Raw genomic sequence first — 50,904 nt, forward strand, 5'->3', positions numbered from 1 at the left:
GAAATGGAATATAATTAATAATTATACTCTACAATTAAGTGGTTTCACAAATCAATATTACATTGTTACATTAACAGTAATAGTGATCGAAAAAGGCCTTAACAGGGTCATCACATACAATGCGGATCTCCTTGTCAATGCCGATTTCCTTGTTGTTAACATTCCAGATCTTAAATGTAAATAATAGATAACGACCAGGGTGGGTGTGGTGGTGATGGGCTGCATGCAGAGATATTTTCAAGTAGGTGCGGAGCTGGGACAGAGGTGTGTTCAGCTTTCTGTACCGGGAAAGAACAAGTGCAGCCTTCAGGCCTGACTGTGTATACACTTTGGTTTCACGTGGCATTCTTGTCATGAACATTTGAATTTCCTCACATAGAGGCGAAAAGGATAGCCAATGTGAAGTGGACTCCATCACACACTGACAATACTTTTTATTTTGTTCTACTTAATACCTTATCGATATGTTGAATACTTTGTACATGATTGAGTGGAAGTAACACTGATTGATCCCTATTATGTTGGTTGTGTAAAGTGTGTTCGATGTTTGATAATACCAAATTTGAGTTTGAGTCGAATGTGTGATAGTTGTATTGAGTGTATGGTGGTGATGAATTCTCTTTTGTGTTAATGTTTGGGATAAATTAATACACAGTCTGTGCACGCTAACAAAGACGGGCATTTGAAAGAAATGTTATTGCAAGATTTTATTTCAGATGAAAGCAACAATTCACATCCACACAACCATGGATAATCACACTTATATATCCAGAACAATCCATATCACAGATCCAAAGATGAATATAGCACTATGCATGAAGGAATTTGATCTACTGACAGACCTCAACAAGTTAGCATCACTCAGGTGGTGATAGAAGTGTTCCTAGGTTACATCTGAAGTATCCCAGACAGGAATTCTTCACACTGCTTGGCAGCAACTGCAGCTTTGACAGATCTGGGTTTCCTGGTCCTGTGTCTTTTGTTGGAAAACCACTTTCGGACTTGAGAAAGGCTAATGCCCCCCTTGTTGGCCATGTCTTCAGCTTCTGTTTGAGTTGGGTAGGGGTTGTTGAGATGCTCATGGTACCACTTCTCCATCAAGACGATTGATTCAGGATTGAGGTTTCTGCTGACAGGACGGGCTGACATCTTGCCTTGGTTCTCCAGGGTGGTCACACGTTTCTCGATGCTTGTGAACACTAGGTGCAGTTGATCATTGTATCTGTTGGTCAGCCAATTGTGGTAGTCCGTTGGGAAGAATCCATCTTGTAGACACTGTTGATGTTCCTTCTGAATAGATGAGGAATGGAAGGCAAGAAAACTGGATAGTTCCTTTACCTCTGTTGGGAACCTTGGCTGGAGTGCTTGGAGTCTGTTTTCAAGAGCTGACTGGCGGTCGTTGTTGATACTCTTTGTCGTCAGATCTGTACCAAGTGTTTTTGCTATGATGTCATCAAGAGCTTTACCAATATCGGGCCTGGGACAAGACGGCGACTTGAAGTCAAGTGGTCGAGTCTCTGTGACTGGGCTGACGTCCACAGACTTTGAATGCTGATGCGTTGGTGTAGTTGGAAGAGTGGTGGCTGAATTCGATTCTGGTAGGATGGGCAGACTTGAACTTGATGGACTTGGAATCGTCCTCGGTGGGAAGGATGGACTCACTGGTACAGGTGAACACACGAATCGGTGGGATGGAAGGTAGGATGGACTTGGTGGCAGGAATGATGGACTCGGTAATAACTGATAGCTGGGAGCAGTGAAGGCACCTGATCCGAAGCTGGGAGTGTAGTACATGGCAGAACAGGGAGGGAAGAAGCTGTAGGGACTGGGAATGCAGGATGAGGGGAGGTAGGACGGAGATGACATCGGGTGGAGGCTGGAGAGAGTTGGCGCATGATGGTTTGTGTCAGGCACTGGAATTGTCAGGGATGGCACTACACGTCTCTTGGGGAGAGGAGTTGATGTGTGCTGAGGGGCTCCTGCAATAAAGAACGTAATTTGTAAGTGAATATTCAAGGTATTCAGTGGTATGATTACAGTTATGGGTTTCCTCAGGAATCTCAGAACTTGACTCATTTGCGATGAAGGGATTATTTTTACAAATGGATGTTGTATTACTATCTGGAAGGACTTACCGATACCGGAACTGGCGTTAAAGGCACCAACAGCAGGAGTTACAAAGTCAGCCATCCTGTATTTGAACACAGTTTACTTGTTAATAGGTTCTCGTGTAAGCATGTATCAACAGAGTCAACGAGTGAGATGTGCTCACCTTCCATTTGGAGATTTATATAGTCTAGTCAATTCTCTGGCCTCATCAGCTTCAATCTCATTGGATGAAAGTACTCTTTGATCCATGGCTTCTATTTGAAAGTACAACATTCTTTGATCTTGGCTTTCACAAGCTAATTAAGCATGTTTTTCTTACGACATCGCGTCCGTCAGCACGACGCAGTTAGGTTTGGCCTTTGGATTGGACCTTGCTTTGGCAATGTTCAGTGATGACAAGATGATCAGGTTTTAATAGTGTGGCCTTGATTGATTGACTGGCTTTTACGATTGACCTATTTGTCGTTGATTGTCTCTGACAGAAACCGATCTGTTGAATGGGTTTTCTCGATTGTGTTTCGCAGAGTTTAGAATGATCCACTTGATTTGATTTTGTCGCAATATAATCTTGTGTAATTACCAGTTAGATTTCCATTTCCATCAGATTGGAAAGTTCTTACACACTTTACTCAGCCATGGACTGCTTATGGACTTGAATAGCAGCTAACATATGGCATGATACACCTTCCTAAATGCTGTTAGCAGCGTCAGGTGAAGATCAGGCACTTTAACCCTTTGCGTCATTTAATCAACACCATAATCCGCCTTCATTCGAAGGTTCAATTTACACCAACATCCCGGTCACCCTTCAATGTTATCAAAGCATCCCCTATCAAGAGGTCAGATCCAATTCCAACCTCCCGACTGGCTTCGTGGTGTGAAGAAGGAAATCAATGGGTACTGTTTTTAAAAGAACTAGACAGTGAAACCACAGATCAAAGAATGAAAATAGAAGCCAGTGATCAAGGAAAATCTCAAACCAACTGATCAAAGGGATGATGCCAAACTGATGAGTAGTATATAAAGCTGTACTGATAGAACTGAGAACATCTCACTCGTTGAGCCTCCTGCTTCCCAGAACCATCAACAAGAGTTTTACATCCATCTGCGACTCAGCAAATAAAGATGGCTTGCTACACTCCTCCAAGCCGTGAGGCTGCTACTGCTTCCTCCCAGTGTTCGCCATCAAACATCTTGTTGGGTCCGGAAAGTCTTCTGTCGGTAAGCTAAGTAGAAACAGAACACATTTGCAGGTTCATTTAGTAAAATAAACGTTGAGCTAAGCCTAAATTCTTTCAAAATTCTTTCAAGAATAAACTACAACGCTCTGAATGTTCTGGCACCACCTTCTTGTTACAGGAAGTCCCCTGCACACCTCCACTCCATTGGTCCAGAGATACCCTCCACTCTCCAGACAACAAGACCCGCACCATCACTTGACAGTTTCTGCCTATATTGACTCATCGCCGCGAACGTTGCTGAAATGTGTCAAGTCTCTTCCAAAGCGATGTGTATTATTTGCAGTTTGTGATGTCAGTCTTTGACAGTTTCTTGGCACATACCTAAATGCATCGAACTGTGCCAAGCCTGTTATTATTTGTTGTTTATTTAACATGTTTTGAAATTGTATCATTTGTGCTTTGTGTCGTTAAATAAACTGATGGAATCCTATCGTTGATTTGTCCAATTTCCATTGCCTAACATTCAAACGAAACCGGAGGCACGACACAGAAACATTTTTCAAACTTCATATTAAAACTGGCCGATTTGCAGTGAATGGACGATTTACAGTCAATGGACTGTGTAATTTACACTCATATATACCTAGCTTGACACGTAGAAATTTATTGTATTCAGCAGTCGACGTGCTATAACTATGCCTACCAATCTATTTTGGTAGTTTGGAGAGAATATAAACTGTCCCGATGCCTTGAAGACTGGCTGTATTGCAATATTGTTCAATTGAAACTAGGTTCAGGTGTGAAACCAAAACGTCCAAAAAAAGAAAAAAGAAATGGAATATAATTAATAATTATACTCTACAATTAAGTGGTTTCACAAATCAATATTACATTGTTACATTAACAGTAATAGTGATCGAAAAAGGCCTTAACAGGGTCATCACATACAATGCGGATCTCCTTGTCAATGCCGATTTCCTTGTTGTTAACATTCCAGATCTTAAATGTAAATAATAGATAACGACCAGGGTGGGTGTGGTGGTGATGGGCTGCATGCAGAGATATTTTCAAGTAGGTGCGGAGCTGGGACAGAGGTGTGTTCAGCTTTCTGTACCGGGAAAGAACAAGTGCAGCCTTCAGGCCTGATTGTGTATACACTTTGGTTTCACGTGGCATTCTTGGCATGAACATTTGAATTTCCTCACATAGAGGCGAAAAGGATAGCCAATGTGAAGTGGACTCCATCACACACTGACAATACTTTTTATTTTGTTCTACTTAATACCTTATCGATATGTTGAATACTTTGTACATGATTGAGTGGAAGTAACACTGATTGATCCCTATTATGTTGGTTGTGTAAAGTGTGTTCGATGTTTGATAATACCAAATTTGAGTTTGAGTCGAATGTCTGATAGTTGTATTGAGTGTATGGTGGTGATGAATTCTCTTTTGTGTTAATGTTTGGGATAAATTAATACACAGTCTGTGCACGCTAACAAAGACGGGCATTTGAAAGAAATGTTATTGCAAGATTTTATTTCAGATGAAAGCAACAATTCACATCCACACAACCATGGATAATCACACTTATATATCCAGAACAATCCATATCACAGATCCAAAGATGAATATAGCACTATGCATGAAGGAATTTGATCTACTGACAGACCTCAACAAGTTAGCATCACTCAGGTGGTGATAGAAGTGTTCCTAGGTTACATCTGAAGTATCCCAGACAGGAATTCTTCACACTGCTTGGCAGCAACTACAGCTTTGACAGATCTGGGTTTCCTGGTCCTGTGTCTTTTGTTGGAAAACCACTTTCGGACTTGAGAAAGGCTAATGCCCCCCTTGTTGGCAATGTCTTCAGCTTCTGTTTGAGTTGGGTAGGGGTTGTTGAGATGCTCATGGTACCACTTCTCCATCAAGACGATTGATTCAGGATTGAGGTTTCTGCTGACAGGACGGGCTGACATCTTGCCTTGGTTCTCCAGGGTGGTCACACGTTTCTCGATGCTTGTGAACACTAGGTGCAGTTGATCATTGTATCTGTTGGTCAGCCAATTGTGGTAGTCCGTTGGGAAGAATCCATCTTGTAGACACTGTTGATGTTCCTTCTGAATAGATGAGGAATGGAAGGCAAGAAAACTGGATAGTTCCTTTACCTCTGTTGGGAACCTTGGCTGGAGTGCTTGGAGTCTGTTTTCAAGAGCTGACTGGCGGTCGTTGTTGATACTCTTTGTCGTCAGATCTGTACCAAGTGTTTTTGCTATGATGTCATCAAGAGCTTTACCAATATCGGGCCTGGGACAAGACGGCGACTTGAAGTCAAGTGGTCGAGTCTCTGTGACTGGGCTGACGTCCACAGACTTTGAATGCTGATGCGTTGGTGTAGTTGGAAGAGTGGTGGCTGAATTCGATTCTGGTAGGATGGGCAGACTTGAACTTGATGGACTTGGAATCGTCCTCGGTGGGAAGGATGGACTCACTGGTACAGGTGAACACCCGAATCGGTGGGATGGAAGGTAGGATGGACTTGGTGGCAGGAATGATGGACTCGGTAATAACTGATAGCTGGGAGCAGTGAAGGCACCTGATCCGAAGCTGGGAGTGTAGTACATGGCAGAACAGGGAGGGAAGAAGCTGTAGGGACTGGGAATGCAGGATGAGGGGAGGTAGGACGGAGATGACATCGGGTGGAGGCTGGAGAGAGTTGGCGCATGATGGTTTGTGTCAGGCACTGGAATTGTCAGGGATGGCACTACACGTCTCTTGGGGAGAGGAGTTGATGTGTGCTGAGGGGCTCCTGCAATAAAGAACGTAATTTGTAAGTGAATATTCAAGGTATTCAGTGGTATGATTACAGTTATGGGTTTCCTCAGGAATCTCAGAACTTGACTCATTTGCGATGAAGGGATTATTTTTACAAATGGATGTTGTATTACTATCTGGAAGGACTTACCGATACCGGAACTGGCGTTAAAGGCACCAACAGCAGGAGTTACAAAGTCAGCCATCCTGTATTTGAACACAGTTTACTTGTTAATAGGTTCTCGTGTAAGCATGTATCAACAGAGTCAACGAGTGAGATGTGCTCACCTTCCATTTGGAGATTTATATAGTCTAGTCAATTCTCTGGCCTCATCAGCTTCAATCTCATTGGATGAAAGTACTCTTTGATCCATGGCTTCTATTTGAAAGTACAACATTCTTTGATCTTGGCTTTCACAAGCTAATTAAGCATGTTTTTCTTACGACATCGCGTCCGTCAGCACGACGCAGTTAGGTTTGGCCTTTGGATTGGACCTTGCTTTGGCAATGTTCAGTGATGACAAGATGATCAGGTTTTAATAGTGTGGCCTTGATTGATTGACTGGCTTTTACGACTGACCTAATTGTCGTTGATTGTCTCTGATAGAAACCGATCTGTTGAATGGGTTTTCTCGATTGTGTTTCGCAGAGTTTAGAATGATCCACTTGATTTGATTTTGTCGCAATATAATCTTGTGTAATTACCAGTTAGATTTCCATTTCCATCAGATTGGAAAGTTCTTACACACTTTACTCAGCCATGGACTGCTTATGGACTTGAATAGCAGCTAACATATGGCATGATACACCTTCCTAAATGCTATTAGCAGCGTCAGGTGAAGATCAGGCACTTTAACCCTTTGCGTCATTTAATCAATACCATAATCCGCCTTCATTCGAAGGTTCAATTTACACCAACATCCCGGTCACCCTTCAATGTTATCAAACCATCCCCTATCAAGAGGTCAGATCCAATTCCAACCTCCCGACTGGCTTCTTGGTGTGAAGAAAGAAATCAAAGGGTGCTGTTTTTAAAAGAACTAGACAGTGAAACCACAGATCAAAGAATGAAAATAGAAGCCAGTGATCAAGGAAAATCTCAAACCAACTGATCAAAGGGATGATACCAAACTGATGAGTAGTATATAAAGCTGTACTGATAGAACTGAGAACATCTCACTCGTTGAGCCTCCTGCTTCCCAGAACCATCAACAAGAGTTTTACATCCATCTGCGACTCAGCAAATAAAGATGGCTTGCTACACTCCTCCAAGCCGTGAGGCTGCTACTGCTCCCTCCCAGTGTTCGCCATCAAACATCTTGTTGGGCCCGGAAAGTCTTCCGTCGATAGGTAAGCTAAGTAGAAACAGAACACATTTGCAGGTTCATTTAGTAAAATAAACGTTGAGCTAAGTCTAAATTCTTTCAAAATTCTTTCAAGAATAAACTACAACGCTCTGAATGTTCTGGCACCACCTTCTTGTTACAGGAAGTCCCCTGCACACCTCCACTCCATTGGTCCAGAGATACCCTCCACTCTCCAGACAACAAGACCCGCACCATCACTTGACAGTTTCTGCCTATATTGACTCATCGCCGCGAACGTTGCTGAAATGTGTCAAGTCTCTTCCAAAGCGATGTGTATTATTTGCAGTTTGTGATGTCAGTCTTTGACAGTTTCTTGTCACATACCTAAATGCATCGAACTGTGCCAAGCCTGTTATTATTTGTTGTTTATTTAACATGTTTTGAAATTGTATCATTTGTGCTTTGTGTCGTTAAATAAACTGATGGAATCCTATCGTTGATTTGTCCAATTTCCATTGCCTAACATTCAAACGAAACCGGAGGCACGACACAGAAACCCTTTTCAAACTTCATATTAAAGCTGGCCGATTTGCAGTGAATGGACGATTTACAGTCAATGGACTGTGTAATTTACATTCATATATACCTAGCTTGACACGTAGAAATTTATTGTATTCAGCAGTCGACGTGCTATAACTATGCCTACCAATCTATTTTGGTAGTTTGGAGAGAATATAAATTGTCCCAATGCCTTGAAGACTGGCTGTATTGCAATATTGTTCAATTGAAACTAGGTTCAGGTGTGAAACCAAAACGTCAAAAAAAAAGAAAAAAGAAATGGAATATAATTAATAATTACACTCTACAATTAAGTGGTTTCACAAATCAATACAAATATAGCGACAAAAAAGCAATGTGACAAAATCAAAAGCGGTGATTATGGGTTAAAAGACATTAACAGTAATAGTGATCGAAAAAGGCCTTTACGGGGTATAATGATCATCACATACAATGCGGATCTCCTTGTCAATGCCGATTTCCTTGTTGTTAACATTCCAGATCTTAAATGTAAATAATAGATAACGACCAGGGTGGGTGTGGTGGTGATGGGCTGCATGCAGAGATATTTTCAAGTAGGTGCGGAGCTGGGACAGAGGTGTGTTCAGCTTTCTGTACCGGGAAAGAACAAGTGCAGCCTTCAGGTCTGACTGTGCATACACTTTGGTTTCACGTGGCATTCTTGTCATGAACATTTGAATTTCCTCACATAGAGGCGAAAAGGATAGCCAATGTGAAGTGGACTCCATCACACACTGACAATACTTTTTATTTTGTTCTACTTAATACCTTATCGATATGTTGAATACTTTGTACATGATTGAGTGGAAGTAACACTGATTGATCCCTATTATGTTGGTTGTGTAAAGTGTGTTCGATGTTTGATAATACCAAATTTGAGTTATGTGTGATAGTTGTATTGAGTGTATGGTGGTGATGAATTCTCTTTTGTGTTAATGTTTGGGATAAATTAATACACAGTCTGTGCACGCTAACAAAGACGGGCATTTGAAAGAAATGTTATTGCAAGATTTTATTTCAGATGAAAGCAACAATTCACATCCACACAACCATGGATAATCACACTTATATATCCAGAACAATCCATATCACAGATCCAAAGATGAATATAGCACTATGCATGAAGGAATTTGATCTACTGACAGACCTCAACAAGTTAGCATCACTCAGGTGGTGATAGAAGTGTTCCTAGGTTACATCTGAAGTATCCCAGACAGGAATTCTTCACACTGCTTGGCAGCAACTACAGCTTTGACAGATCTGGGTTTCCTGGTCCTGTGTCTTTTGTTGGAAAACCACTTTCGGACTTGAGAAAGGCTAATGCCCCCCTTGTTGGCAATGTCTTCAGCTTCTGTTTGAGTTGGGTAGGGGTTGTTCAGATGCTCATGGTACCACTTCTCCATCAAGACGATTGATTCAGGATTGAGGTTTCTGCTGACAGGACGGGCTGACATCTTGCCTTGGTTCTCCAGGGTGGTCACACGTTTCTCGATGCTTGTGAACACTAGGTGCAGTTGATCATTGTATCTGTTGGTCAGCCAATTGTGGTAGTCCGTTGGGAAGAATCCATCTTGTAGACACTGTTGATGTTCCTTCTGAATAGATGAGGAATGGAAGGCAAGAAAACTGGATAGTTCCTTTACCTCTGTTGGGAACCTTGGCTGGAGTGCTTGGAGTCTGTTTTCAAGAGCTGACTGGCGGTCGTTGTTGATACTCTTTGTCGTCAGATCTGTACCAAGTGTTTTTGCTATGATGTCATCAAGAGCTTTACCAATATCGGGCCTGGGACAAGACGGCGACTTGAAGTCAAGTGGTCGAGTCTCTGTGACTGGGCTGACTGGTACAGGTGAACACCCGAATCGGTGGGATGGAAGGTAGGATGGACTTGGTGGCAGGAATGATGGACTCGGTAATAACTGATAGCTGGGAGCAGTGAAGGCACCTGATCCGAAGCTGGGAGTGTAGTACATGGCAGAACAGGGAGGGAAGAAGCTGTAGGGACTGGGAATGCAGGATGAGGGGAGGTAGGACGGAGATGACATCGGGTGGAGGCTGGAGAGAGTTGGCGCATGATGGTTTGTGTCAGGCACTGGAATTGTCAGGGATGGCACTACACGTCTCTTGGGGAGAGGAGTTGATGTGTGCTGAGGGGCTCCTGCAATAAAGAACGTAATTTGTAAGTGAATATTCAAGGTATTCAGTGGTATGATTACAGTTATGGGTTTCCTCAGGAATCTCAGAACTTGACTCATTTGCGATGAAGGGATTATTTTTACAAATGGATGTTGTATTACTATCTGGAAGGACTTACCGATACCGGAACTGGCGTTAAAGGCACCAACAGCAGGAGTTACAAAGTCAGCCATCCTGTATTTGAACACAGTTTACTTGTTAATAGGTTCTCGTGTAAGCATGTATCAACAGAGTCAACGAGTGAGATGTGCTCACCTTCCATTTGGAGATTTATATAGTCTAGTCAATTCTCTGGCCTCATCAGCTTCAATCTCATTGGATGAAAGTACTCTTTGATCCATGGCTTCTATTTGAAAGTACAACATTCTTTGATCTTGGCTTTCACAAGCTAATTAAGCATGTTTTTCTTACGACATCGCGTCCGTCAGCACGACGCAGTTAGGTTTGGCCTTTGGATTGGACCTTGCTTTGGCAATGTTCAGTGATGACAAGATGATCAGGTTTTAATAGTGTGGCCTTGATTGATTGACTGGCTTTTACGACTGACCTAATTGTCGTTGATTGTCTCTGACAGAAACCGATCTGTTGAATGGGTTTTCTCGATTGTGTTTCGCAGAGTTTAGAATGATCCACTTGATTTGATTTTGTCGCAATATAATCTTGTGTAATTACCAGTTAGATTTCCATTTCCATCAGATTGGAAAGTTCTTACACACTTTACTCAGCCATGGACTGCTTATGGACTTGAATAGCAGCTAACATATGGCATGATACACCTTCCTAAATGCTATTAGCAGCGTCAGGTAAAGATCAGGCACTTTAACCCTTTGCGTCATTTAATCAACACCATAATCCGCCTTCATTCGAAGGTTCAATTTACACCAACATCCCGGTCACCCTTCAATGTTATCAAAGCATCCCCTATCAAGAGGTCAGATCCAATTCCAACCTCCCGACTGGCTTCGTGGTGTGAAGAAAGAAATCAAAGGGTGCTGTTTTTAAAAGAACTAGACAGTGAAACCACAGATCAAAGAATGAAAATAGAAGCCAGTGATCAAGGAAAATCTCAAACCAACTGATCAAAGGGATGATACCAAACTGATGAGTAGTATATAAAGCTGTACTGATAGAACTGAGAACATCTCACTCGTTGAGCCTCCTGCTTCCCAGAACCATCAACAAGAGTTTTACATCCACCTGCGACTCAGCAAATAAAGATGGCTTGCTACACTCCTCCAAGCCGTGAGGCTGCTACTGCTCCCTCCCAGTGTTCGCCATCAAACATCTTGTTGGGCCCGGAAAGTCTTCCGTCGATAGGTAAGCTAAGTAGAAACAGAACACATTTGCAGGTTCATTTAGTAAAATAAACGTTGAGCTAAGTCTAAATTCTTTCAAAATTCTTTCAAGAATAAACTACAACGCTCTGAATGTTCTGGCACCACCTTCTTGTTACAGGAAGTCCCCTGCACACCTCCACTCCATTGGTCCAGAGATACCCTCCACTCTCCAGACAACAAGACCCGCACCATCACTTGACAGTTTCTGCCTATATTGACTCATCGCCGCCGCGAACGTTGCTGAAATGTGTCAAGTCTCTTCCAAAGCGATGTGTATTATTTGCAGTTTGTGATGTCAGTCTTTGACAGTTTCTTGTCACATACCTAAATGCATCGAACTGTGCAAAGCCTGTTATTATTTGTTGTTTATTTAACATGTTTTGAAATTGTATCATTTGTGCTTTGTGTCGTTAAATAAACTGATGGAATCCTATCGTTGATTTGTCCAATTTGCATTGCCTAACATTCAACCGAAACCGGAGGCACGACACAGAAACATTTTTCAAACTTCATATTAAAGCTGGCCTATTTGCAGTGAATGGACGATTTACAGTCAATGGAGTGTGTAATTTACATTCATATATACCTAGCTTGACACGTAGAAATTTATTGTATTCAGCAGTCGACGTGCTATAACTATGCCTACCAATCTATTTTGGTAGTTTGGAGAGAATATAAATTGTCCCAATGCCTTGAAGACTGGCTGTATTGCAATATTGTTCAATTGAAAGTAGGTTCAGGTGTGAAACCAAAACGTCAAAAAAAAAGAAAAAAGAAATGGAATATAATTAATAATTATACTCTACAATTAAGTGGTTTCACAAATCAATACAAATATAGCGACAAAAAAGCAATGTGACAAAATCAAAAGCGGTGATTATTGGTTAAAAGACATTAACAGTAATAGTGATCGAAAAAGGCCTTTACGGGTATAATGATCATCACATACAATGCGGATCTCCTTGTCAATGCCGATTTCCTTGTTGTTAACATTCCAGATCTTAAATGTAAATAATAGATAACGACCAGGGTGGGTGTGGTGGTGATGGGCTGCATGCAGAGATATTTTCAAGTAGGTGCGGAGCTGGGACAGAGGTGTGTTCAGCTTTCTGTACCGGGAAAGAACAAGTGCAGCCTTCAGGCCTGACTGTGTATACACTTTGGTTTCACGTGGCATTCTTGTCATGAACATTTGAATTTCCTCACATAGAGGCGAAAAGGATAGCCAATGTGAAGTGGACTCCATCACACACTGACAATACTTTTTATTTTGTTCTACTTAATACCTTATCGATATGTTGAATACTTTGTACATGATTGAGTGGAAGTAACACTGATTGATCCCTATTATGTTGGTTGTGTAAAGTGTGTTCGATGTTTGATAATACCAAATTTGAGTTATGTGTGATAGTTGTATTGAGTGTATGGTGGTGATGAATTCTCTTTTGTGTTAATGTTTGGGATAAATTAATACACAGTCTGTGCACGCTAAAAAAGACGGGCATTTGAAAGAAATGTTATTGCAAGATTTTATTTCAGATGAAAGCAACAATTCACATCCACACAACCATGGATAATCACACTTATATATCCAGAACAATCCATATCACAGATCCAAAGATGAATATAGCACTATGCATGAAGGAATTTGATCTACTGACCGACCTCAACAAGTTAGCATCACTCAGGTGGTGATAGGAGTGTTCCTAGGTTACATCTGAAGTATCCCAGACAGGAATTCTTCACACTGCTTGGCAGCAACTACAGCTTTGACAGATCTGGGTTTCCTGGTCCTGTGTCTTTTGTTGGAAAACCACTTTCGGACTTGAGAAAGGCTAATGCCCCCCTTGTTGGCAATGTCTTCAGCTTCTGTTTGAGTTGGGTAGGGGTTGTTCAGATGCTCATGGTACCACTTCTCCATCAAGACGATTGATTCAGGATTGAGGTTTCTGCTGACAGGACGGGCTGACATCTTGCCTTGGTTCTCCAGGGTGGTCACACGTTTCTCGATGCTTGTGAACACTAGGTGCAGTTGATCATTGTATCTGTTGGTCAGCCAATTGTGGTAGTCCGTTGGGAAGAATCCATCTTGTAGACACTGTTGATGTTCCTTCTGAATAGATGAGGAATGGAAGGCAAGAAAACTGGATAGTTCCTTTACCTCTGTTGGGAACCTTGGCTGGAGTGCTTGGAGTCTGTTTTCAAGAGCTGACTGGCGGTCGTTGTTGATACTCTTTGTCGTCAGATCTGTACCAAGTGTTTTTGCTATGATGTCATCAAGAGCTTTACCAATATCGGGCCTGGGACAAGACGGCGACTTGAAGTCAAGTGGTCGAGTCTCTGTGACTGGGCTGACGTCCACAGACTTTGAATGCTGATGCGTTGGTGTAGTTGGAAGAGTGGTGGCTGAATTCGATTCTGGTAGGATGGGCAGACTTGAACTTGATGGACTTGGAATCGTCCTCGGTGGGAAGGATGGACTCACTGGTACAGGTGAACACCCGAATCGGTGGGATGGAAGGTAGGATGGACTTGGTGGCAGGAATGATGGACTCGGTAATAACTGATAGCTGGGAGCAGTGAAGGCACCTGATCCGAAGCTGGGAGTGTAGTACATGGCAGAACAGGGAGGGAAGAAGCTGTAGGGACTGGGAATGCAGGATGAGGGGAGGTAGGACGGAGATGACATCGGGTGGAGGCTGGAGAGAGTTGGCGCATGATGGTTTGTGTCAGGCACTGGAATTGTCAGGGATGGCACTACACGTCTCTTGGGGAGAGGAGTTGATGTGTGCTGAGGGGCTCCTGCAATAAAGAACGTAATTTGTAAGTGAATATTCAAGGTATTCAGTGGTATGATTACAGTTATGGGTTTCCTCAGGAATCTCAGAACTTGACTCATTTGCGATGAAGGGATTATTTTTACAAATGGATGTTGTATTACTATCTGGAAGGACTTACCGATACCGGAACTGGCGTTAAAGGCACCAACAGCAGGAGTTACAAAGTCAGCCATCCTGTATTTGAACACAGTTTACTTGTTAATAGGTTCTCGTGTAAGCATGTATCAACAGAGTCAACGAGTGAGATGTGCTCACCTTCCATTTGGAGATTTATATAGTCTAGTCAATTCTCTGGCCTCATCAGCTTCAATCTCATTGGATGAAAGTACTCTTTGATCCATGGCTTCTATTTGAAAGTACAACATTCTTTGATCTTGGCTTTCACAAGCTAATTAAGCATGTTTTTCTTACGACATCGCGTCCGTCAGCACGACGCAGTTAGGTTTGGCCTTTGGATTGGACCTTGCTTTGGCAATGTTCAGTGATGACAAGATGATCAGGTTTTAATAGTGTGGCCTTGATTGATTGACTGGCTTTTACGACTGACCTAATTGTCGTTGATTGTCTCTGACAGAAACCGATCTGTTGAATGGGTTTTCTCGATTGTGTTTCGCAGAGTTTAGAATGATCCACTTGATTTGATTTTGTCGCAATATAATCTTGTGTAATTACCAGTTAGATTTCCATTTCCATCAGATTGGAAAGTTCTTACACACTTTACTCAGACATGGACTGCTTATGGACTTGAATAGCAGCTAACATATGGCATGATACACCTTCCTAAATGCTATTAGCAGCGTCAGGTAAAGATCAGGCACTTTAACCCTTTGCGTCATTTAATCAACACCATAATCCGCCTTCATTCGAAGGCTCAATTTACACCAACATCCCGGTCACCCTTCAATGTTATCAAAGCATCCCCTATCAAGAGGTCAGATCCAATTCCAACCTCCCGACTGGCTTCTTGGTGTGAAGAAAGAAATCAAAGGGTGCTGTTTTTAAAAGAACTAGACAGTGAAACCACAGATCAAAGAATGAAAATAGAAGCCAGTGATCAAGGAAAATCTCAAACCAACTGATCAAAGGGATGATACCAAACTGATGAGTAGTATATAAAGCTGTACTGATAGAACTGAGAACATCTCACTCGTTGAGCCTCCTGCTTCCCAGAACCATCAACAAGAGTTTTACATCCATCTGCGACTCAGCAAATAAAGATGGCTTGCTACACTCCTCCAAGCCGTGAGGCTGCTACTGCTCCCTCCCAGTGTTCGCCATCAAACATCTTGTTGGGCCCGGAAAGTCTTCCGTCGATAGGTAAGCTAAGTAGAAACAGAACACATTTGCAGGTTCATTTAGTAAAATAAACGTTGAGCTAAGTCTAAATTCTTTCAAAATTCTTTCAAGAATAAACTACAACGCTCTGAATGTTCTGGCACCACCTTCTTGTTACAGGAAGTCCCCTGCACACCTCCACTCCATTGGTCCAGAGATACCCTCCACTCTCCAGACAACAAGACCCGCACCATCACTTGACAGTTTCTGCCTATATTGACTCATCGCCGCCGCGAACGTTGCTGAAATGTGTCAAGTCTCTTCCAAAGCGATGTGTATTATTTGCAGTTTGTGATGTCAGTCTTTGACAGTTTCTTGTCACATACCTAAATGCATCGAACTGTGCCAAGCCTGTTATTATTTGTTGTTTATTTAACATGTTTTGAAATTGTATCATTTGTGCTTTGTGTCGTTAAATAAACTGATGGAATCCTATCGTTGATTTGTCCAATTTCCATTGCCTAACATTCAAACGAAACCGGAGGCACGACACAGAAACCCTTTTCAAACTTCATATTAAAACTGGCCTATTTGCAGTGAATGGACGATTTACAGTCAATGGAGTGTGTAATTTACATTCATATATACCTAGCTTGACACGTAGAAATTTATTGTATTCAGCAGTCGACGTGCTATAACTTTGCCTACCAATCTATTTTGGTAGTTTGGAGAGAATATAAATTGTCCCAATGCCTTGAAGACTGGCTGTATTGCAATATTGTTCAATTGAAAGTAGGTTCAGGTGTGAAACCAAAACGTCAAAAAAAAAAGAAAAAAGAAATGGAATATAATTAATAATTATACTCTACAATTAAGTGGTTTCACAAATCAATACAAATATAGCGACAAAAAAGCAATGTGACAAAATCAAAAGCGGTGATTATGGGTTAAAAGACATTAACAGTAATAGTAATCGAAAAAGGCCTTTACGGGGTATATTGATCATCACATACAATGCGGATCTCCTTGTCAATGCCGATTTCCTTGTTGTTAACATTCCAGATCTTAAATGTAAATAATAGATAACGACCAGGGTGGGTGTGGTGGTGATGGGCTACATGCAGAGATATTTTCAAGTAGGTGCGGAGCTGGGACAGAGGTGTGTTCAGCTTTCTGTACCGGGAAAGAACAAGTGCAGCCTTCAGGCCTGACTGTGCATACACTTTGGTTTCACGTGGCATTCTTGTCATGAACATTTGAATTTCCTCACATAGAGGCGAAAAGGATAGCCAATGTGAAGTGGACTCCATCACACACTGACAATACTTTTTATTTTGTTCTACTTAATACCTTATCGATATGTTGAATACTTTGTACATGATTGAGTGGAAGTAACACTGATTGATCCCTATTATGTTGGTTGTGTAAAGTGTGTTCGATAATACCAAATTTGAGTTTGAGTCGAATGTGTGATAGTTGTATTGAGTGTATGGTGGTGATGAATTCTCTTTTGTGTTAATGTTTGGGATAAATTAATACACAGTCTGTGCACGCTAAAAAAGACGGGCATTTGAAAGAAATGTTATTGCAAGATTTTATTTCAGATGAAAGCAACAATTCACATCCACACAACCATGGATAATCACACTTATATATCCAGAACAATCCATATCACAGATCCAAAGATGAATATAGCACTATGCATGAAGGAATTCGATCTACTGACAGACCTCAACAAGTTAGCATCACTCAGGTGGTGATAGAAGTGTTCCTAGGTTACATCTGAAGTATCCCAGACAGGAATTCTTCACACTGCTTGGCAGCAACTACAGCTTTGACAGATCTGGGTTTCCTGGTCCTGTGTCTTTTGTTGGAAAACCACTTTCGGACTTGAGAAAGGCTAATGCCCCCCTTGTTGGCAATGTCTTCAGCTTCTGTTTGAGTTGGGTAGGGGTTGTTCAGATGCTCATGGTACCACTTCTCCATCAAGACGATTGATTCAGGATTGAGGTTTCTGCTGACAGGACGGGCTGACATCTTGCCTTGGTTCTCCAGGGTGGTCACACGTTTCTCGATGCTTGTGAACACTAGGTGCAGTTGATCATTGTATCTGTTGGTCAGCCAATTGTGGTAGTCCGTTGGGAAGAATCCATCTTGTAGACACTGTTGATGTTCCTTCTGAATAGATGAAGAATGGAAGGCAAGAAAACTGGATAGTTCCTTTACCTCTGTTGGGAACCTTGGCTGGAGTGCTTGGAGTCTGTTTTCAAGAGCTGACTGGCGGTCGTTGTTGATACTCTTTGTCGTCAGATCTGTACCAAGTGTTTTTGCTATGATGTCATCAAGAGCTTTACCAATATCGGGCCTGGGACAAGACGGCGACTTGAAGTCAAGTGGTCGAGTCTCTGTGACTGGGCTGACGTCCACAGACTTTGAATGCTGATGCGTTGGTGTAGTTGGAAGAGTGGTGGCTGAATTCGATTCTGGTAGGATGGGCAGACTTGAACTTGATGGACTTGGAATCGTCCTCGGTGGGAAGGATGGACTCACTGGTACAGGTGAACACCCGAATCGGTGGGATGGAAGGTAGGATGGACTTGGTGGCAGGAATGATGGACTCGGTAATAACTGATAGCTGGGAGCAGTGAAGGCACCTGATCCGAAGCTGGGAGTGTAGTACATGGCAGAACAGGGAGGGAAGAAGCTGTAGGGACTGGGAATGCAGGATGAGGGGAGGTAGGACGGAGATGACATCGGGTGGAGGCTGGAGAGAGTTGGCGCATGATGGTTTGTGTCAGGCACTGGAATTGTCAGGGATGGCACTACACGTCTCTTGGGGAGAGGAGTTGATGTGTGCTGAGGGGCTCCTGCAATAAAGAACGTAATTTGTAAGTGAATATTCAAGGTATTCAGTGGTATGATTACAGTTATGGGTTTCCTCAGGAATCTCAGAACTTGACTCATTTGCGATGAAGGGATTATTTTTACAAATGGATGTTGTATTACTATCTGGAAGGACTTACCGATACCGGAACTGGCGTTAAAGGCACCAACAGCAGGAGTTACAAAGTCAGCCATCCTGTATTTGAACACAGTTTACTTGTTAATAGGTTCTCGTGTAAGCATGTATCAACAGAGTCAACGAGTGAGATGTGCTCACCTTCCATTTGGAGATTTATATAGTCTAGTCAATTCTCTGGCCTCATCAGCTTCAATCTCATTGGATGAAAGTACTCTTTGATCCATGGCTTCTATTTGAAAGTACAACATTCTTTGATCTTGGCTTTCACAAGCTAATTAAGCATGTTTTTCTTACGACATCGCGTCCGTCAGCACGACGCAGTTAGGTTTGGCCTTTGGATTGGACCTTGCTTTGGCAATGTTCAGTGATGACAAGATGATCAGGTTTTAATAGTGTGGCCTTGATTGATTGACTGGCTTTTACGACTGACCTAATTGTCGTTGATTGTCTCTGACAGAAACCGATCTGTTGAATGGGTTTTCTCGATTGTGTTTCGCAGAGTTTAGAATGATCCACTTGATTTGATTTTGTCGCAATATAATCTTGTGTAATTACCAGTTAGATTTCCATTTCCATCAGATTGGAAAGTTCTTACACACTTTACTCAGACATGGACTGCTTATGGACTTGAATAGCAGCTAACATATGGCATGATACACCTTCCTAAATGCTATTAGCAGCGTCAGGTAAAGATCAGGCACTTTAACCCTTTGCGTCATTTAATCAACACCATAATTCGCCTTCATTCGAAGGCTCAATTTACACCAACATCCCGGTCACCCTTCAATGTTATCAAAGCATCCCCTATCAAGAGGTCAGATCCAATTCCAACCTCCCGACTGGCTTCTTGGTGTGAAGAAAGAAATCAAAGGGTGCTGTTTTTAAAAGAACTAGACAGTGAAACCACAGATCAAAGAATGAAAATAGAAGCCAGTGATCAAGGAAAATCTCAAACCAACTGATCAAAGGGATGATACCAAACTGATGAGTAGTATATAAAGCTGTACTGATAGAACTGAGAACATCTCACTCGTTGAGCCTCCTGCTTCCCAGAACCATCAACAAGAGTTTTACATCCATCTGCGACTCAGCAAATAAAGATGGCTTGCTACACTCCTCCAAGCCGTGAGGCTGCTACTGCTCCCTCCCAGTGTTCGCCATCAAACATCTTGTTGGGCCCGGAAAGTCTTCCGTCGATAGGTAAGCTAAGTAGAAACAGAACACATTTGCAGGTTCATTTAGTAAAATAAACGTTGAGCTAAGTCTAAATTCTTTCAAAATTCTTTCAAGAATAAACTACAACGCTCTGAATGTTCTGGCACCACCTTCTTGTTACAGGAAGTCCCCTGCACACCTCCACTCCATTGGTCCAGAGATACCCTCCACTCTCCAGACAACAAGACCCGCACCATCACTTGACAGTTTCTGCCTATATTGACTCATCGCCGCGAACGTTGCTGAAATGTGTCAAGTCTCTTCCAAAGCGATGTGTATTATTTGCAGTTTGTGATGTCAGTCTTTGACAGTTTCTTGTCACATACCTAAATGCATCGAACTGTGCCAAGCCTGTTATTATTTGTTGTTTATTTAACATGTTTTGAAATTGTATCATTTGTGCTTTGTGTCGTTAAATAAACTGATGGAATCCTATCGTTGATTTGTCCAATTTCCATTGCCTAACATTCAAACGAAACCGGAGGCACGACACAGAAACCCTTTTCAAACTTCATATTAAAACTGGCCTATTTGCAGTGAATGGACGATTTACAGTCAATGGAGTGTGTAATTTACATTCATATATACCTAGCTTGACACGTAGAAATTTATTGTATTCAGCAGTCGACGTGCTATAACTTTGCCTACCAATCTATTTTGGTAGTTTGGAGAGAATATAAATTGTCCCAATGCCTTGAAGACTGGCTGTATTGCAATATTGTTCAATTGAAAGTAGGTTCAGGTGTGAAACCAAAACGTCAAAAAAAAAAGAAAAAAGAAATGGAATATAATTAATAATTATACTCTACAATTAAGTGGTTTCACAAATCAATACAAATATAGCGACAAAAAAGCAATGTGACAAAATCAAAAGCGGTGATTATGGGTTAAAAGACATTAACAGTAATAGTGATCGAAAAAGGCCTTTACGGGGTAAAATGATCATCACATACAATGCAGATCTCCTTGTCAATGCCGATTTCCTTGTTGTTAACATTCCAGATCTTAAATGTAAATAATAGATAACGACCAGGGTGGGTGTGGTGGTGATGGGCTACATGCAGAGATATTTTCAAGTAGGTGCGGAGCTGGGACAGAGGTGTGTTCAGCTTTCTGTACCGGGAAAGAACAAGTGCAGCCTTCAGGCCTGACTGTGTATACACTTTGGTTTCACGTGGCATTCTTGTCATGAACATTTGAATTTCCTCGCATAGAGGCGAAAAGGATAGCCAATGTGAAGTGGACTCCATCACACACTGACAATACTTTTTATTTTGTTCTACTTAATACCTTATCGATATGTTGAATACTTTGTACATGATTGAGTGGAAGTAACACTGATTGATCCCTATTATGTTGGTTGTGTAAAGTGTGTTCGATAATACCAAATTTGAGTTTGAGTCGAATGTGTGATAGTTGTATTGAGTGTATGGTGGTGATGAATTCTCTTTTGTGTTAATGTTTGGGATAAATTAATACACAGTCTGTGCACGCTAAAAAAGACGGGCATTTGAAAGAAATGTTATTGCAAGATTTTATTTCAGATGAAAGCAACAATTCACATCCACACAACCATGGATAATCACACTTATATATCCAGAACAATCCATATCACAGATCCAAAGATGAATATAGCACTATGCATGAAGGAATTTGATCTACTGACAGACCTCAACAAGTTAGCATCATTCAGGTGGTGATAGAAGTGTTCCTAGGTTACATCTGAAGTATCCCAGACAGGAATTCTTCACACTGCTTGGCAGCAACTACAGCTTTGACAGATCTGGGTTTCCTGGTCCTGTGTCTTTTGTTGGAAAACCACTTTCGGACTTGAGAAAGGCTAATGCCCCCCTTGTTGGCAATGTCTTCAGCTTCTGTTTGAGTTGGGTAGGGGTTGTTCAGATGCTCAAGGTACCACTTCTCCATCAAGACGATTGATTCAGGATTGAGGTTTCTGCTGACAGGACGGGCTGACATCTTGCCTTGGTTCTCCAGGGTGGTCACACGTTTCTCGATGCTTGTGAACACTAGGTGCAGTTGATCACTGTATCTGTTGGTCAGCCAATTGTGGTAGTCCGTTGGGAAGAATCCATCTTGTAGACACTGTTGATGTTCCTTCTGAATAGATGAGGAATGGAAGGCAAGAAAACTGGATAGTTCCTTTACCTCTGTTGGGAACCTTGGCTGGAGTGCTTGGAGTCTGTTTTCAAGAGCTGACTGGCGGTCGTTGTTGATACTCTTTGTCGTCAGATCTGTACCAAGTGTTTTTGCTATGATGTCATCAAGAGCTTTACCAATATCGGGCCTGGGACAAGACGGCGACTTGAAGTCAAGTGATCGAGTCTCTGTGACTGGGCTGACGTCCACAGACTTTGAATGCTGATGCGTTGGTGTAGTTGGAAGAATGGTGGCTGAATTCGATTCTGGTAGGATGGGCAGACTTGAACTTGATGGACTTGGAATCGTCCTCGGTGGGAAGGATGGACTCACTGGTACTGGTGAACACCCGAATCGATGGGTGATCAAAGGGATGATACCAAACTGGTGAGTAGTATATAAAGCTGTACTGATAGAACTGAGAACATCTCACTCGTTGAGCCTCCTGCTTCCCAGAACCATCAACAAGAGTTTTACATCCATCTGCGACTCAGCAAATAAAGATGGCTTGCTACACCCCTCCAAGCCGTGAGGCTGCTACTGCTCCTTCCCAGTGTTCGCCATCAAACATCTTGTTGGGCCCGGAAAGTCTTCTGTCGTTAGGTAAGCTAAGTAGAAACAGAACACATTTGCAGGTTCATTTAGTAAAATAAACGTTGAGCTAAGTCTAAATTCTTTCAAAATTCTTTCAAAAATAAACTACAACGCTCTGAATGTTCTGGCACCACCTTCTTGTTACAGGAAGTCCCCTGCACACCTCCACTCCATTGGTCCAGAGATACCCTCCACTCTCCAGACAACAAGACCCGCACCATCACTTGACAGTTTCTGCCTACATTGACTCATCGCCGCGAACGTTGCTGAAATGTGTCAAGTCTCTTCCAAAGCGATGTGTATTATTTGCAGTTTGTGATGTCAGTCTTTGACAGTTTCTTGTCACATACCTAAATGCATCGAACTGTGCCAAGCCTGTTATTATTTGTTGTATATTCAACATGTTTTGAAATTGTATCATTTGTGCTTTGTGTCGTTAAATAAACTGATAGAATCCTATCGTTGATTTGTCCAATTTCCATTGCCTAACATTCAAACGAAACCGGAGGCACGACACAGGAACCTTTTTCAAACTTCATATTAAAACTGGCCGATTTGCAGTGAATGGACGATTTACAGTGAATGGACTGTGTAATTTACATTCATATATACCTAGCTTGACACGTAGAAATTTATTGTATTCAGCAGTCGACGTGCTATAACTATGCCTACCAATCTATTTTGGTAGTTTGGAGAGAATATAAATTGTCCCGATGCCTTGAAGACTGGCTGTATTGCAATATTGTTCAATTGAAAGTAGGTTCAGGTGTGAAACCAAAACGTCAAAAAAAAAGAAAAAAGAAATGGAATATAATTAATAATTATACTCTACAATTAAGTGGTTTCACAAATCAATACAAATATAGCGACAAAAAAGCAATGTGACAAAATCAAAAGCGGTGATTATGGATTAAAAGACATTAACAGTAATAGTGATCGAAAAAGGCCTTAACGGGGTATAATGATCATCACATACAATGCAGATCTCCTTGTCAATGCCGATTTCCTTGTTGTTAACATTCCAGATCTTAAATGTAAATAATAGATAACGACCAGGGTGGGTGTGGTGGTGATGGGCTGCATGCAGAGATATTTTCAAGTAGGTGCGGAGCTGGGACAGAGGTGTGTTCAGCTTTCTGTACCGGGAAAGAACAAGTGCAGCCTTCAGGCCTGACTGTGCATACACTTTGGTTTCACGTGGCATTCTTGTCATGAACATTTGAATTTCCTCACATGACTATAGAGGCGAAAAGGAAAGCCAATGTGAAGTGGACTCCATCACACACTGACAATACTTTTTATTTTGTTCTACTTAATACCTTATCGATATGTTGAATACTTTGTACATGATTGAGTGGAAGTAACACTGATTGATCCCTATTGTGTTGGTTGTGTAAAGTGTGTTCGATGTTTGATAATACCAAATTTGAGTTTGAGTCGAATGTGTGATAGGTGTATTGAGTGTATGGTGGTGATGAATTCTCTTTTGTGTTAATGTTTGGGATAAATTAATACACAGTCTGTGCACGCTAACAAAGACGGGCATTTGAAAGAAATGTTATTGCAAGATTTTATTTCAGATGAAAGCAACAATTCACATCCACACAACCATGGATAGCACATTTTATAAATCACACTTATATATCCAGAACAATCCATATCACAGATCCAAAGATGAATATAGCACTATGCATGAAGGAATTTGATCTACTGACTGACCTCAACAAGTTAGCATCACTCAGGTGGTGATAGACGTGTTCCTAGGTTACATCTGAAGTATCCCAGACAGGAATTCTTCACACTGCTTGGCAGCAACTACAGCTTTGACAGATCTGGGTTTCCTGGTCCTGTGTCTTTTGTTGGAAAACCACTTTCGGACTTGAGAAAGGCTACTGCCCCCCTTGTTGGCAATGTCTTCAGCTTCTGTTTGAGTTGGGTAGGGGTTGTTCAGATGCTCAAGGTACCACTTCTCCGTCAAGACGATTGATTCAGGATTGAGGTTTCTGCTGACAGGACGGGCTGACATCTTGCCTTGGTTCTCCAGGGTGGTCACACGTTTCTCGATGCTTGTGAACACTAGGTGCAGTTGATCATTGTATCTGTTGGTCAGCCAATTGTGGTAGTCCGTTGGGAAGAATCCATCTTGTAGACACTGTTGATGTTCCTTCTGAATAGATGAGGAATGGAAGGCAAGAAAACTGGATAGTTCCTTTACCTCTGTTGGGAACCTTGGCTGGAGTGCTTGGAGTCTTTTTTTCAAGAGCTGACTGGCGGTCGTTGTTGATACTCTTTGTCGTCAGATCTGTACCAAGTGTTTTTGCTATGATGTCATCAAGAGCTTTACCAATATCGGGCCTGGGACAAGACGGCGACTTGAAGTCAAGTGATCGAGTCTCTGTGACTGGGCTGACGTCCACAGACTTTGAATGCTGATGCGTTGGTGTAGTTGGAAGAATGGTGGCTGAATTCGATTCTGGTAGGATGGGCAGACTTGAACTTGATGGACTTGGAATCGTCCTCGGTGGGAAGGATGGACTCACTGGTACTGGTGAACACCCGAATCGATGGGTGATCAAAGGGATGATACCAAACTGGTGAGTAGTATATAAAGCTGTACTGATAGAACTGAGAACATCTCACTCGTTGAGCCTCCTGCTTCCCAGAACCATCAACAAGAGTTTTACATCCATCTGCGACTCAGCAAATAAAGATGGCTTGCTACACCCCTCCAAGCCGTGAGGCTGCTACTGCTCCCTCCCAGTGTTCGCCATCAAACATCTTGTTGGGCCCGGAAAGTCTTCTGTCGTTAGGTAAGCTAAGTAGAAACAGAACACATTTGCAGGTTCATTTAGTAAAATAAACGTTGAGCTAAGTCTAAATTCTTTCAATATTCTTTCAAGAATAAACTACAACGTTCTGAATGTTCTGGCACCACCTTCTTGTTACAGAAAGTCCCCTGCACACCTCCACTCCATTGGTCCAGAGATATCCTCCACTCTCCAGCCAACAAGACCCGCACCATCACTTGACAGTTTCTACCTACATTGACTCATCGCCGCGAACGTTGCTGAAATGTGTCAAGTCTCTTCCACAGCGATGTGTATTATTTGCAATTTGTGATGTCAGTCTTTGACAGTTTCTTGTCACATACCTAGATGCGTCGAAATGTGCCAAGCCTGTTATTATTTGTTGTATATTTAACATGTTTTGAAATTGTATCAGTTTAAATAAACTGACGGAATCCTATCGTTGATTTGTCCAATTTCCATTGCCTAACATTCAAACGAAACTGGAGGCACGACACAGAAACCCTTTCAAACTTCATATTAAAACTGGCCGATTTACAGTGAATGGACTGTGTAATTTACATTCATATATACCTAGCTTGACACGTAGAAATTTATTGTATTCAGCAGTCGACGTGCTATAACTATGCCTACCAATCAATTGTGGGAGTTTGGAGAGAATATAAATTGTCCCGATGCAATGAAGACTGGCTGTATTGCAATATTGTTCAATTGAAACTTAGTTCACAGGCAAACTAGGCACTAATACAACCAGGTGTGAAACCAAAAAGCCAAAAAGTGAAAAAAGAAATGGAATAAGATACTCTACAATTAAGTGATTTCACAAATCTATCAATGTATCTATACAAAATGAAAGGTGACATCATAATACAAAGCGGGGACGATCTATTGAAAGACGTTAACGGTAAATGTAATCCAACTAGGCCTTGACAGGGTATATTGATCTTCACGTACAATGCGGATCTTGGTGTTTGTTGGATTTCGTTGTTGTTAACATTCCAGATATATGTAAATATTTGAGCCTGAATCAGAAACGTCAGTGATCGATATCCTGAACATCGATCTACGCCATTGGGACAGGGTGACATGTGTCAACCAAGTCAGCCTGACCATCCCATCTCTTTACTCGCCTCTTATGACAAACACAAGATTACAACCAGGGTGGGTGTGGTCGTGATGGGCTGCATGCAGAGATATTTTCAAGTAGGTGGGGAGCTGGGACAGAGGTGTGTTCAGCTTTCTGTACCGGGAAAAAGAACAAGTTAAGCTTGAAAGAATATGATGCTAGTGCACCCTTCAGGCCTGACTGTGGATACACTTTGGTTTTACGTGGCATTCTTGTCATGAGCATTTGAATTTGTGTGAGAACACTATAGGCGAATAGTATAGAGGCGAAAAGGATAGAGTTTGAACGTGAAGAGGGCTCCATCGCATTTTCAATATACTATTACATCTGTTGTGTATATTTTGGTATAGTTAATACCTTATAGTTATTTTGAACACTTTGCACATGAATGCGTGTCAGTAACACTGACTGATCCCCCAGTGATAATTATATTATGTTGGTTGTGTAAAGAGAGCTGCTAAGTGTGTCCGGCGTTTGATAATGAAGTCGAGTGTGTGATAGCTGTATTGAGTGTATGGTGGTGTTCTCTTCTGTGTTAATGTTTGGGATGAATTAATACACAGTCTGTGCATGCTAAAAATGACGGGCATTTCAAAGAATTTTATTACAAGATTTTATTTCAGATGAAAGCAAAATTCACATCCACACAACCATGGATAGCACAGGTTATAAATCACACTTACATATCCAAAACAATCCATATCACAGATCCGAAGATGAATATGGCACTATGCATGAAGGAATTTGATCTACTGACAGACCTCAACAAGTTAGCATCACTCAGGTGGTGATAGAAGTGTTCCTAGGTTACATCTGAAGTATCCCAGACAGGAATTCTTCACACTGCTTGGCAGCAACTACAGCTTTGACAGATCTGGGTTTCCTGGTCCTGTGTCTTTTGTTGGAAAACCACTTTCGGACTTGAGAAAGGCCAATGACCCCCTTGTTGGCCATGTCTTCAGCTTCTGTTTGAGTGGGGTAGGAATATTTCGAATCCCGAATCGGAATATTTTGTAGTGATTCGGGATTCAAATGCCGAAACCCCAATGTGAAGAAAACTCAGACTTCATGTTCAAATATTACGGAAGTACGGAAGCGTATTAAGGCTACGGTGAAATTTTGTTTAGTCTCATTATCTCCTACGTACGAGTTCAATTCTACGTAGGTGATAATAAGTCGTACGTATGAGATAATAAGTTATATGTGAGTACTTAATAGGACTTAGTATACCCTGCGTAGGACGTACTATCACCTATGTAGCAGTTACTATCTCCCACGCAGGAGTTATTAAGTCCTAAGTAAGCCTTGTTATCTTCTACGCATGACATATTATCACCTACGTAGGACTTACTATCTCCTACGTAGGACTTACTATCACCTACGTAGGGCTTAGTATCTCCTGTAGGAGATGCTCAATATATGTGAATTTACAGCAATCTGAAATGGTCAACTTAGTTCCCCCAGACACGGAAATCATTTCCTTTTTCAGTTTTAGTCACCGTTTTAGAGTTTACAGCCATGTGTTTCATTTACGTTTAGAATCTACAGTTATGTGTTATATTTACCATTAGAGTCTACTATCAAGTGTTTCATTTAGTCTCAGAGTCTACTATTTCCTTCACCATTAGACTCGTGTATTCAACTATACTACCCATCAAAAGTTTAGACTCTCTAATGTATATGTAGCCGCATATCCCATACTGTTTAAAGGTACTGTTCACACATGAACTGATGTATAATAAAACAAATTCTTAAAGTTGACAAGATTATTGTCATGCGTTCAACAAATGATTAAACTGGGTGAAAATGGCAATTTCCTATCAAAACTTTACACCAAAACACATGCACGATATTTGCACAATGTCATGCTTTTCAGCAATTTGATGAATCATCCTCGTGCAATTAATTCGCATATGGCTTGTAGTTGTTTTCCCCAAGTTGATGGAGAAATTCATCTTCGTTGTAACCATGTATCCATATATAACATATAGTGGGTGTTTTAAGTGAATCTGGACTTTTGATGGGTAGTATAATTGTTGCATATTACCTTCATGTGTTGGACCGACTGTTGTACTTTACTGCCTCGCGTTCAGTTTGCCCTATTGTCGCAGTTAGTTCACTGATACATGTTGCACTTCGTTACATTTTTCTGTTATGCGCTGGATATTTCGGAGGTTGTTGCACGTTAGTCATAATCTGCATGCACAGACGTGTTTGTCGGTTGCAGTCTATGTGTACTTATATCCAGATACTTATACAAGCAACTACAATGACAATCTTTTGCCTTTTGTAACGCCATATTGCTTTACGTCGCATCCAACACTTTTTCACCCGAATCAAGTCTACTTGTAAACAATTACTAAGAAACAAACCGCAAACGAGCGTTATATCTGATTCAACCTAGCCTCATATGAAGACAAGCAAAACTTTAATGTCATAAAGGACATGTCATGACGAGAATTTCGAGAATCTCCTATACAGGCACGAGATACTAAGTCCTACGTAGGAGATAGTGACACCAAAAAATTTCACCGTGGCCCTACTACCCTTCCGTACGTCCGTAAAATATGGAAAAGTGTAGTTTGGTTGTTTATGTTTTTAAGTTACCCAGGTTCACAAGGAGCACCTAGGATCTTGGAAAGTGTGACATAATATATACTGACAAGGTTCATCAGGATTGCGAACCTGAAAAAAAATATTCAGATTCGGTATTTCAATCCCGAATCAGAAAAAAATATTATTAAAATTCGGGATTCAAATGCCGACACCGGAATATGAAGAAGACAGTAGTTTGGGTGTTTATGGTTTTGAAGTACCCACAAGGAGCAGCTCGTACATTAGAGGTGGGGACAGATAATGTAGACTGGCACTGTTCGTAAGAATTTCGAATCTGAAAAAACAAATTTTCAGATTCGGTATTTCAATCCCAAAGCGGACAAAAAAACCATTCAGATTCGGGATTCAAATTCCGAAACCAGAATGTGAAGAAAACTCAAACGTGAGGTTCAAATATGAAAAATTATAGTTTGGTTTTTATGTCTACAGGGTACCCGGGTTCACAAGGAGCATCTAGTATACTAGAATGGGTGAAATAATGTATATTGACACTGTTCGTAAGAATTTCGAATCTGAAAATACAGAAACAGAATCGGTATTTGAATCTCGAATTCGGTATTCGAATGTCGTGATATTGCTGGAATATTGCTAAAAAGAGGCGGAAAACTAAAATAGACTCACTCACTCACTCACTCACTCACTCACTCACCGGATCTTTGCAGGTGATTCACAACACGAGCATTCCTAGATGATACTGCGCCTAGCAATACTGGTATGATGATGACGGTGACAAGGTAGATACCATGCTATTGGCGGTATTTGTAACAAGCAAATCAACGCATTTATAGAAATGATTGTATTGTAACGAGAGACGGGTAGTCATTTTGAATTACCTCCCTTGAACGTGGAACCCGAACATTTGCACACGGACCTTGTTTACGACAAAGGGGGAAGTATTTTAGTTGCCGACATTAGTATGAACTTGAGGATGTAGGATGAACTCTTTCACACGAGAGTGTTGCCATATGTTACCCTTCACAACGACAGTTGAACAATGTGTAATGTATGTGTGTGGACCTTTATTGTAGATACCTGAACCCATTTGCAGTAACAGCTTCACGTAGGAAATGACCAATCTCGTGATACTGTGAAGTCCCGGGTAAGGATTGTTCAGTAGCTACCCAAGCTTGTCGTACGGGGCGACTGACAAGACCAAGTGACCAGGCCTACCGAACTTTTGATGCTCATGATATCAGTCACTGGATATCGGATATTTACAGACCGCCGTCATCTTGGAATATTAGACAACGAGGAAATAAAACTGACATATTGATTTTTTACGTTGTCACCTGTCCAGCGGGGAGTTTTACCCCATGTCCCATGATGGGATTACTTGAATTTGTTACCCTCGCGTATCTTCTCTGTGGCACGAGGGCGGGTAAGTCATGTTAGTCTGTATATTTATGATGTATATTAAACAAGACAGCAAAAGTGAGTTTTAATTCTATATACAGTATTTCAATGATTCAATTGTAGCATAAATATGGTGATGTAAAAAATACGGGTGTTACACGTCCATTTGTGTGCTCGAAGGTCATAATCATCACGTGACCAACTTCTGTGTAATGTCACGTGACGATCGTTCACGTTTGTTCGAATTAAGCACACGTCAAACCTCCAAGTCAGACGGAATTTATCACACGTCAGTCTCTATATCCGACCGACATGATGTAATGAGAATTTTCTAATTTTATGAAATGGCTTACTTCGGTGTGCGAACGAATGATCAAACTAATAGTAACCGAATGGATCATCTGTCATACTATCAGTAACCGAATGGATCATCTGTCATACTATCAGTAACCGAATGGATCATATGCCACACCACTCATCGTGACCGAATGGGTCATATGTCATACTATTCGTAACCGAATGGTTCATATGTAATACTATTTCTAGTAACTGGATGGATCAAATGTTTTACTATTAGTGACCAAATGGATCATATGTCATACTTTTAGTATACCTAATAGATCACATAACTATTTTTCGTATCCGGATGGATCAAATCTCTTACAATTAGTAATCGAATAGATCATATGTCATACTATTTATAGTATCCTATATGATAGTACTATTAGTGACTCAATGGATAAAAAAAAACTTGTGTGTATAAGATACATAATATTTATATGTATACGCGCAACCTGATTTATCAGGAAACTAAATTGAATAAGCTCCCGATTCGATAACAACAACACTTTCCTTATCTATCCGAATCGGTAAATGAATAAACACGACTACAGGTAGTGCTGTTGGTATGACAACCCAATGACCAAACTTACCCGATGTCACGCTGCTACCAGTTAGTTCATGTTCCTACTCGTGTCATCTGTATTAAGACTGACCTTACCTTTTTCTCTCAGTACTGGTGTATTTTGGTGCATACTGTTGAATGTTTGGTTAAAAATATTGAATGTTTGGTTTATAATGTTGAATGTTTGGTTTATAATGTTGAATATTTGGTGCATAATGTTGAATGTTTGGTTTATAATGTTGAATGTTTGGTTTATAATGTTGAATATTTGGTGCATAATGTTGAATGTTTGCTTAAAAATGTTGAATGTTTGTTTAAAAATGTTGAATGTTTGCTTACAGATGTTGAATGTGTGGTGAATAATGTTGAATGTGTGGTGAATAATGTTGAATGTTTTGTGCATAATGTTGAATGTTTGCTTTATGACGTTGGGTGTTTGGTGCATAATGTTGAATGTTTGCTTTATAATGTTGAATACTAGGTGCATACTGTTAAATGATTGGGTTATAATGTTGAATGTCTGGTTACAAATGTTGAATGTTTGCTTTATAATGTTGAATGTTTGGTGCATAATGTTGAATGTTTGGTGAATAATGTTGAATACTTGGTGCATAATGTTGAATGATTGGTATATAATGTTGAATGTCTGGTTGCAAATGTTGAATGTTTGCTTTATAATGTTGAATGTTTGGTGCATAATGTTGAATGTTTGGTGCATAATGTTGAATGTTTGCTTTATGATGTTGGATGTTTGGAGCATAATGTTGAATGTTTGATGAATAATGTTGAATACTTGGTGCAAAATATTAAATGATTGGTTTATAATGTTGAATGTCTGGTTAAAAATGTTGAATGTTTGTTTTATAATGTTGAATGTTTGGTAAAAAATGTTGAATATGTGGTGAATAATGTTGAATGTTTGGTTTAAAATGTTGAATGTTTGGTGCATAATGTTGAATGTTTGGTTAATATGTTGACATAATTACCCCTGAAGATCCGGGTTGCTCTACAGCAACCCATGCTTGTTGAAAGATTCGATCTGGTGGTCAGACTCGCTGACTTGACTGAAGTATGTCATCGTATCCTTATTTCGTAAATCTATGTATTGATGTCAGTCACTGGATTCTCTGGTACAGACTCGATTAATCCATTCCGTAACAATACAGCTGGAATATTGCTGAGTATGGTGTTAAACAACAAACATAGATTAGTGGACTGCATTAAGCGTGGAACAATCTTGACGAAATCGCCGTGTATGTTTAGTGCGCTATGCTGGATGATTACATCATACTGAATGTTTGATGAATGCCTCTGTTCACCTAGCAGGAAAAGGGTACCCGTTGGGATGTCATGTGACTATATATAACCTTCTAGCGCCTCAGTCAGTTTGGTTTATCTGTGGTAATAACTGTCTGCGGTATAAATATGCTGTGGACTTTGCACGATATATAAATGGACTGATTGTTACGATATTGAATATTTGGTTTAACAGAGACCATCAAATCTAACGGCCATGTCTGGCCAGCGAGAGAGTTCCGAGCTGTGTGGGTGGCCACAGTGGCGGACATTGACTGGCCGCTGTCCCGCTATCACTCCACCTCCCAACAGAAGCCGGAGCTGGTCCTCCTCCTGGACAAGCTGCAGAAGCTGAACTTCAACGCCATCGTGTTCCAGGTGAACCCAAACTCCATCAGAATCGACACAAGTTATCTTTCGTAATTACATTGCATGAAATTTATCTGTTGTAATTGCACTGAAAAAATGACAATTGCACTGAAAAAATGACTTTTGAGTACACCTATCCATTTTTAGTTCGTCGACTCGAATGGTCTAGCTATATGAGGCGTTGCAACTGACGTCTGTGCAGAGTTGCCCCCATGAGCCATACAAGGATCTGCTGTCTCACAGTCCCTGAGCCACATTATTTTGCCAGCTGTCAAACCTTCTCTGCAGTGCTAAAGCCTTAAATGAAGCAAGTCTGGATTTCCCCAGGTTCTGAATCTCCGGTCTCCCTGGGCCTCCTTTTCAGTTAAAATGGGTTTGTTTGCTACTATCAAAATTATAGATACTATACTCCTCAAAAAACGCAAAAGGGAAATATATCCGGTTAATGTATGCAAATGGAAATTTTGTGTGACAAAAGCTGAATATATGGCTCGAGAGAGCCTAAGAAATGCATTTTCATCAAACAATGTCCGTTAAGGTCACACATTTCCAACAGACATGTGTAAAAGTGACAAATCGCCAAAACGCAACTGTGGCTGTTTGAGTCACCGCAGGAAGTCCCGAATTTCCTCCACTTCGGTTACAACTGCCAGCCCAACGTGAATAATGCCAAGACTAACTGAAGCGCAGATGAACAACGCTATTGGGCGAGTGGAAGTGGGCGTAAGCAGATCTGAGGTTGCCAGATTTTTCAATGTGTACCCCTAGCACCATATCCAGACTCTGGAATCGCTACCAACAGCAGGGATCCACACGTGACCGACCCAGGTCCGGCAGACCAGGGGTGACTACTCCAGCCCAGGACCACTATATCCTGTTGCGCCACCTACACCAAAGAACGACCACTGCCACCTGTACTGCCTCGACAATACCAGGTCACCGTAGAATCTCGGACCAGACTGTGCGGAACCGTCTGCGACAGGCAGGGTTGCGTCCAAGACGACCCGTTCGATGTTTCATTCTGACACCGGATCATCGCCAACGTCGACTCCAGTGGTATCAGGCACACAGGGTGTGGCCTCAGGTACGATGGAGGAACGTCTGGTTCAGTGACGAATCCCGATTCCTACTCCGCAGAGCAGACGGAAGGGTTCGTGTCTACCGCTGGAGACGTGAACGATTTGCAGCGAACTGCGTACAGGAAATTGACAGATTGGCGAAGAAAGCGTAATGATGTGGGCAGCCATCTCTTACAACGCTATGACACAGTTGGTGTAGGTGAGAGGCAACGTGAGGGCACAGTGCTACGTGGACGAGATTTTCCGTCCGCAAATGTAGTCGCAGTCCCCATTATGGCCAACGTCACCACTGTTTTTCAACAGGACGATGCCCGGCCGCATACAACGCGCATCACCACAGCCTACCTTGTCAACAACAATGTCAACGTTATGCCACGGCCGTCCAGATACCCCGACTTGAACCCTATAGAACATCTCTGGGACGAATTGGATCGACGTGTGCGACGGCGACAACCCCAGCCACAGACACCGCAACAGTTGGCTGATGCGTTGACCACTGAGTGGACTGCAATTCCCGATGATGTGATCTGTAATCTGATGTTGTCTGTGGGCAGGATATGTCAAGCAATGATTGCCGCGCAGGGTGGTCACACCCGTTACTGACGGTGTGGGACGGTACATGTGACGTTGGGAATTGTACTGGCCACTAACTAAGGGTGCCGTCATGTTGTTTAAATCTGTGCAATTTCGCATTCTTACTGCCAGTAATTTCTGAATTATATGAATTTGAAATTTACCATACAATCCGGCTTTGCGTTTCGTTTTTTTCATGAGTTTAGTATTCAGAGACTAAGCCTTCGTCTACAACTACATTGCCGATCGAATATAGTTTGCGAATAGAGTTTACGAAAGAGTCGTGATATGCCTAGTAGTTAATTAAAGCTCACATGCAACGAAGAACACAACTTTGCAGATTCTTACAGTATCAAATTATCAAAAATGCAAATTCCACTTAGAAAGTTGAAAAATAACTCGATGAAAAAAACCCCGCGAAATCGGAGTTCAAACGATTCACCAATAGGATTAAAAGCGGTTTCAACAACTATGCTGCGCTGCACACAGCAAGTGACGCATGCAAGGATCATCGGTGGGTCGAAGTTGGAGGTGTTCCTTGTGATTACAAGTATCTTGGGTCAGCAGTAAAATAATACACAGGTTCCATACTTTTTCTTATTTGATCAGATCTTGCATTCTTGGAGGTGGCAGATTTGCAAACCAAGATTTTAAGAAAGTGTAGCTTTAGAAATACTAATATTGTTAAAAATGCTCGGTTTGAAAACTGAAATCTTTTAATTCACGTCTATGGAAACATCCATGTTGATTGTGATAAGCAGGCTTTGTCAGAGACAAAACTCAGTGTCTTTTTTATTGACACCTTTGTGTCTGCCTGTCTGTCTGCTACTGACCATATGCTGTATACAACTTCAGCCATTGACTATATGCAATTTGAACTTAACACCTGTTAGGCTGCACGCCATAAATTCCTCGTGCACATGACTGTCTCTGTCACACTATGGAATTACACAGGCAGGTGTGATACTGGTAGACATAACATGCCATGTATGTTGATTGCAAACAAACTGCATCCATTTTTCTTGGATCACTGGATCGGACGGAAACCGGTGCAAACTCGGATTGTTAGTTTCATGTCCTGATTTGTACTCGGACAGATTACTTTTTCCAGCTACGCAGTAGCTCACAATCTCAGTGTTTGTTGATTGGATGGAAAGCAAATACAGAAAAAAATGAGCATGTATTTCCAAACCCCAACATCTATATATACACCCACCTGATGGCAAATGGCAAATGAATCTGCCAATGAAAGCCTTCCATACACATGCGTTTGAACGCCCGGCACTGACTGGATCATCTATCCCGGCTGCTTTGTTTCGAGGGTAGTAAACCTAAGTACAAAATACTGCACTTTTTATGTGCGATAGTACACTTATGATTTTGCTATTTGCTTTTTCATAATCATATATGTATATTATATGTCAAGGATAAATGATAATGATAAATGATGAAGGGTATTTTGTTCATTGTATCTTAGCTCTAAATAGTTCAATCGGATTTAACACAAATATATGTGAAACCAATTCTGGTGTTACTGCTTGGTTGTAAATTGTGTAGCTGCGAACAAGCATATTACTTACCAGCAGTGTTCTTGATCCATTTACTGAATCTTTGCAGGTCCGCTCAGTTGGTGATGCCATGTACAACTCCACCCTGGAGCCGTGGAGCGTGTATTTGACAGGCTCCCAAGGAAGGGCTCCTTCTCCTTACTACGACCCTCTGGCCTTTTTACTGGAGGAAGCTCACAAACGCAACATGGAGGTTCACTCCTGGTTCAACCCGTATCTAGCCCGGTCTGGGAGTACCTCCAAGGCTGGACTTGCCCCTAACCACATGGCTGTGAAATACCCACAATACGCTTATGCTTATGGGAATTATCTATGGATGGACCCAGGGGCCAAAGCAGTGCAGGATCAGTGTTACAACGTCATCATGGATGTCGTAAAGCGTTACGACATTGACGGCGTCCATATGGACGACTACTTCTACCCTTATCCCGTTTCAGGTAAAAGCTTTCCCGATAACTCTACTTACAACGCTTATCGAAAAGGAGGTGGTCATCTTGGACGCGATGATTGGAGACGAAATAATGTCAACACGCTTATCCAGCGTCTGTATAACGGAACCAAGGCGATCAAGAAGCACGTTAAATTTGGTCTTAGTCCATTCGGAATATGGAAATCAGGAATTCCTAAAGGTATAGTTGGGCTGTCGTCGTACTATGCGCAGTACGCTGACAGTAGGAAGTGGTTTGACGAGGGCTGGGTGGACTACTTTACTCCGCAACTGTACTGGCGGATTGATCCAGTGCAACAGAGTTTCACGCACCTGATGGACTGGTGGCTGCAGCAAAACTCCAAACATCGCCACTTCTATGCAGGGAGTTATGCAGGCAATGTAGTAGAGCAAAACTGGCCTCTCGACGAAATTAAACGTCAAGTTGAGGAATCAAGGAAGCGACGTGACAAGCTGAGTCTTGGTTCCGTGTTCTTTAGTGCTAAATACTTCCGGGACAACAGCAAGGGATTGTCCACCATGTTCCAGAAAGATCTCTACACTGTTCCAGCTCTCGCACCGGCTATGCCATGGCTTGGCGCCGTTCCACCTCCAGCGCCCTCTGGTGTCCGGGTTTCAGGCAGCACCTTGACGTGGAACAAAGACGGGTCCGGCGTGACGAGGAGCTGGGCTGTCTACAAGTATGAAGCGGACGCGTGGGAGTTGAAAAACCTCCTGAACAGTTACACAACCAGTTGGTCAGTACCCAATGGCCTCTACGCCATAACAGCTGTGGACAGACTGTCCAATGAGAGTGATGCTGTGGTGAAGGAAGTACATTGAGGAGCCAGTATCGTGTCGAACACACCCTACAAACATTTTGTTACTGTGATTGATCATGACCTGGGTTATAATCATCATAACGATGACAATATGGAAATCCTGGAATGGAACTATCAGTTACATGGGATAAATAGGTTTTATATGATGATGCAGGCCATTCCCGTTATCAAAACTAAATAAAACTAAAAGCGACAAAACTAAACGCTACATATCATTGAAAAATCTCTTCCAAAAGCAAAGTCAATGGTACAGTTCATGTCGTGTCGTGTCGTGTCGTGTCGTGTCATGTCACCAACAAGTAGGGATGATGCCAGGTATTACCGTGAAAAGTCTGGACCAGACAATTCAGTGATCAACAACATGAGCATCGATCTGCGCAATTTGGAACCGATGACATGTGCCAAGCAAGTCAGCGAGTCTGACTACCCGATCCTGTTAGTCGCCTCTTACGACAAGCATAGTCGCCTTTTATGGCAAGAATGGGTTGCTGAAGATCTGTTCTACCCCGGGATCTTCACGGGTCCTCAGCGTAATGAACATCGTTCCATTGGTTGTGCCAATGTTCTGTCTTACGTTTTGTCATGTTACGTGACTAGATGCCTCAGACGTGTTGATATATCTTGCAGGAAACGTTAATTTTCTTTCCATTCCAGGAAGATTCAAAGCTCGACCGCGGACAAAAAATATCGATATTTGATCTTTATTGTTCAAATCATGCAATTATGCCTGCTCCCATCACAAAACATCCACTGAAACAAAAATACATTTGGTTTGATAAAATGATCAGATTATGTAGTTAGGAGTTCAATACATATACATAACACAACAACAACACACACACGCAAGCACGCAAGCAATTACACACACACGCACACACGTCGTACTTTTGATCTCATCAACATTTTTGGTGGATACTGAGAGACAGAAATGTAAGCTTGTGGTAAAACCCAGCAACCCAAGTGTTTCGTAAGAAGCGATTAATGGGAACGGGTTTCCAACCTGTGTAGGTTAATGCTGCTTCATGTAAATCGCTAGACTGTCTGGTCCAAACCGGTATGCCGAACGTAGCAACAAAAATATTTGACCCGTGATAAGTGGCTGATTGTGTGTGTGAGTTTAGTTTTACGCTGCACTCAGCAATATTACAGCTATATGGCAGCGGTCTGTAAATAATCGAGTCTGGACCAGACAATCCAGTGATCAACAACATGAGCATCGATCTGCGCAATTGGGAACCGATGACACGTGTCAACCAAGTCAGCGAGCCTGACCACCCGATCCCGTTAGTCGCCTCTTACGACAAGCTGAGTCGCCTTTTATGGCAAGCATGGGTTGCTGAAGGCCTATTCTACCCCGGGACCTTCACGGGTCGATAAGTGGCTGAGCGAGCAGCATCAATAATGCTGTATGTATGTTTATAGGACACGGAAGCATTTTGGCAACCATCACTTCTCTATTCATTATTCATAACCATCAGGGTTATGTAACTGACTACATAAAGAAATAATGTCATTTTGATCAATATTAAAGATAACACTAAACACGGCGTATTAGCCTGGATTATTGTATTTCCTGAATAAACTGGTAAACGAATTTGTGTTTTTTCAGTACTGGTCATATTTTGTTTTACGATCATAAAAAATCCCTGTAAATCTTTCATGTAAACCATCCTACATCATCTGTATTCTCAATTGTATTTTGATACCTCTTATGTCGACTATCCCAGCCTGAGGGTAATAGGGGTCTAGATTTTCGAAGCTCTCTTAGCGCTAAGACAGTCGTAAGTTAATGTTAAAGTATGGCACTTACGATTATCGTAGCAATAAGAGAGATTCCAAAATCTAGGCTCGGTTCTGTTCCTTGTCACCGGAAACGATAAGGTCTCGCAAAGTGCTGTAATCTACTTTTGGACCTTTTATCGCCTAAAACCTCAACCTCTGTGATACCGAAACAAAAAGATTTCACTGATTTCTCTGAAGCTATGGAAATATGCCGTCACAAACCTTCGATCAACGGAGATCAGGGGATTCACTGAAGCATTCCGTGAAGACAGAACCTGGGAATCTACACACCTATGGAAGATAAGGAACCCTTATCAACTGGTGCAAGCCGATGTGTTGGTTTTCCGAGACCTAATTGACACGTTGAATTTTAATGTTGTCTCCAGTGTGTAGGTTTATCGCAGGACTTACGATGGGGTTATTTGAGTTTGCTGCCCTCGGATATCTTCTCTGTAGTACGCAGTTCACGAGGGCGGGTAAGTCATGACAATCTGTATATTTCTGATGTATTCTAGCAGAACCAACCTTTGTGTAATGTCACGTGACGAACGTTCACGTTTGTTCGAATTAATAACCTGTCAGTTTACAAATGTAACGAAATGACGAAGTCACGAATTTCTGGTTTGACCAAATGACCTACTTCGGTGATTTAACGAACTGATCAAAGTACCTACTTCTGTGTGTAAACGAATTGACCAAATGACGTACTTCGGTGTGTAAACTAACTGATCAAAAATGACCTACTTTTGTGTGTAAACGATTTGATCAAATGACGTATTTCTGTGACACTGCTAGTGGCCGACGCGATCTTATCAAATATTCTGTGCGTTACCGGATGGATCATATGTCGTACTAAGGGCCGAATGAATCATGTGAAAAACGTTTGTGTTTAACAGAATGGACCATTTGTCATATTTCTATAAGTAGGTGTAATCTGATCGATCACGAACATCTTCTTGTCACCAAATTCATCATTAGCCAGATTAAATATTTCCCGGTTCGATAACGACAACATTATCCTATTGTGTCTGAATCGATAAATGGATAAACATGACCATGGGTAGTCCCGTTTCCATAACAACTCCATGAACGAAGTTACCCATATCACGCTTCTAACAACAAATTGTTCCTATCCTTGCTATATATTCGGTGGGGTGACCTTGTGGGTAAAGCGATCGCTACCCGTGAAGGTCCCAGGGTAAAATGGGCCTTCAGCAATTCATGCTTGCCATAAAAGGCGACCATGCTTGTCGAAAGAGGCGACTAACGGGATCGGGTGGTCAGGCTCGCTGACTTGGTTGACATATGTCATCGGTTCCCAATTGCGCAAATCGATGTTCATGTTGTTGATCACTGGATTGTCTACGGATAATCTACAGACCGCCGTCATATAGATGGAATATTATTGAGTGCGGCGTAAAACTAAACTCACTCACTCAATAAAGCGATCGCCCGTCGCGCCGATGACCCGGGGTCGATTCTACACCTGGATATAGTGTGTGAAGCAGCCCATTTAGGTGTCCTTCTCTTTTATATATATAGCGTTTGGTGCAAAACGTTAAATGTGTGGTGCTTAATGTTAGCATAATGTCGAATTACCACTAACGATCCGGGTTAGAACTGCTCCACTGCAGTCCGGCGTTAAACATCAAACGTAACATGCTAACAGTGTGCAGCATGAAGCATCGACGAAATCGCTGTGTATGTTGTTGTATGTTTAGTGCGCCATATTGGACCATTACGATTACATAATGGTGGTGTAAGGTTAGGCGCGGATAGTCCTTCGATGTCTGACCGTGTTTGGCCACTTGCAATTGACTCCTGAGAATTTCTAGGACTTTAGGTTTGCCACACAACGAAGCACATGGAATACAATTGGTCTCACCTTAAGCAGGCGAGTTTATTCAAAATTGCATCTGTTCACCCAGCAGGAAAAGGGTACCCGTTGGGATAAGTCACGTGACTATATATAACCTTCTAGCGCCTCAGTCAGTTTGGTTTATCTGTGGTTATACCTGTCTGCGGTATAAATATGGTGTCGATTTAGCACGATATATATATGGACTGATTATTATAATATTGAATGTTTGGCTTAACAGAGACCATCAAATCTAGCGGCCATGTCTGGCCAGCGAGAGAATTCCGAGCTGTGTGGGTGGCCACAGTGGCGGACATTGACTGGCCGCTGTCCCGCTATCACTCCACTTCCCAACAGAAGGCGGAGCTGATCCTCCTCCTGAACAAGCTGCACAAGCTGAACTTCAACGCCATCGTGTTCCAGGTGAACCCAAACTCCATCAGAATCGATAGAATTAAATCTCTTTTAGAATGACTTTGCATGAAATTAATCTTTGTTGTAATCGCACTGAACAAATGACATTATTCAGTTTAATCAGTGAGACTTTGACAAAACATAAGTTCTTTCAGGTAAAGTATCCATCTTTATGGATGTCCTGACACGGATGTCCTAGCGATGTGAGGCGCTGTAACTGACTATGTCTATGCAGAGATGCTTTCAAATACGTCTTGGCCACAACCTTGTTTTCATCAACTTCATCGCCGATCGAATATAGTTAAATTACTTAACGTTACTTAAAGTAGGTGTGGGGTAGCCAAATGGTTTAAACGTTCTTTCGTCACATCGGGTTCAATTCTCCACATATGTGCAATGTCAGAAGCCAGTTTCTGGTGTTGTTGCTGAAATATGGCTAAAATGGCAAAATTTCTTATTGTATGAAATTTCACAGAAAACATTATGTTGGTCTGAACCCATGTACTGAACCTTTGCAGGTCCGCTCAGTTGGTGATGCCATGTACAACTCCACCCTGGAGCCGTGGAGCGTGTATTTGACAGGATCCCAAGGAAGGGCTCCTTCTCCTTACTACGACCCTCTGGCCGTTTTACTGGAGGAAGCTCACAAACGCAACATGGAGGTTCACTCCTGGTTCAACCCGTATCGAGCACGGTCTGGGAGTACCTCCAAGGCTGGACTTGCCCCTAACCACATGGCTGTGAAATACCCACAATACGCTTATGCTTATGGGAGTGACCTGTGGATGGACCCAGGGGCCAAAGCAGTGCAGGATCAGTGTTACAACGTCATCATGGATGTTGTAAAGCGTTACGACATTGACGGCGTCCACATGGACGACTACTTCTACCCTTATCCCGTTTCAGGTAAAAGCTTTCCCGACGACGCTACTTACAACGCTTATCGAAAAGGAGGTGGTCATCTTGGACGGGATGATTGGAGACGAAATAATGTTAACACGCTTATCCAGCGTCTGTATAACGGAACCAAGACGATCAAGAAGCACGTTAAATTTGGTCTTAGTCCATTCGGAATATGGAAATCAGGAATTCCTAAAGGTATAGTTGGGCTGTCGTCGTACTATGCGCAGTACGCTGACAGTAGGAAGTGGTTTGACGAGGGCTGGGTGGACTACTTTACTCCGCAACTGTACTGGCGGATTGATCCGGTGCAACAGAGTTTCACGCACCTGATGGACTGGTGGCTGCAGCAAAACTCCAAACATCGCCACTTCTATGCAGGGAGTTATGCAGGCAATGTAGTAGAGCAAAACTGGCCTCTCGACGAAATTAAACGTCAAGTTGAGGAATCAAGGAAGCGACGTGACAAGCTGAGTCTTGGTGACGTGTTCTTCAGTGCTAAGTACTTCCGGGACAACAGCAAGGGATTGTCCACCATGTTCCAGAAAGATCTCTACACTGTTCCAGCTCTCGCACCGGCTATGCCATGGCTTGGCGCCGTTCCACCTCCAGCGCCCTCTGGTGTCCGGGTTTCAGGCAACACCTTGATGTGGAACAAAGACGGGTCCGGCGTGACGAGGAGCTGGGCTGTCTATAAGTATGAAGCGGACGCGTGGGAGTTGAAAAACCTCCTGAACAGTTACACAACCAGTTGGTCAGTACCCAATGGCCTCTACGCCATAACAGCTGTGGACAGACTGTCCAATGAAAGTGACGCTGTGGTCAAGGAAGTACAATGGGGAGGCAGTATCATTGGCTGAAAATGTTGAACACATCCCACAAACATTTCGTTACAGTGAGTGATCACCGAAATTAATGGTGATTATGATCTGGGTTAAAATAACGATGGCAATATGGATATCCTGCATCAAACATCAATAGTGTTAATGGAAAGTCAGATTTTGAAATTTTTTCAATATGTCTACCAATTTACATCTTGTTTATTCATCAGTGTGCTGGGAAAATAACGGTGTGATTAATGATATTAGTTTTTGGAAGAGTGTTTGTTTTTCGGGGGGGTAAAGACGCCAACGAGTTTACGTCAACCGGGCAAAAGAAACATAAACTTTTACGCAGTTACAGGTACTGCTATAAAGTGAAATGTTTTCAGAAAACATCCTCCAAAACACATTCTGTGGTCGAGTTACGGTCGCAAGTGAATTTCGTGCTGCCATGACAAATTCCCCAAACAGCATAAATGGACTGAAAATACCTGTGCACAATTGTTGCATAAATGCAGGTATGGAACAGTGCAGCCACGCAGGATCAAAAAGAACATCACAGAACTGAGACCTTCACAAGCCGAACGTGACAGGGCCATTGATGTGGCAGAAATGGGGGCCTAAGAACATCACATTGCAAGAGTCTTCAATTTCAGCCAAGCAACCGTCAGCAACTTGTTGAGCCTTTAGCAACAGACTAGCCAGATACAAGTCCAAGAAGGGGTAGACTAAGGGTTTCCACGTCAGCTGAATCCCGTTTTCTCCGGAGAATACACCTGCGGAACAGATTCGTCACGGCGACGTCAATGGCAGAGACTGCCATGGGACACCTCATCAGCAGACGAACCATACTACGAATACTCCGTATTGCAGGCATCAGAGCTCGCCGTTCTCTTCGTGGAATGGCCTTGACCCGTCAACAATGTCAACACACGTAGAGTAGGCTCAAGCTGTACGTCGGTGGCAGCGACGTGATTTGGAGAAGTTTAGTTAAAAGACGAGAGGCGATTCAACATGTTTCGTAATGATGTTTACAAACGTAGGGGTGAGCAACTGGCGCCAAACTGAGTAAGAGCCGCAACCTTTTGTTGGAGGCGGTGTCATGGTTTGGAGCGGGATTTGTGGTTAGTAGAGAACTTAACTTGTCATCCTTCATGGAAATTTGAGGTACAGAGACGAAGTCCTGAGACAGTTGTGTTACCATTCGTTCGCCAACACCCGAGAGATTTGATCCCTCAACTGGACAATGCACGCCCGCATATTGCTCTTACAAGACTACAACGTGAGCACCCATATTTTGCCCTGGTCCGCACGATCTCCTGATATGAATCCGATAGAGCATCTTTGGGGTCATTTTGATAAAGAACTGCATGAGAAAACGGCTACTTCAATCAGAAAATCTACAGCAGCTCGAACACGTTCTCTTTGATCTCTGGCACAGAATTCCTAGTAACGTCATCCGGCGTCATACATGAGGAGACATGTTTTGGCATGTATCGATTCAAGGGGTCGACACAAATGCTGCTGAATGCCTGGACAGTTCCATAATGTGACTTGAAACACATGTTGTGAATGATCTGTGATTGGGTAACATTTAATTTTGACCCCACATCGCTTGTGCTTGATTCCCTGAACAGATTACTATGGATTGAACATTGGTGATTCTGTTTCGTGCTTGGTAAATGGATACATTTTGTATAACAAACATTATCTTACCTCACACATGAATGTCGCTTTCTTACTGGCCAAGTGCCCTTGTATTATTTTTAATGTAACACGCTTACAGTTGATCTATTTTTTTTCAATGTACACCGCTGGGAATGCCTAACTCATTTGTTTCTTCATAGTAGTACTTTTTTATCTCGATCAACATTGAATCACGCGAGATGCACGGAAATTACCGATGTTTTTCGATTGAAATTTGTTTTCCTTGTGTCGTCTGCACAATGGCGACGAAACGATTCGCCATACTACGAGGCTGTACCAGTGCTTCAAACAGTTCAAAATTAAAATTCAGGTGTTCGGTAAGATAAATGCGTTGTTCGCTGGTCCCTCGGGGTCCATGGGTCATGTACCCTCGAGGTTTGTTTATGTTCCCCTCGCCCTGCGCCCATGGACCTCTCGTGACCAGTGAACATCTTATAATATTTCTATCATATGTCTCTTGGTGTCTTCTTCATGAGCCACAACATCAGGTGATAAATTTCTTTGCGACTTTGGCCCGATAGCTTAGAAACAGTGTTATGAAAGTTGTCAGGTATGTTTATGTTACTATCCAAGGAGAAGTCAGTGCACGGTCACAAAGCAGATAGAGATGATTGTAGCAGGTCAAAAGAGAAAAGATAAGCGTAAAGAATTATCATAACTTGCACTTTCATAGTCAAGAGCGGTCATCTAATCCACGCTGACAACAGATCTTTCTTTGTAGGTTCGTGTTCCAGAACTATACATAAAAAAGCATAATTCATATGTAAGATATGTAATGTTGGTTTTGTTCCTTAACGCTCTACTCTGCAGACTTACAGCTATATGACGTGGGCTGTAAATAATTGAGTCTTGACAAGACAGTACAGTGATTGACATCATGAGTGTCGATCTATGCCATCGGAAATCGGTGACATGTCAACCAAACCTGTCCGCCTCTTGCGAAAACTTGTTCTAACCCGTATATTCGTGGGTCTCGGATGAACGTGTTATATTATAAGGGTAACGCTATTTTTCAGGACATTTCCTTCGTAGGGTAGTTAATGAAAGACCTCGTCGGGCAGTTAATGAAAAGACCGAGGGTTTCTGCAAATGATAATGCCCTGAAAAATAGCGTCACCGTTATTATAGCTAAAATGAATAGAATTTTTAATAAAATAAGAATAAAAACAGCGGCATCGGTTTAGAAGCATTTACTGCCAACAAAACGACTACTACCAGCGTAAATAATAATTACGAAAATAAAAAATTTCCTGCCTCTGCCAACCATAACAATTGTACCATAAATGACAACATACAGCAATGAAAATATCGACTTTAAGTCTAACGTTGTTGATCACTGAAAACAATGGCGGCTGGTAGTATGAGCAAAGGTCAAGGTCGAATGTCGTCACTCTCAATAGTGACGTCATCTGTGTTGTTCTATGACGTGACTATATTTGTAAAATGTGTGTCAGTGACCTCCGTCGTTTTGTTGTTGGCAGTAAATGCTTCTAAACCTTCGTCGGGCAGTTAATGAAAATACCGAGGGCTTCTGCAAATGATGATGCCCTGAAAAATAGCGTTACCCATATAACAGTGGCCCGCTCATTTCTGATAACGTGCAGTCGTTTAATGATAATTCTATCCATTTTAGCTATAACACGTGTTATATCATGGTACGTCGGCACGCTGAGGCCAGCGGCACCAAGGCCAGCACTGTCAGGAATCAAGGAACTAGTTTCCTGAACTTGACTGTGACGACACAACACAATCTTGTGAGTCCTGAATCCTGAGTCGGTGGTCTGTAAATAATCGACAATTCCTGTTGGCCAAATCCTTTCAACAAAACAGGGAAGCCTTGAGGCTAAAGTGTTGGCTCGTCACGACGCAGACCCGCGTTCGACCCGGGTTCGATTCCTACATATATACAACGTGTGAATCCCATTTCCGTTGTTCACCGGCGTAATTTTGCTGGAATATTGCTAAAAACAACAACTGGAACGTTTTGCTATTTTCTTCTGGGATAGCAATCAAACAAGCAGTTACCACGCTGTTTACGTACCATATTTCGATATCATGAGTTTGATTGGATTATTGGAAGGTGGAAAAAGAACATGTAAAGAGAGTTATGTCCCCTGGGTCCGGAAACCAGAAGGAACCAGGCTAAGAACATTTTTTATTCACGAATACTATAAATACCAGTCTAAGTAAACTAGGCTCAGTATTTTTCGTTATACTCAGTATTTTTCGTTACACTGCTATACGAATGATACTGAGCCTAAGTGTACTTAGACAGCATAAATACGTTCTCATCTATAACTTGTTTGTCATCGGGGCGTATGATACTGAGCCTTAGTGTATTTAGACAGCATAAATACGTTTTCATCTATAACTTGTTTGTCATCGGGGCGTAGGGGTAAAGCATTAATATTTTATAACGACATGTATTTTTGAAAACTGGAAATACTACAGACTAACTCACCAGGTTCCTCAATCTTAAACCTGACTGCTACTCACACTGATAACGAACATCGAACATAATCCAGGACCAGTATCTCCAAGCTAATAAAACCAAGGTGCAGATCGTTTATCTGTATTGTATGATTTTATCCCATGGTCAAATCCCGTGTCACATAAACCTTCGTGGCGTACTCACGACTGGTCATGACATAATCTCAAGTTCACAATAACAGTAGTATCTTAAGGTTTATCGGTAAACGCGACTATCTGCGATAGCTAGAGGTGTATATAATGCCGATGACAGTCACAAATCAGGGGATGGATGTGTAGTAAATTCACTCAGGTATGTTACTTGACTTTCTTCTTCTTTGACAAATTCTTACCTCGGGTATTCTATGTTAACTTTAATCTATTGTAAATACCTTAACTATGTGTTGCCACCCGCGGCACTTCCTTCAGGCTGAGACACGTGAAAGTCGGATCTTCAGCAACATATGCTTGCCATAAAAGGCGAGCATGCCTGTCGTAATAGGCGACTAACGAATCTGGTGGTCAAGTTCGCTGGCTTGGACGACACGTCATCAGTTTCCAGTTGCGCAGATTGATGCTCATGATATTGATCACTGGATTGTTTGGTCCAGACTCGATTATTTACAGACCGCCGCCATATATCTGGAATATTGCTGAGTGCTGCGTAAAACTAAACTCACTCACTCACTCATGTCGTCGTTTTCTTTAAACCCTTAGGATTCAGTCCCCCAAGAACATCGGCCTGTGGTAAATTTGTTTTGTGTTTATCCCAGGTTCGATTCCCATTTTCATTTGTCCTCCACGGTGATAATGCTGGAATGTTGTTAGAATGTGTTCACTGTTAATCACTACTAAGGTAAAACTCGCTTCACTGCTTATGGCATTGTTGCTGAAAGGCTACTGAAGGTCAAACATAAAAAATATACTCACATATTGTGGATGAATGTATGAGTTCTCAAACCAACATGCTCACTCTGGACAGGGATGATTCAAGCCATTGCGTGCCAACGTCGGTTCATACAAACGTTTTCTATGTCATATACACCTATGACTGACACCACTGACTGACCAGTGTTGCGCAGCAAAGAGAAAATGATCAGTCTTCTTATATGCGCGCGAATATGGTCATGTTACTTTTCTGTCTGTTGCGCAACCCTCTTTGCGCTATAGTTTGCCTGCGCTGACACGAACCCAGTAACCAGTCTAAGTAACCAGTCGTTACACTCCACCATAGAGTTTAACTACAGGCAAACTGTAGCGTAAATGGGGTTGCGCAGCATAGAGAATATCACAAGTATTCATATATGCGAGCGAAGCGGGCAAAGGTTGGCAACGTACTCTCCTCGCTTCGGATCGAAAAATATTTGTTGTCATGGTTGCAACGTGCGCCGTGTGCATCATCCGGAAGGGATAGGACGCTAAATAGCGTTCGGAATCGTTCGGGTACGAACCTTTTTGAGATACAAAGTTCAAAAGGTATGTGCGAATGTGCTCTTTCGCGATTTGGTAAGCTGTGTTCTGATTGGTCAATCTCAAAGGTTACCTGACGCGACCTCCCATCAGGTAGTGGAGAGTAACGAAAAGTACTGAGGATAAGTTTACTTGGACTGACACAGTAACCTATATCAAATAGGCACAATAACCACATTGTCTTAACCAGTGGAGGTACACTAACATTCAATTAGCCTATTTGCCGATTGATGGAACTCATGCAAGTTCCCGTGAAGATCCGAGTTAGAACTGATCTTCGCCAAGCCATGCTTATCGTAAGAGGTCACCTCGGACTTGATGACACACATCGTCGTACACCAAAGGCGTAGATTGATGCTCATGTTGTTGATCACTGGGTTGCCTGTGCCAGACTGGATTGTTTACAGATCGCCACCATATAGCAAGGATGCTGAGTGCGGCGTTACACTAAACACAAACAAATTTACCACAGGTCGATGTTCCTGGGGGACTGAATCCTAAGGGTTTAAAGAAGACGACGACATGAGTAGTGGTAACTCGTCTCACAGTGCCTGTGCCAAATGATATTCCCAAACCTTTTCTGCAATGCAATACTCACAGAAGCAAATCTAGATTTCCTCAGGTTCATGTTCTAAAACCCAGTGTTCACTTCGGCGACTTTTCGATTCCGGGGCGGTGGGGTAGCCTAATGGTTAAAGCGTTCGCTCGTCACGCCGACGACCCTGGTTCGATTCCCCACGTGGGTGCAATGTGTGAAGCCCATTTTCTGGTGTCACCCGCCTTGGTATTGCTGGAATATTGCTAAACGCAGCGTAAAACTAGACTCACTCACTCTTTCACTCTTTTTTCGATTCCAATAGATTATTTCTTATTACCCAAATAATACAATTTCAAAGATCAAGCGTTAGGTGGTGATAAACATTCACGTGCGAGTCAAATGAACTAGCGAAAAAAATGTGTGTGACGAGTGAATGACGAGATAATGAAAGTTTGACTCAGCACCAGTGAAAGAGGGTTGAACATGAGTGAGTGATGCAGATGTGCAAACACAACCCAGATATACCGACAAATGAACTAGATTATAGCATGTGTCAACTTAACATAATTCGGAGACGCGTGGACAGAGTGAGTTTACTTTTACGACGCATTTAGCAGTATTCAAGACATCCACACCAGAAATGAGCGTCACACATTGTACCCACATGAAGAATAATGGACTAAACCTTAGCCCTATAAATAGTGTTATCGCTTTTCAAAATATACATATCTACGAAAACATTTATATAATCCATATGTAAACGGAACAATGATTGATTACCTAAAGATGAGTCATTCTAGACTTGGCCAGGGTTAGATTCCTTGTTTTATTTCCTGGCAACTGAGAAACTTTGCAACACAATAAAGAAAAGAAGGGCTTATGTTCTTTATGAATATCTGTAGCATTTAGGGGTTCGATTCCCTACGTGGGCGCAATATGTGAATCCTGTTTCTGGTGACCAACGCCGCGATACTGCTGGAATATTGCTAAATATGGCATGGAACCTAACCCATTTACCAACTCGTGGAAGATTACCTCGCTGTAACACGAACTGCGTAATCGCAATAATGATTTAGTGAGTGAGCGACATTAGCTCCTTCTTTGCGTGTGTACATCTGGCGTCCATATGGGGAAAGGGTCATTGAAACTCATGTAATGTTATCCTACAGTACTAGGCTAGATGCAACAACAGTGTCTGCCTCTTAGGATCTCGGGGCGGTGGAGTAGCCTTGTGGTTTACGCGTTTCACTCGTCACGCTGAAGGCTCGGGTTCCATTCCTCTCATGGGTACAATATGTGAAGCCCCTTTGTGGTGTCCCCCGCCGTGATATTGATGGAATATTGCTAAACGCGGCGTAAAAC

The 50,904-nt window shown here is 42.0% G+C and overlaps 7 protein-coding genes across 8 annotated transcripts; 2 read left to right on the plus strand and 5 right to left on the minus strand.

Annotated features, from left to right (window-relative positions):
- Positions 1-888: 888 nt before the first annotated feature.
- LOC137260750 (uncharacterized) lies at positions 889-2,190 on the minus strand. Its single transcript, XM_067798328.1, has 2 exons — positions 2,136-2,190; positions 889-1,979 (listed from the first exon to the last, which is right to left on the minus strand). The coding sequence occupies exons 1-2, from the start codon at positions 2,188-2,190 to the stop codon at positions 889-891; spliced, it is 1,146 nt and encodes a 381-aa protein (XP_067654429.1).
- A 2,818-nt stretch (positions 2,191-5,008) lies between these two features.
- On the minus strand, positions 5,009-6,310 carry LOC137260751 (uncharacterized). Its single transcript, XM_067798329.1, has 2 exons — positions 6,256-6,310; positions 5,009-6,099 (listed from the first exon to the last, which is right to left on the minus strand). Exons 1-2 carry the CDS (start codon positions 6,308-6,310, stop codon positions 5,009-5,011), a joined length of 1,146 nt encoding a protein of 381 aa, XP_067654430.1.
- A 6,921-nt stretch (positions 6,311-13,231) lies between these two features.
- Positions 13,232-14,533, minus strand: LOC137260752 (uncharacterized). Its single transcript, XM_067798330.1, has 2 exons — positions 14,479-14,533; positions 13,232-14,322 (listed from the first exon to the last, which is right to left on the minus strand). The coding sequence occupies exons 1-2, from the start codon at positions 14,531-14,533 to the stop codon at positions 13,232-13,234; spliced, it is 1,146 nt and encodes a 381-aa protein (XP_067654431.1).
- Positions 14,534-17,411: 2,878 nt separating this feature from the next.
- LOC137260753 (uncharacterized) lies at positions 17,412-18,713 on the minus strand. Its single transcript, XM_067798331.1, has 2 exons — positions 18,659-18,713; positions 17,412-18,502 (listed from the first exon to the last, which is right to left on the minus strand). Exons 1-2 carry the CDS (start codon positions 18,711-18,713, stop codon positions 17,412-17,414), a joined length of 1,146 nt encoding a protein of 381 aa, XP_067654432.1.
- A 2,875-nt stretch (positions 18,714-21,588) lies between these two features.
- On the minus strand, positions 21,589-25,645 carry LOC137260754 (uncharacterized). The gene is made up of 4 exons (XM_067798332.1): positions 25,588-25,645; positions 24,839-25,096; positions 24,517-24,699; positions 21,589-22,367 (listed from the first exon to the last, which is right to left on the minus strand). Exons 1-4 carry the CDS (start codon positions 25,643-25,645, stop codon positions 21,589-21,591), a joined length of 1,278 nt encoding a protein of 425 aa, XP_067654433.1.
- A 4,373-nt stretch (positions 25,646-30,018) lies between these two features.
- LOC137261756 (glycosyl hydrolase YngK-like) lies at positions 30,019-39,177 on the plus strand. Of its 2 annotated transcripts, none has more exons than XM_067799541.1 (3): positions 30,019-30,550; positions 32,922-33,103; positions 36,364-39,177. In XM_067799541.1, the coding sequence occupies exons 1-3, from the start codon at positions 30,493-30,495 to the stop codon at positions 37,582-37,584; spliced, it is 1,461 nt and encodes a 486-aa protein (XP_067655642.1). In that variant the 5' UTR covers positions 30,019-30,492; the 3' UTR covers positions 37,585-39,177. The 2 variants fall into 2 exon arrangements, with proteins under 2 accessions (XP_067655642.1, XP_067655643.1); XM_067799542.1 differs by having other exon boundaries at positions 30,034-30,550; positions 32,922-33,144.
- Positions 39,178-39,669: 492 nt separating this feature from the next.
- LOC137261535 (glycosyl hydrolase YngK-like) lies at positions 39,670-45,836 on the plus strand. The gene is made up of 3 exons (XM_067799295.1): positions 39,670-39,841; positions 41,465-41,646; positions 42,156-45,836. The coding sequence occupies exons 1-3, from the start codon at positions 39,739-39,741 to the stop codon at positions 43,395-43,397; spliced, it is 1,527 nt and encodes a 508-aa protein (XP_067655396.1). The 5' UTR covers positions 39,670-39,738; the 3' UTR covers positions 43,398-45,836.
- The last annotated feature ends 5,068 nt before the right edge of the window (positions 45,837-50,904 follow it).

Source organism: Haliotis asinina, chromosome 14, assembly GCF_037392515.1.
Source record: "Haliotis asinina isolate JCU_RB_2024 chromosome 14, JCU_Hal_asi_v2, whole genome shotgun sequence".
NCBI lineage: Eukaryota > Metazoa > Mollusca > Gastropoda > Lepetellida > Haliotidae > Haliotis > Haliotis asinina.

Coding starts and splice junctions, on each gene's coding strand:
- LOC137260750 (XM_067798328.1), bottom strand. CDS start 2,190: ATGGCTGACTTTGTAACTCCTGCTGTTGGTGCCTTTAACGCCAGTTCC. Junction 1,980..2,135: donor TAACGCCAGTTCCGGTATCG/GTAAGTCCTTCC, acceptor TCTTTATTGCAG/GAGCCCCTCAGCACACATCA.
- LOC137260751 (XM_067798329.1), bottom strand. CDS start 6,310: ATGGCTGACTTTGTAACTCCTGCTGTTGGTGCCTTTAACGCCAGTTCC. Junction 6,100..6,255: donor TAACGCCAGTTCCGGTATCG/GTAAGTCCTTCC, acceptor TCTTTATTGCAG/GAGCCCCTCAGCACACATCA.
- LOC137260752 (XM_067798330.1), bottom strand. CDS start 14,533: ATGGCTGACTTTGTAACTCCTGCTGTTGGTGCCTTTAACGCCAGTTCC. Junction 14,323..14,478: donor TAACGCCAGTTCCGGTATCG/GTAAGTCCTTCC, acceptor TCTTTATTGCAG/GAGCCCCTCAGCACACATCA.
- LOC137260753 (XM_067798331.1), bottom strand. CDS start 18,713: ATGGCTGACTTTGTAACTCCTGCTGTTGGTGCCTTTAACGCCAGTTCC. Junction 18,503..18,658: donor TAACGCCAGTTCCGGTATCG/GTAAGTCCTTCC, acceptor TCTTTATTGCAG/GAGCCCCTCAGCACACATCA.
- LOC137260754 (XM_067798332.1), bottom strand. CDS start 25,645: ATGGTGCGGGTCTTGTTGGCTGGAGAGTGGAGGATATCTCTGGACCAA. Junction 25,097..25,587: donor TCTGGACCAATGGAGTGGAG/GTGTGCAGGGGA, acceptor CCATCCTACCAG/AATCGAATTCAGCCACCATT. Junction 24,700..24,838: donor AGCCAAGGTTCCCAACAGAG/GTAAAGGAACTA, acceptor AACTGCACCTAG/TGTTCACAAGCATCGAGAAA.
- LOC137261756 (XM_067799541.1), top strand. CDS start 30,493: ATGATGGGATTACTTGAATTTGTTACCCTCGCGTATCTTCTCTGTGGC. Junction 30,551..32,921: donor TCTCTGTGGCACGAGGGCGG/GTAAGTCATGTT, acceptor TTGGTTTAACAG/AGACCATCAAATCTAACGGC. Junction 33,104..36,363: donor TCAACGCCATCGTGTTCCAG/GTGAACCCAAAC, acceptor GAATCTTTGCAG/GTCCGCTCAGTTGGTGATGC.
- LOC137261535 (XM_067799295.1), top strand. CDS start 39,739: ATGTTGTCTCCAGTGTGTAGGTTTATCGCAGGACTTACGATGGGGTTA. Junction 39,842..41,464: donor TACGCAGTTCACGAGGGCGG/GTAAGTCATGAC, acceptor TTGGCTTAACAG/AGACCATCAAATCTAGCGGC. Junction 41,647..42,155: donor TCAACGCCATCGTGTTCCAG/GTGAACCCAAAC, acceptor GAACCTTTGCAG/GTCCGCTCAGTTGGTGATGC.